The following is a 72,089-nucleotide window of genomic DNA, read 5'->3' on the forward strand; positions in this document are numbered from 1 at the left end:
AGAAGATAAACAGATGGCAGGAGTCTGGCCCCCAAGTTGTACTGGCTTCCTTAATCTGCCAGACAGTTTTCAAAGGATTCTTCCACTCCTTTTCTGAGTAATAGGAGGAACTACTGAAAAGTAATCCTTTCTAGCAGAACTGCTATCTGGGGGTGGGGACAAAGCAGCTGACCCTATTCATCTTTTTATGAAAAGATAAGTTACAAGAAAAAAAGGATGTTCTCAAATGCATTGCTTAAAAAAAGCCACATTCCCTTTTTGCTGTTGCAAGGACTTGTGTATAATGGAACAGGTGGGGAGCTATTCTGTGTCCTGCTTTTTAGTGTGGAATATAGCTGGATATTCCTGGCACCGTCACGGACAGGATGCTGAAGAGCTGCAAATACAATAGACTAAAGAGGTGAATTGCAGATAGGACAAGATTGACAAGGACAGACTGTCCGTCATGTAGTACAAACCAGCATAATAGGGTAAGAGCAATGAAGGAGTTTTCAGAAGCCATCATCACATAAGATATAGAAATAAAACTAATTAAGAATACTGAAGTCTACAACAAAATCCAGGTTTTTGGTACCTGAGACTTGATTAGCTTTTTCTGCTTCACATAAAATAGTTAATTTTTCAGAATCTCTTCAAGAAAAGCTTAATTAGTTCTCTTCCAGTGTTGCCCTAAAGAAACAATAAAGGGCACAAAAGAAAACAACGCTAGAAAGAAGAGTATTGTCATGTAAGATGAGGACTTTTTCCTGTACTAACCTCAAAGAAAAGAAGACAAATTGTCAAGAAAGACAAATTATTAACAAAGGAGAATTAACAAGAGCAAAATAATCTATGAAAATATGTTTATAGTAGAAGGCAGGGAGCTAACCTATTCATTGAAGTTAGCAAACAATTTCTGGCGCTTTAGAGGATTAAAAAATCCTAGTAGTAGTAATTTGATATAGCATGAAAACTAACATGCAGAATAAGAACAATTCTCCACTAAATTATGTATTAAGATAAGAAATTAATCCATAAACTTTTTGCACAAGTGCATCTGAAAACTGTCTGGGTTTGAAAACATGGTCAGCTATTCGAATAATCAATCAAATGTGGAGAATTGCTAAGGAAGTGTGACCCAGGTGAAGGGCTCATGCTGGGCAAGTAAATGGCTGCAAAAGAGCTCGCCTGGTGAGCATGACAAAGTAGGATGCCTCCTTACTGCCGAACATCCACTGTCTTCGGTGGGTTTACATTTTAGACATATTCTTTTTCTTCTGGGATCATGTAAGCATATCTACTTTGTACTTCACTAGCTCTGTGTGTACTCTATCCTATTCAGATTTGACCAAAGCAAAAACAGTTCTGCAGTTTGGCTGCAAGGCCGCTGTTAGAAACAAGTAAGTAAAATGAGCATGTAGACACAGACACTAAAACCCCTAGACACTGTTTGAGAGGCACTGAAGATCTGCTCACTAACAAGATCTAAATGATTCTTTTATAGTGGCCATCACAAGCCCTTAGAAACTTTGTAAACCTTTGTATTTTGGAGTTATGAATTAGATGTTGACTGAAAATGTGTAACCACGCATTGTGCGTGAATCAAGAAGAAATTGAATTACGTATTTACACTGGACATATTAAGTTCTATTAAGGTCTCCTATTTCGGATCTCAAAATCTCTCATTTGATGAAGGTAAGCTGATCTTACAGTAATTACTGAAGGAGTATTTAATAGGTGTTTTCACAATTTTTATATATAATATTTACTTTTTATGTTCAGGAATCTCTAACACTCAAGAATAAATATAAAAATTTCAATACCATATTACATTATTTGTTATGCTGGCAACAGCTATAGGAGAGAGCTGGCCATCTCTACCTAAAGGATTTTTATAGTAGTCTCTAGATTGCAATAAGGATAAGTCACATGGAAATGTAGATACACTTATATTCATGCTTTTAACTCTGGGGTTTTCCACAAAACAGAGAAAAAGAAACATCTATTATTTTATTCAGCAAATTAAATATATAAAACCAGACACAGTAGGCATAAAATAGTCCCCTATAAAAAGACTTCAGTAGAAGTTATTTTTTAATTTATCTCTATCTTATGGTCTCTCTGTATCAATAATTTATTTCTTAATACAATGATCCAGTATTTAGATTTGTTTTGTTTGCTTGTTTGTTTAATAACTTAAGTTGCCAGGATCACTGGGGCAGGAGTATACAGAGTTAATTTTTTGAGGATTTATTTTGATACGTAGATACCCAAGAATGCATCTAAACCCATGAAATGGTGAAGTCCACCTGTGCAGCTAGACTTGTTCTGGTTCAGAAGCTCTACCCACACATTTTCTGAACCATAAAAAGACGGGCATAGCAACCTTCAGTCTGTATGGTTAGTAACATGCAATTAGCAGCAAGTTTGTGTTTCTGGCTTTCTATGTTTTAAATTGCACCAATAACTGGTTGTGAGAAAGAACCACAACAAGTTCAGGCGTTGTCAGGTACATATATGTTTAGTTGCACCTGAAGGTCATTCTGTAACTCAGCTCAAGTCTCTGTTACGTTAACTGCTCTGAATAAGCTGTGTTTCTACTTCCCTTATGAATGCAAATGCTCAAGAAGTTTGTGCTCAGCAGACAACCACCCTGTCTGGATGGTCTTGTGCATTGTGGGTCATCTAATGGCAGAGTAAGCATGTGTTCCAGCTGCAAAATGGAAACCCACATCTGGCATTAGAGAGCACTATAGACACATGTACTCAGTGAAGTAGTGAATTGTCATTTTTAGGCTATTTTCCCTCCTCTGTCCATTTTGTACTTTAAAGGAACTTTCCTATCTGTCACTAAGCAGACTTTTTAACTTCAATTTTTTCACTATGGGAAAAGAAGAGAAGGATGCAGAGAAATTGAATTAGCTGAGAAATTATGTTTCGGAACACAATACAACAGCCATTATATGCTTTGCTCCACTGCCTTCTCAAAGTATATGTATGATCCTAATTCCCAAAATAAGCTGTGAGTCAAGAAGTTTGCCAACATTTGCTAATCACTAGGAAACATGTAACTTATTCTGCAGTCAATAGTTAACAGTTGGCAGGAGCATACCCTTTGGTTTGGAATTGATTTTGCATTTGTTCAAGGATGACATGCACGCTGACAAGTGAGACCAGATAATTCAGATTTATCAGTTCTGACTTGCTGAATAACCATGTCAGATAGATGATGGATGGCTCCCAAAATGGCATTAAGACACAAGCTGGTGAAGGTGATAAACAAAAGAATTAGCCGTCTCTGTGCTGAATAGGCTAATATTCCAAAATGCCAAATGGCATTATCCCAATATCTCTCAAACATGTTAAGATGCAAAAATCGGTAAAGTGTCTATTTGCACTACAGTAACTGTTAGACAAGAAACACAGAGGTCCACATGCTATGAAAGTTCAGGGGCTTAAATAAGCCTAGAGTAGTCATGTAGCCTGATCTGAGTGGCCAGGAGTCAAGACTTCACATGACTAACTCCCACCGCTCCCACAGTCATTGCCAGCAGCAGGAATAAGAGCAAAGTTTATTTCTGACTTTTGCCTGACAGCCACTGATTTTGTCTGAAATGGCAGTTACATCATCAATGACATTTATGACTTGATAATGGAACAGAGAGTCCAGCTGCCATTGGGAGCAGAGGGCGTTTGGGGAGGGAGGACAGGAATGCATCACCTTTGGCTGTATGCCATTTTTGAGAACATGAGTCTGAATAGAAGCCTGTGGCTTCCAGGAGTTGCCAGAGCATGAGGAAGTCCCAGCTTAACATCATTTCCCAGGACTTCTGGTAGGCGGGATGCTACAGAACTGATTATTTTAGGCTAAGGGATACTTCACTAGCTGGAATTGAGCTCAGGAAGACTGTCTGAACATGTCAGGCCCTGAGGAACATGGTCTAAATTGTGGAAATCATAGAAATGCATCAAGCTATGTGCATATTATATTAATTTCCTCAGTCAATGTTGCCCATGCAGAGGTTGAAATTAACACTCTGTAGTAATACTTACAGAAAGCAACTTAAAAGAGAAGTTTATGACAAGTAATAACAAATAAAAAGCAATCAGCTGTCGTGTCTCTGATGGTTTAAGTAGTAATCAGTAAAATGATATAAAACATTAAAAGGTGTCCAATTATTTAACTCCGTTTTATTCATGCTGAGACAGCAATGTACATATCGCATTCTGTAAAAGGATATACTTAAATCTTGAACTATTCAAGCACATATCTTTGCAAAATTCAGTTGAAGTATTCGTGAGGGTTTCATTTGGTTTGTGTTTGTTTTTTTCTTGGGGGGAGGGAGGGTTTGGTTTGGTTTTTTTTGTAAATTACATGTTTCATCCTTTTTATAGGATAGGAATATCCTTCTACAGTTGGACTCTTGGCACACGGTCTTAGAAGGAGGAAAAGTAGAAGCATATAAAATTCTCAGGTTTTACTACTCTGTAAGAGACTGAACTGGCTGATTCTTTGATTAAATTTTTCTATGCCTGCTTTAAAACTTAAAATACCTATCTCTAAGTCTATTGATACAGTATTGAAATCACTATATATGTCCATAACCTCTGAAATGTGGTATTTAATGTTTAATTATTATCTCAGGAACCGGTGTCCTAAGGCTAGCAAAAGAAGATGAGTCAAGAATGTTTTTATATTTTATATTATAAACACAACACAGAAATTATTATTGAATATTGTAGACCCATTTCTTTCTTATTCAGATCTACAAACAACTACTCATTAAGCATCGTAAAGTGTAAATCTTGTATAAAATGGATTTCTCCACAAAATAAGAAAAGAGCTATCTAACAAGCTCAAGAAGTGGGCCCACGGGAACCTCATGAGGCTCAGCAAGGCCAAGTGCAAGATCTTGCACCTGGGTCACGGCAACCCCTGGTGTCACTACAGGCTGTGGGATGAAGGGATTGAGAGCAGCCCTATGGAGAAGGACTTAGGGGTAACTGGTGGGTGAAAGATTGGGCATGAGCCGGCAACGTGCACTTGCAGCCCAGAGAATCGATTGTATCTTGGGCTGCATCAAAAGGAACGTCGCCAGCAGGACAAGGGAAGATACAGCTGGAAGCACATGAAGAAGTTCCAAAAGATAAATTCGTACTGAAAACCGGAACAGTAGGATATTCCAGTTCACAGGAGTTTCCATATAGCTCTATTTACTTCAATAAAGCTATGCTGCTTTATGGTAGCCAAGAGTTTGCTCATATATCCATGCAATCTAACTAGGCCTTTATATATCTTCACAGTAGACACTATAGTATCTGAGTCAAGCAGATCAAAGTAGAAAGCCTTGTTTTAAATCCCCTTGTGACACCAGCCTTAAACTGAGAAAGATTCAAAGACATTACTGTAGCTTTAAACTGTAATAGAATATTCACTTCATAATTGATCTCCTTGAACAAATTAAAATCCCAGAAGCAGCTGTCATTTTTAAAACGTATTTTAAGAGTACTGCAAACTTCTTCTTCATGCAGCTAATGAGTGAGGTTCAGCTTCTTCATTCTCAAACTGACTACTTGGAAGCCTCTCTACCCACCTTTAAGGACTTAAGTGCCTATGTCAAAGATTATACTGAAGAATACTATACGTTATTTTCTGAATCACTATAATATTCTTACCATTCATACCTGTTATGCTTCTCCAGAGACTAAACAAAAGAATTTCTAACGTGTTACTTGAGGATCTACTATAGCACCATTAGTGAGGCATGCTGCCTCCAACATCCATTAACATCAACTCTTTGGACTGGCAAAAGGAAGAACAACAACATACAAAAGATGAGGCCTTAAGCATTGCCAGCTGCAAGAAACTACCTGTTAGTCTCCAGAGCAACTGGAAACAGGGAATCCATGGTACACAGCATTTCTTCTTTCTGCAACACTTCACGAAGCCCAGTCCGTAGGACCTGGGTCACAGATGAGACCATGAAAACACCTGAAAGAGCATGCTTGTCTGTGGAGGCAGAGGGAAAGGATGGGCGACTGCTCAGAGATGTTTGTAGTTTCTTTTCACATAGGTATGACATTGTGGTTTCCTTAAAAAGAGGTCTGAAAAGAAGCTGTGGCTTTTTGCACAGTTCCATTGGAGCTTCATGGTCCTACACATATAGAATTTCCAAGTAGATGATCTCAGCCAACCGATCTCCCTTGAGCACATCTGTGCTTCAGTGATAATAACTCATATTGCCACTTGGTACAGAAATGGGAGATTTTCAGATCCTTGCTGTTAGATTTGCTCCATGCAGTTGTTCACCAGAACCTGACTCTGCTGACATTTAAAATGCAGTGTGAGACATCACTTCTTGGTCAAATATTTGTTTGATGCTACGGCGGCACTTAATCATTTATTGTGGTCGTTTGAGATGATGCAAGGTCTGGGAATACTTACCCTGCCTATTGTCAGTTTGATATTTGCTGTTTTAGGTTTTTCCCCAGGAGCACTCTGATGATACGAGGAAGGGAACATAAAACAAACCAGCAAACAAGCTACTGCAAACTGTGATAAATATGCTGCATTTGCACATATACACAAAAAAGCCTCAGGTTTGTTTATTTGTTTTTAAATTATTCTAAGTGGAAATGATTTTTCTTCACATATGAAAGTCAACACCTTTACCAGCACGGAGCAATTAAGGTGAGAAAACTGTTCCATTCTGACTAGTTCCCCGCAGTTCTGTCTGTTCAGTCACCACTTACTTTGCTGTAACAAGTAGTTTATTTTGAAGGTTTCTTATTAAAAAGATGATTCACATGGACCTGCTTAGCTTGAGATCTAACGTGAGCATAACCAGAGTTGGTCTGGCTGTGGATAAAGCAGTGCTGAAAGCGGCCTATCACTTCAAATTAATGAAAATGCAACTTAATACAATATAGTAACGATAAAGAAACTAAAATGCAGGAAAATAGAAGATAGCATTAACATATAACAACAGGACTCACTAAACATTCATCAGGTAGAGCCCAAAATGAAAAGTATTTTATATCAGCACTAAAACATGCTGACACTAAATTATCTCCTGCTCTTTAGAGTCACTTTTGAGAACTCTATAACACGTCTCATTGGATTTGTCTTTCATGTGCTCTTAATACGAACAATAGAATGATGGCATTGTCTTTTACACTGCCTAATCTGTACAATGGTAATTTGAATGCATTTATTTCCTACCTATTGTTTTAGGTGACAGGTGCCAACCCCCACTCCTAGTCTACAGCGTCATTTGAAAAGTACATAACGCAAAATTCCATATTCATTGAGTTTAACAAAAGGAGAAGTTTTGGAGAGTGGTAATTCTGTTAGCTTCTATTGTTTTTGTCAGAGGTTTCCATATTTCTGCATTAAATCAATGATCGTGATTTAGCACACTAACATATTATTCGGTTCAGAATTGGAGAGGACATTAAAGCATTCAATCTTTACATATCTTAGTTCTGCAAGAGTAAAGACAATGAGGACAGAGACTACATACAAATGGAGAGTCCACTTTACCAATTTATGTTTATATGTCTTTGAGGTAGGTTGTCAACAAAAGAACTTCTAAATACCCAGAAACTGCCAAAAGAAGACACGACTTTACATGGCATGGCCAATTCAGGATATCAAAAAAAACCCTAAAACACAGGTAACTTCTATTGTATCTATCCCACGTCAGAACCAAGTATGTTATTCTGTACTGATTTTTAGTCTAAAAATTATGTGGCATGGTTGTTATGGTTGGGTTTCTTGTTTGATTGGTTGTGTTTTTTTAAGGACAAACTATCAGAAGCATTCCTATTCACTAAAAAGCAGTTGCTCCTGCTAATGAAGAAGCAGTGAAGTAAAACATTCAGGTTGAAGACACCATTGAAGTACAAAGTTGGGAATTTGCTTCCCATTTCAGCTGAGTAAAATTCTCAATTAATTTGCCAGTATCTTCACTAGTTTTCTAAAGGGGTATTAATAATATACATGTGTTGCAAATTTTGTGTGGTACGTAGCTTTCAAATGTGTTTGTTTATCCCATTAAAATTAAGAATAGAACTACAGCATCTGATTTCGTCTTAAACTACAAAAGAACTATACATAGGAAAGCAACTTTTAGAATAAAAAATGAGTGCTCTTTCCCTTTTGTGTCAATGGCTGACTACACTGAAAGTAAGGTATGGTAACTAGTGGCACAGAGCCACAATCTAATTGAAATGCAAATGATGCTGCAGAGTGCCAGGGAATATTTGGCTTACTGTAAGAAAACTAACCTTGAGAATTCAATTTCCTTTGTCCAAGAAATACCATCACTAATCTCATAGTGTAGTTCATTTGTAATTAGTGATCAATCAGGCAAATTTCCATATTCATTAACAAAAATTAGTGAGTGTTTAAAGGGACCATTAAAAACTCTACAGATCCATGCTTCTAATTTAGTTTTAGTACAGTGGGACCCTTTCATCTGTGTTCTTACGGAAAACTAACAAATCTATGTATGTAACTAATTTTCTCTTATTCCCACATCATGTTGCTGTTGAGATGGAACAGAAACCTTTAACATTTTGAATTCTGAAATATTCTGGACCTTTTAGTTTTCCAGAAGTTTTTAAAACATTAACAAGGCTTGCAAGTACATCCACTCCAATGAGAAGTGGCTGAGGACTCTGGATTTGTCTAGTTTGGAGAAAGGGAGGTTGAGGGACAACCTCCTGTTTCTCTACAGATTCCTGAGCAGGAGGAACGGGGAGGGAGATGCTGATCCCTTCACGCTGGTGTCCAGTGACAGGACATGTGGGAATGGTTCAAACCTGCACCCAGGAAGGTTTAGACTGGACATTAGGAAGCATTTCTTTCCTGAGAGGATGGTCAAACACTGGAACACGCTTCCTAGAGAGGTGGTCAATGCTCCAAACCTGTCAGTGCTTAAGAACCACTTGGACAGTGCCCTTAATAACACGCTTTAACTTCTCATCAGCACCGAAGTGATCAGGTAGTTGGACTGGGTGATCATTGCAGGTCCCTTCCAACTGGATTATTCTATTATTCTATTCTAATTTCTCCTGACTCACATTGATTTCTTCATACGACTTCTCCAGAGGCTGGAAAAACTTTTCTCAAGTGACACTTTTAAAATTCCAATATTCCTTATCTTTGCATTATGATAGACCAGTAGCAGAAGTGTAATAAATTTAGACCTGCTCATGGTAAGAAAAAGTCTTCAAAGGAATAAGGAACATGTAAATCCAATACTGAGAGAGGAAGAAATAAACACTTCTAGCAGTAGTGGCAATGATACGAGGGAATGGACTGAGAGATTATGAAGCCCACATTAGGAGAAACCTGTAAAAACAGATTAGGCGAGCACCTGTTAGAGACAATGCTAATCCGCTTGTGCAGAAAAGGTGTCTGCCTAAAAGCATTTCTGCCTGTGATTAGACAGCATATTACTCTGATGCACTTAATCTCTTATCCCATCCCAATATTCTTTGTTAATGTATTCATAAGCACTTTGAGAGCTGTATTACAGCAATTTTCAAAATTAATATATTGCTCCACCTGTGATATCAGATAAAGTCCAGCTGCAGTATCCAAAAGAATACTTCATATGCTGTTCTCTTACATCCTCTTTGCAATGTGTTGACCCTGGGAGGTGACATCAATTCCATACTAATCCTATGCAGAGCCCAATGCCTTTAATCTTGAAAAATAAGCCCAATGAGGAAGAGATACCCAATCTCAGGCAATTCTCCTCTACTTGCTAGAGGACCTCTCAGCTCCAGGGTAACAGCAGCTCATCAGTCTTCTAGGCACTGAGGTTTCTGCAGACTCCAAAGCTCCACATAGACTTTGCAACAGCAGCTTCAGTCCTCTCAATTTTTGATCTTATCAAATACAGGATTAAAAACATTACCCCTTAATGACTAGGTTCATCCCTAATGATGCCCTCTGGCCTGTGCTGCCCTGAAACCAAAGCAGTAGGGTAAAAGGAAAACACTTGAAAACCAATCTCATATAAACACAGAGTGCATCTTAATTATTTTGACCAAAACAAATTCGACACCCAGTGAAAACAGTTATGAAGTAACAAAAAATGCTGGATTTCTTCTTCATTGCTCTTTTTGTCCAGAGGGAGTTTCAGATAACTACTCATATAAGAATGCAGAACCCTCAAAGGTCTGATAGAAATAAACTGAAAAAAATGTATATTTTTAAAACATACCTTAGAAGTTGTTTTAGAATAAAATTAATTGAATAGTGGCGATTTAGCATCTAAATATCTATGATATAATATACTCAAATACTGAATCTATTATGAATACTGTATCTTTAGTAATAGACAGGATTCTCTAAGAACTCCTGTACTCATTTAATTTCACAGAAGTAACACTATTACAAGTATAAAATTGTATATGAAGTCAAGGACTTTGCAGTATTGAAGGCAATGTATTTTGACAAGATGTTTCAAAGTAAGGCCTTGCTGTAATGTTCTAAAAAAACTGTCAGGACTTGATAATACTTGGCAATAAACGCCTATCCCAGCTGTTCAAAACTTGGGATCCTTGAGCTCCTAAAAGCTTACACTCACCCATAAAACAGACGGTTTGAGCCTGCCTGCTTTCTGAATTTTGAGCTACTAAGGTCTAGAGGTTCTCAATCTTCTCTTGAGAAAAATATTCTCAAAAGTTTTCTTCGGTTATTTCTTCAGAACGTAGGCTTTGGGAAGAGGAAACTTAATATTTTAAAACTGCAGAATATCTAGGACCTATAACTGCGGAAGACCTTCACTGCACTGAGTAAAACATAAATAAGTGGGAAAAGCACAATCCCATTGCAAGGCTTTCTAAACCAATATATCATAGAATCGTAGAATACCAGGTTGGAGGGGACCACAAGGATCATCTGGTCCAAGCATTAGTGTGTCTGGAAGGACACAACAGACAATGACAGCAGGAGCAGCCTGAGAGGCAGGGAGAACAAATATGGTAACTAGAGCTTATCAGAAGTAACTTCCTAAGTGAGTAGCATATGTTTGTATTTTTTTCTACTCTACCAATCATTCTGTAAATGTTGGAATACATTTTGAGAGCAGATTTTGACAGACATTCATGGAGGTGTAAAAATGCACAAGTTTCTACTCTTCCAAATCACGTCCAATGATAATCAAAATTACCAAATGGGTACCCAAAGAATGAAAACCAACCAACCAGTCAAAGAAAACGAATTTACTAGCATGCAATCTGTAAGAAAATTTCTGAAGTTTTATCTCTTGCTTCAGTTAAGCACTGTTCATTTGATAATACACTTGTGTTTTTAACAGTTGTCGGGATGCCCATTAAACAGTCTTCCCTTGACACATTGATGTATAAAATGTATGTACTGAGTTTGTAATGGATGACACAATATAAATTGACATATATAAGCTACAGTACTTCAAAGAACTGCAGCACAAAGCACGTTGACATGTCTGATAATCACAAGTGACAGATGGTTGCAGGGGTTTTTTATGCTTAACAGCTGAGTGGGGAGACAGCATTTATCTTGTATTAAACTGTTGCATTTTAGAATTGCCTTTAATTACATGGGAAGGTAGTATATTAAAAAGGAATATATTTTGCTGGATCATTTCCCCTTCACAGTCCTCATCTGTTAGATGTGCTTTAAGAAAGCCTATCACTCTGGTCCCTTGAGGTGAGAAGGGTCAAGAAAGCACAGCCTTTGATAAGACTTACATAAGAGGCAAACACATAATGTGATATTGAGGATTATTTTGAAGAGTCAAAATTTCAGGCCTCAGTATTTGACACTACAGTCAAAGGCAGAAACTCTCTGGTACATAGTAGCTGTGAGGTAAATTTTGGGATTCAATACCAGTAAAAGAAAAGCAGTGAACATTTCTCAGCATTTTAGTATGCAGATGGTAGCTCTTACTAGAGTGACACAGGGAAGGAAAAATTCTATAGATCAATTGCATTATAAAAGGCTTTTATCATAACTATCTTATTTACAGTGGCATGCCCAACTTCTTAGTCCAGGCAGACTCTGGTCTAGTCAACTGCCTTGTAACTTGCTAATGTCTAAATAGGCTCCACAGGCAAAAGACTCATGTTGATCTTTAACATGCCGTTACTCTCTAATAAAACTGCTGGGAGAAGTACAAAGACACATTTTTCTAACAGGTAGTGGATTAGGATGGTATGTGGAGCAACCTGCTTCTGCTTTTGCATCACATTGGTCTTTTTGCATTCCTACCTCTCCCTACCTATTTTCAAAAGTTAGTATTACACCTGCTAATATTAAACTTAATTTTGACATCCTGATATCACTTCTGCTGTTAACACATAAACCAGAAATAAGGTCATGGCAGGTAATGGCACGCGGGAATTAGTTCTGTCTCTGAAGCTTCTGATGAGATGAACAAATGGACAACACAACACAGATTTTTACAAGAAAACACTGTTTAAGACCCTATGGAGCCTATACTGAATGGCACCTTGATGGCTTATATGAGGGTTGGGAAGGATGCCTTTACATATGATTAAGAAAAGGCACATGGAAGGAGCTTATGCAGCATGAGCTTATGAAGGATTCACCTGTTGCATTTGAGAAAGGAGGTTTTGCCATCTCAGTGCTCCATGCAGCACAACTGCGGGGGGTACAGAATTTCAAAAGCCTTTAATACCAAGAAGATAAAATTATTATGTTGCTGCAACTTGCATCTTGGTGATACAAACCAGCTGATTTCCAGAAACAAATTTTCCTGAAGGACTTGATGGATATAAATGCCAGAAACCAGTGATTTTTACAGGATGAAAGCTCCCTACTTTTACCCCGTAATTTTCACTCAATTTTTCAAGAAAAGACTGTATGAGGAGTAAACTGTGAAAGATCTACCCCAATAGGACTGGTGACATGATATGATACATTTAATATATTCTACACCTCTTGTAAAACACAAGGTAGGGTCACATATATATACCACTATTTTTCAGTTATATTTGAGGCAGTGGCCTACCACTTAAATTCTTTCATTAAATCTGTCATTCATTCACCTCGGTGCCCTGCACAGTCAATGAGTGTCGCGATATGATGCTGCTTAGAGACAAAGCATGAAGAAATGGTACAAATAGACTATAGGGGATTTGGAAGATGCTAAACAAAAATTACTTATTACAATATACTTATGGCTTTCCCACAGCATAAAATACAGCTCTATAGCTGTGTGTTTGCAGCCTGGCATTTATTGTGCTTATTATTTATAACAAGGACAATTTCAGAGTATATACATTAATATTTTTTTCCTTTTAAAAATTTCAACATTTTATTTCTTTTTGTGTGTGTGTGGCAGTGGAAAACCTTGTAATTAACAGTCACCTTACTCTCCTTCCCAGAACATCATCTAGAATCAAGAGAAGCCCATCTTATTCAGTGTTCTTTACAATTTGCTGTGGTTTTGACCATTGTTTCCTTTTCTTGACATAAATTAGTCAGTTCCAACAGTAAAGATCATAAACTTATCTAAAATATCAAAAACATTTCACATTTATGAAGTGAGATTTTCAGAGAAGATAGGATTTATGAGTTGAAATAAAATCAGCTAATGCAGTTGGTTCACTTTCAGGGAATTCATCATTTCAGTAAGTGATAAAGATTTGTTAACACCATCACTTTGTTTAGCTTCTAAATATTTTATTTCCTTTTGCTTTCCATTTTATGGTTAACTGTATTGTATTTTAATTGCTTGCTTGACATGCCGGCATCTCAGTAGGTGTTCATGGGGGAGTTTTATGATATTTTAAATAATTAATGGTAATTAATAGACTGTATTAAATCAAGTTCTCATAATATTTTCTATATCTTCTGTGTACAGCAATGCTTTCACAAACTGAGAGCTTAGCTCATATTTTACAGTGTTTTAAGGTATATGCTTTTTCTGCATAAAATGTGAAATGCTTTAGGAGGTTTTGGTTTGTAATACGCTGTCCTTTGTACTCCAGAAAGGCATTAAATACATTGGAGATATTTTTATACTACATTTAACCTTTAATGAAAATCCCAAACTGGGAAAATACACCGTGTTATAATTCAGGAAACCAAATTTTGTCATCCTTACTCATGTAAAATCTACTGATACTGATTAAATCAGTGGGGCTGTACTTCAGGTCATTCTTACTACAGTGCCTAAACCTGCCCACAAAAGTCTAACTTTTTCTGCTGTTCTTGATACACAATCTGATCTAAACCCACTCAAGTCAACTTGTCTTTTTACTGATACAATGGCCTTTTTTTTTGCTCATTAATATTTACAGATATCTAAAGGGTGAGTGTCAGGAGGATGGAGCCAGGCTCTTCTCAGTGACAACCAGTGATAGGACAAGGGGTAATGGGTTCAAACTGGAACACAAGAGGTTCCACTTAAATTTGGTACAAAGAGAGATACAAAGCATAGAAATGAGGATTCTTCTATATTTATTCTTCATTTTCTCCCTTCTTTCTGTCAGTGATGATCAGACTTACAGTATTTTTTTTCTTCATGTTTTACACTGAATTTTGCAGAAAGAAAACTTAAAACCGGGTTGAAATAATAATCTAGGCCTTATCATCAGTTGTGCCGTATGTGCAACTCATATTTATTAAATGAACTGACGTATAGATATGTATGTATATATCTATAGGTTTGTGTGTGTATGTATGTACGTCATTTTGGATAAGCTAAAGGCAAAGAATGATTCGGATAATATGCATTTTCTGCTCACAAACTGAAAAAAGCCACCGGACAACCCTGTAACAAGACAGGCTAAGTTCATTGATTAGACTCTCAGGCTGGGATCTAAATTGTCCCTTTAAGGATGTGTAGATGGTGCTTCATCTTCATGAGCACTTATTCAGAGAGATACTTCAAAGTTATAAGCTCTCTTCGTGATTTGCCTATATCCCACGACTGCAATACATTAGAACACCCCACCTGAGATGAACTGTACAGGCTAAGCTGTAGGCAAAACTTTCAGATCTACAACCCCATATTTAGGATCTGCCAAGGGAATAAAATAATGCATCAAAATCGCTCCCGAGGGACAGGAGGGCTCCTCCTTCCCTGCTTGAAAGCACAGCTCAATTCACAGCCTAGCTACATAAATTACAGGCTCATTTCTAGTAAAGTCAACAAGAGGAAAAGGCAGTAACCATATATCTGTGAAATGTAATATATTAATGCAAAGCACATAAGGCTTTTTTAAATATAGTACACACCACTAACCTACTCTCATTCATATTAGTTTATCATTCTGAACTTAGCTTCTGCTTTTCCTCAAGTGTTTTTATTTGGTGTTGCTCACTTGCAATATCACGAAAAAACCTGCTTTTAAGGAAGTCCAAGTTCTAAAGTCTGGCCTCACAATTCATATGATACAAAAGGCATTATAATTCCAATACCTTGTTCCTTTGACAAAGATTATAGCAAGGACAGAAAATGCCCACAGATTAATCCATCATCCTGACACAGTTTTTAATGAGTGGGAAATGCCAAAAATATGATCCATGATCTTTGCAAATCAAAATCTGTAATATCATGGACCAGTTTGAAGTACTTGCCCAAATGTCTTAGATCTAACATTCATGGCCAGAAGCTTGCCACTCATTAAACTTTTTAAAACAGATTACACATCATTCTGTATGGATTAGAAATTAGATATGCATGATTTTTACTTTATTTTGGAGCAAGAACAAGAGGATTTTCCATCTTCATTGTTTTTGAAAAATCTTTCACTTGAACAAAAATATAATGTTCCAGTGTCCCCTAGTGGGCAAAGGAATTCATAGGTAGAGCATTCATTTCATGCATGTCTGTACCTATCATCAATGCATTCACAAAGATTGCTCTGAAGTATTGCACTAATTTGCAAATCTGTTTTCTCCTCTATACTGTGTAGGGTGACCTTTGGAATGTTACTTCACGTACCTGGTCTTGGGAGATGCAGATTCAGACTTTCTCCAAAGAAACCCTTTGTGTAACTCATGGTTATATCAATCCATCTCGGGCTACATCAGCTGCATCTCCGAATTCACACGCTTTCTACAACCTGCCAGTTTTGTCTTTAGAACTCTCAAATCCCTGGGCTAGGTGCTGATTCTATGCGTGTGCATATGTGGAATCTATCACAACAGCATTTCTAGTTCTGGCTATGCAGTACACAATACATACCTTTCTTTGGAACTTTTTTTTTTCATTGCTTTGATTCCAGAATTGATTTATTTTACAGGAATGGCTTCATCTGCCTTACAGAATAACTTCCAGACTTCCAAAAGCTAGGACCTCTAATCTGTAAAGTAACTAATGAATAGCTGCAGCATTGCATACACACTCTGCAGTCATATAAATTGATACCAGATAATTTCAACATTTCTTTAAAGAGATAGAATTCTGTTAAAAATAAAATATATGTAATAAAATACGCTTTATTACCAAACTGAGCTGCAGAAGACCAATGCTATTGTTTTTCTTCTGAATTTATAGAGGTACTAAGTCACCTTTTTACACTGAGGGTGTATTTTTTATGTAAAATACAGTTTTATGAAGAGCCACAGAACAGAGCAGCAAACATAGAACAGCACAAGTGCTGGTACACTGCCTTCTCTTGCAACTGGAACCTCTAGAGAGAAGGACCGAGCCAGGAAAAAGCTGCTAGGTCACAGCTATGATTCACTCAGACTGGACTTACTCCAGATGCATAAAGCCGAACGGATCCCTGCCAACCATCCTCTGTGCTGCAGGAACCCTCATTATCAGTGTGACTGAAGACACCCACCTGAACACAATCCCAAAGCTTGGAAATATATGTAGCTTAGCAAGGATCAAAATACAGATATAAAGAAGCTTCTCAGCTCAGTATGACACATTTTGTTCCGTAACCCCAGCACAAAGCAGAAATCCAACAGCAGTCTAGGGCAACTGCCTTATTCTCTTTTCTGAAGGCTGCACGTATTGCAGCAGATGCCAGTGCTGCATCAGGCACATCCCCTCTGTGAACATTATACTGCCCTACTAATTGCAGCAATGAGGTTAGCTGCTTTCTGCATCTTTAAAACAATTTACATCTTCGCATATCTGACAATCTCTCTCCTCCAAGGAGACATAAGTAGGTTATACAGATGTATCAGGGTGGGAAGGGGCAGAATAAAGTACTGAGGGAAGCAACAGGACTTCACAGAGAAAATATTCCAGTGCAAAAACGGCAATAAGAGTATTCAGGCTTGCTGTAGTTATTATTATAAGTGTCTAGTCTGGACATCTAATATGATGCTTCATTAAAGAGTTTGGTCTTGATTCTAGGCTACTCACCAAATCCACACTTTCACAACACTGTCGTATACGTTAATATCTCCTTCGTCCCAGTCTGACACGCACTCCAGCATTTTTAAACAGGAAAATACATTTTAAGGAGCTGAGATTATTACATTTTTTTAAGACCTCAAGCTCTAAATTAACAATAATATAGCGCAATACTTTCCATAAGAAGTCCCATATTTAGTGACAAACACTCTCAGTGCAGCTAATATAGTTAAATTCCTTAGATGCAACCATTTACACTCCGAAAAGACCACTTCCCCTTCCAACCTGATCTGCCTATCGCAGCAAATTTGTTCAATAAACCTATCACAAACTGACAAGTTGAGTAGTAAAAAGAAGCAGATTTTCAGTTGTGTTCTGAGAGCAAATTGACTTTGCTTCAGATTAGTGGATTGAAAGTTAAGACGAAAGCTCTTTCTGGTACAGTAATCAGAAAATGAATCAAGGAAAAGTGGAGACGAAAAAAGTGTGTTTTTCTTTTAATTTCATTAATTAACAGTATATGAAAGACGCTGACCACCTCTACAGCAGGATTTAAAGTGGTGCTGTTTGGTTACTACTGAGCCCAAACGTGATCGCAAAGAGAAGAGCGGGTTTGGTGTGGGAGGTGGGGGCAGGTGGGAGTGGTGTACCCTTGCCCCATTGTCTGGATTACACTGGAAGCCAAACAAGCAAGTGAATTTTTGGATGGAGGAGCAGGCAAAGGACACGTAGGGCTAACACATCCATTCAGAAACACTATTTTTTTTCTAAAAACCTACTTAGCACTACTTAGGGAAAGACACAGCAGACTCTTAGTACTATTGACCCCTTCCTTTCCACATGGGTCGAGCCTATAAATGAAATCTCTGGTCGTTTTGATTCTGGATGTGTCCTAAGAATCTTATTCAAAATATTAGTTCTAAGTTACAACAAAACTTCCCATTGGCTTCAGCAGTCTCACCCATCAACTGTTAACTTTTACTTAATTCGTTTACCTCTCATCTTTGCTGATCTATTTCCATGCGCGCCAAATAAATGTTATGACAAGCTACAATTATCTAGCCGTGATATCACACCCAAAGATGATGTGCTAGAAAACATTTAACTTCTGTTCATGTCTCTTTTCCAAATACGCGTCTAATACAAAACATCCCAGTTTCCAATGAAAATGTATACTTTGATAGTGAAATAAATTATTAGATTTTACATGTAAGTCAGGGTCTGCTCATGATTAAAAAACACCAACTCCAGCAGATTGCTTACAATGAATTATTTCATCAGCTCCTCAGAGAATATAATGTACAACAGATTTCTTTCACAGAAAGTGCAGAGGTTTGTAGCCTCTCAACTGCTAGAGACAGATGCACTTGGTTTACCTATTACCTGTGAAACAGATTGGGTTGAATTTTGCCCTGGAAGATAAAATAGTATAACACAATGTTGGTGAAGTGCTGTAGTCAGAAAAGAATCTTTTTCCTTTTTTTCCATACTATCTTTCTGCTTATAAAATTATTTTAAAAAGAAAGGAAGAAAAGAAAAACAGTAGGTTCTAAACCTTTTCTCAGCAGTCACAGATTATCTAGACTTCTCAGGCTGAATCCCTGTGCACTGGGGACATGCTCATTACAAGCACATAAATGTCCACACCAATATCAAAATGGGAGACCACCCACATGGGCATGAAGTGAGGCTTGTCCGAAATTGTTTGCAGCATAAGGGCCATGGAAAGTAATCACCTTCTGCACACTGGATCAGAGGCACTGCATACTCAGTGAATCTCAGGCTCAGACCAGTTACATTTTCTGGTATCTCGGTGGCATCTGGTGGGAGTTTTATTATTATTATCATTATTATTATTATTATTATTATTGTTATTATTAATTTGCTCTGCATCACGAGCCTCAGTAAATTTGTAAGGTTTTTGCAAGTAAGCTTGAAGGGCTTGTTCATCAGACCTTGAATTATCAGTAAGTACCCAAAATTAGTTGTCAACTCCAAGAAGGCTAGAAAATCCAACTGTATTTGATATAAATCTCTCATGGTTAATGCTTTTGGGGTCACTCTGCAAGCCTTGTGGACAGTATCATTAGTGTTTCCATTTGAATTCTGAGGCAGAGCAGTGTTATGTCTAAGCTTTATCTTCAAACAGAGCAATTGCAGCACAATTGCAAATAGACCTTCACAAGTGTGCACCTCAGCAAGAGCAAGATCTGTCCTCACACAGAGCAGTCATTACATTAATAGTGGCACAGGCAGTTTGACCTTCATCTATCAAAGGAAAGCGAACACCTTCAGCCTTTCAAATCTCCTGTACTATTCACTTTTTCTGAATTCTCTCATTACTTCTTACTATTTTCACCAACACATGATTACTACGTCTAATTATATTACCACAGTATACAGTGCAGTAGTAAATTCAGTATGATATAGAGACCAAAAAAGGCAATTTCATGAATAGCAACTACAAGAACACTAGCGGTAAACACAGAAAGGCAGCAATTCCACCTCCTCACATGCGGATATGCCACTATTAAGCTTACGAAGTCAAGAACTAGAAGCCAGGAAAGGCTAGAATTAATGTCGGCTGTGCAGCCTTAATTTCTTCTATTGGAGAATATATGTTATGATACTTAATGTAATTATGTTAGACTTTATTGTCTAATTGGAGTAATTGGAGGAATTAGACTACATTGAATCTATGTTAACCACATAGATTGTCAGAATATTTTGAGGTGGACAACATTCTTTTCCCAAGCCTGAGGAACAGCTGTGCTGTTTGGGCTAAAACTTTGCAAACACCTGTGGAGAGAAACTCATTAAAAACTGCAACTAAAAATGCGCAGTGCTATATGGGAATAGAACGAGGGGTGGGCTGATCCATTCACAAGGCTGACTTCACAATGTATCGTAATAAAAGAGTATTGTACATATTGAAAATATTTTAGCAAGTAGCCCCCAAAATAGCCCAATAAATTAGGTAGACAGGTGTGTAAACTGATAATGACATAAATCAAATAACTTAATCATGTACTCAGTCAGCAAAAAAGGAGAGTTGTATTCCACATTTCTTCTCTAGCATACCAACTATGAAAGAAATATCAAATCAAAATGAAATAATAGCTTCAATCTATTTAAGGTACCATACCTTTATTCCTACCAAAGAATATCTGTACAAATAAAATAGACAATTAGTTCTGAAACTACTCATTTACAAATACATACTGGTAGAAAAAAAGAGATATTTCAGGTAAACCACATTTCAGGTAAACAACGTTTCAAGCAAACAACATTTTGGCCTATTTGCAAGTGGAAAGTTCATACCAGCAGATGATAATTTGGTCTATAATGTACATGTTTAGAGCTATTGAACTGTATGATGCAACATTGTAATCTACCATTTCACTACATCCTACATTTTGCTTAGGTGTTTGGTAAAGCAAAGAAAATTCGAGCCAGCAGTGAAGCACACAACAGAATAGCAAATAGGATCACCTTTCATTTCAGGCTTTTGTATTATAGAATTATATTTTTCAGTCCTAACATAGGTCACAATACTCACAATGGCAGTTTTTAACTTGCTTTCCAGGCACGTAGTACAGTTAGGAAAGATTTTCACGTAATCAAAGTTGGATATTTCTAGAGAGATCAAAAGAGTCTGTGAAGTGGAGAGCAGGTGCTACAGACATCTTAGAGGATCTGAGAATGCAATTAACCAGCAAATGAGCCCTGGAAAGCCCAGTCTTCCTGAACAGATGAGCACAATAAAAGCCACTGAGAAATGAGATGGTCAGAGCACACTAATAACAGCAGCAAGCATATAGACATCTGCCCTGAATCTTAACCTTTAGGAAAAGAGAGCGGATCAGATACAGAAAGTAAAGTAGGTACAATTATGTAAATGTGTGGGCCTCTTGCAGGAGATGAAAGTTTATTGATTGCTTTTACAGAGGCTCAGTTAAGCAGAAAAATGCTGGCCTCTCTCTTTTCACTCCAAGTGAATTGGTCCTTGGTATGGCTGGTGCCGGACCGAACTGGTGAAGTAGCTTCTACATGATTAGAAAAAACAACTGATTTTACCCTTCAGCATCCACGTAACAACCTTTCTCATCATTTATATTTTGACTGCCAGCATCAAAGTTTAGCACTGGGACGTGTTTAATAAGCTTTGCGGCAATCTGTAGTCACTGGCAGCCTTTAACGTTTGGACAAATGTAATACGGCTCTGGACAAATGAAAATAATCCATCTCAACAATTTCTGCTGATGCCAAATTTCATACTGGGCTTATTTAAACAATAGAAAAGTGAAGGCTCAAACTTGAAAAATGGGTCAGACTTTCTATAACTCTGTCCGTATTTTTTTTGGAGTTCTACAACACGCATCGCAGTAGCTTATGTCCTTACAGGGTATTAATCACAAAAACTATCACATGTCAAGCCTTGTACAGATATTATAGGCATCCAGGTGAAAAGGGGGATTTTCTGCTCTGACACAGAGGATCTTTGCATGACAGGGCCATAAAATTTCCTCTTTTATAAAGAGAGAAACAATTCGATGTGAGTGCGCAGGAACAAAGTGTGATGTCTTTCACCTTGAAATGAGCCACAAGATGCAGGTGCTGCAGCTCGCAAAGCTTAGATACTACAACTGTTATAAAATGGTTCACTATGTATAATTACAGAACAGTTTATTTTGGTCTCCAACTAGCCCGAAGTCTCAAAGTGCTTTGTCTTCCGCATCACTTAACCTTGCTATGACTTGTTGAAACTTGAGACATAGCTGGAATGACCTTCAGCCCATCTGGCTGGCACTGGTGACAGTGTCATTGGGCTGTGCAGCACTACTGGGAAGATGAAGCAGCAATTATTTTTAAACTGTGTAGACTTGTTTCCTTGATCATTTTTGGCTATATTGTTAAGTGTGAGGACCTAGGCCTTTGCTTGACACTGGATAATTCTTTCTTTTATTTTTTTGTTTTGGTTTGGTTTTTTAACTAATGCTTTGCAGCACTTCCCAGTCTATAAATCAGAGCATTTTGTTACAGGAGTTGCTCAAATTACTCTTAAATTGCACTTAAGATACTTCTGAGCCCAGTTCTTCCCTACTTAGAGGTAGCTACTTCCCACTCCTAGACTTGAAGAGCTTTCTCCAGCCTGAGTTAACACTGTAGTGATTCAAATATCCCTGAGAACGAGCCTCACACTCACCCTGAGGAGAGTTCACTGGCCTAAATGGAGCTGAAGCTTAAATGACCTTGTGAACAGGAGTGTCAAATCAGATGCTGCTCCCATCTTCGAAATGTTGCAGGTTTAGTTCTTTGCTCTCCTACCATTTTCATATTGCTTCTTCCCTCTCCTCCCTATTTTGTGATATGCAGTTACACAAGTACCAGCTATTTCTACTCCTTACACTTTTTTGTGTTAGCTCGATGATTTATTAAAACAAAGTTTAGCACCACTGATGTCAGAGATCTTTAATGTCTTGGCTTTTGCAATGGAACAGTTAGGCATAATGGCATGCCCCTGTCATTTATTAAGAATTTAAGAAAATTAAAATCTTCCAGTCACAGAATTGATATTTAGAGGTCATCACTCTGCACAGTCTGAAAGACATTCAACAATATTTTCTGAATCACGCTAGGAGAAAAATCTTACACTTACTATTAATTACCACAGCATGACACGCAAAGTTCTCTTCGGGTTTTGTTCTTTCAGTTGTGGATAAAAGTGTTAAACTTCCATTTGCTCATTCTCACTCCCAGGCAGCAGGCCCACTGCTGTTTGCTTGAAATAACCCACTCTCCCCGCGCTGCTGGGTAATACCACCTCGTGTAACACAGTTAAGAATAGCTCCAGGGAGAAAAAGATGAAAGGAAGAAGCGCTTGGATTCTCATCCTCAGAGCACCCAGGGCTGGGGGGAAACAACATGTGGAACTGCCCGTTTGTTCTTGCCAGGTGCATCACACTTCTCCCCTCTGGTAGAGCTAAAGCTTTTGAAGGATGAACTGGAATTCCATGTCTGCTGACTCCAAGGATCTGACCTGTGTTCTTTTCTAACTCTTTCCCCTTTTTCATTTTCTGTCATGAAAGGAGGCCAGGTGGGATCTAATGTCCATGAAAGATCTAGGGTACATTAGCAACTACAAAGACGTTTATCATTACATCGTAATTTTTCACCTCTCCTTAAAAATCTGTGTATTGGGCTGGTTCTTGATTTTTTTTTAATGTATTTGCTAATATTGGTATTTTAGAAATCTGGATTATAAAAAAGCATCAATTTTTATCTGAGATAAATGCAAACAGGTTGCTCTGGCATTTCTGCCTATATTGATTACTTGAGAAGTAACTATCATGTTTACTCCTCTAATAGTGATTTTTCATTTTTCCCGAATTCTCTAATGTGGACACATTCCCTCACTTTCAAATAAGAACCAACATTGGATCAGAAACAGATTTCACTAGTTTGTTGGCCTTTCCCTTAGATTGTGAATGAACATTTACCCACAAACCACAATGAGTTACATTATATTGGACTAAGACAAATCCTTATTTTTCCCCTCTCCTATTGCATATACATATTCATTGCCTCATGAACACTTTATAAGTGAACTAAGAAGTAAGAACTGTCTTTCTCACTCAACATAAGAGTGCGATATGGGCTTCTGCAAGAGGAGGAGTTGATCTAATCCCACTGCTGGATGGTGGACATGGATTTGTTTTAGTTCTCCAACACCTCTCCCAAAAGTATCCTCAGCACCAGCAAACTGACTTCAATACTGGTGTTCAGCATCAATCCAACTAAAACAGCCATCCTATTCCAGCTTGGAATGAACAAACAGAACAGCTGTCTGCCCATTTGCTCAGGACGTTACAACATGGGGAGATCGAAATTCTCTCTGTCCACATCCCAGGCTCCTGCTGGATTTCTGTAAAAGATCAGAGTCTACATCCTTTGCCCAGCCCTTCACCACCTCTCATCTTCTTTCCTCAGTTTTCACAAGTATTTACCTCCTTCTTCCAACTTTCACTGTGCGGCCATGGAGATGCTGGTCCTTCATGCGGCTGACAAGCAAGGTTCCTGGGCTCAGCTGTCTGACGCCAGCTCGGCCGGAGCCGTGCGTGAAATCCCGAAGCTACAGAGCTAAGAGAAGCTAAAGAGAAGCGGTTCTGGTCGCGCTTTGGATTTCACTACCCGGCAGCTCCCGGCAGCCCACGCGGAGCGGCCGAAGTGGCGTGGGCGTTACCACGGTGACGGCGATCACACCCCCTCCCCTTTGCCTTGAAAAAGCCCTCGGGCGGGCAGCGACGCCCCCCAGGCGCTGGGAAGTGAAGTGGCTTGTGCGGCAGGTGAGCGCTGCCCACGCTGCGCTGCCCACGCTGCGCTGCCCACGCTGCGCTGCAGCAGCGGCTGTGGCAGTTCATGCAGTGGGGCGCAGAGGTTCTGTCCCTCCCCGCTGTTAGAGCTCCCACCTGTTGCTGGTGACACAGACTGGGGCGTGGCAGGGCAAGCACACAGGACACAGCTCTTGTAGGTGAGTTTGTTGGGGGTTTCCTTTGGGTGTTTGTTTGTTTTTCTCCCCAATTTAACTAAAGGCAGTAATGGTTTCTAGAAAAACAAAAGCTGTTGCTGTTAATACAAAGAGTGTGTCTACACAGACACTACCCTCCACGAAGGATGCAGCCACCCAGGTTTCTGGCTGTGTAGTGTCTGTGCCTGGCATTGGTACCAGAGGATGGTATGGGAGGCACCTGTGTATGATGTGACTGGGTCAATGACTTTCTTTGCAGAGAGAGTGGTCAGGCATTGGAATGGCTGCCCAGGGAGGTGCTGAACTCACCGTCCCTGGAGGTTTTTAAACTGAGATTGGACATGGCACTTAGTGCCATGATCTAGTCAATGGACTGGAGTTGGACCAAGGGTTGGACTTGATGATCTCTGAGGTCTTTTCCAACCCAGTCAATTCTGTGATTCTGTGATACAGAAAACTAGACTTTTTCCTGCTGAACTTGTCGCCTCATTCTACAGAGAAGTTACAAATCTCAGAATACATTGCTCCAAAAGCAACAAAGTTTGGCTGTCCCCAAATCCATTAAAATTTGAGCTCACGTTGTGCCAAAAGAAGATAATGTGAGCAAAACATTGCCAGTTCTTAGGAGTAGAGGAGAACGAGTATGATGTGAACATGGCCAGTACAATGGAGGACACTCACCATACATGTGCAATTTTAACTACTTCTTGTTTATTTAAAAAATCCTCTATTTTGATATATTGCAGATTTTGATCAGAACTTGCTTCCACACAATTTCTTGACATTTGGAGATGTCAACTGGCTAATTCTGAAAACTTTTGGGAGAAAGCATTATCACCACCAGACAAAATACTCAGAATGATGTCAGATTTTCAAAGGTGTTATGAAAGTAACTGTCACTTGTCTATTACTCTTTCATATAATCCTGTCACGTTACGTGAAAGAATTTCAGAGTTCCATTTAGGCTACATAGCGAAGTCTCCATGGTGTTACTAGTGGTGCATTACCGAACAGTCATAAACAGACATTGCAACTAGTCAACAATTTCAAACAGACTTCAGAACTGGCCCATAGTTTGTGAATAGAGAACAGTGACCAAAAGAAGTTTTGGGTGCACTTCAGATTTGATGTGTCACTTCCATCGCAGAAACAGAAATCAGTTGCTGTGTTCCTGCTCTGCCTTTAATCTGACTCCCTTTATTTCACTTTTCCACTTCTGCATGTGATAACACAACGGAGTTGAATCCTTCTTTTCCAATTCCTCACAAAAAACTCCCCAAATTCGCACTGGTGCTGACATTGTAGCTACGTCCTCTTCTCTCTCCTTCTTTCAAGAAGCAGCCTGAACCATTAGATATTATACCCCTTATTAATTGTATTTGCTAATGATTTATTTATTGGAACAGGGGAGCAGTACATCTGGCAACATTTACATTTGCAATTAGGGAATCTGATTCTCCATAGCAGAAGTCTAATTTTATTATTTGGCTTTACTTAGAAATAGTCAGATGGCTTAGATATGAAGAAATTTGTATTACTGAGGGATACAGAAATCTGGAGAGATAGAATCTATCCTTTTGTTGAGCCAAATTTGTTAAATTTATGCACCCTCATAGCATCACATTCAGTCTTTCAAATGTTTCTATAAATATTTTTTTTACCTTTTATTTAAATTTATTTGAATCAACTTAAAGTACTAGAAATGCTGCTGACTTTGCTCATTTTCAGACTTTGTGTAGGTGATCTGGCTTGACCTCCCTGTTGTTTAGGCAGATAATTGGACAGCATCATCTCCAAAATTAATACAAGTATCTTCTGACTACTGTTTGGACATAAACAACTTTATATATGTGATGGTTTTATTTAAAAAAATATTTTGGCAACCAGCATTTCATATGCTCAGGAATGTATATGGTGAATAACAGCAGGAATTCAAGTATTTTAATAAATACTAAACCAAACTAAAAATACAATAGAGATGTTTCCTTGGGAAAATTCTGACCTTAATAAATTCTGAAATATATTTAAATGTACTTGCTTTTTCTATATAGTGTATTTTAATATACAATAGTTTTTGTTTTTAAACACAACCTTTGGCATTTCACATCTGCATTTCTGCACCTAAACCAAATACAGTAATATGTAATACTCTAAAACACAGTCAAGTTTTTCAAGTAGTTTGAACACTTGTCAGACGGTTGTACTAACTGCAGCATGTCCCTACTAGATGCTAAAACTGAAGCATGGTAAGCAGGAGCTGTACCCTCAAAGGGCTTATTCTTTTGATGCTAAATTCTAGCAGGAGCTTTCTTGATAGTGTGTACAAAGACTAGAGGGCTTCTATAACACTAAAAGTGTGCGTGGTCAAGAGATCTGAAAAGCACACAGCAAACGGGAAGGTCATCTCCTGCCCTAATACGGCCTGAAACATGGATAAGTGTGTAGAGTTTGCCTTATAAGTCATTTCAGTTGCAAATTACCAGGATATCTGAAAACTTATATGGATGAAATAAGAGCAAGTTTAAGACAGAAACCCATTTGTAAAGCATATGCCAGGATAAAGGACCCACTCCTGTTATGAAAGATATGGAAGATAAATTAAACTGAAGCACTGTCTCCTGCCCTGTCTTTACACAGATGCAAGCACCCACACAGAACTCTCTACAGGTTTTCTATTCCAGTTTTATTCTCTCAGCCCTTTGTCACTTACGTTGGACACCTCTGTCAAGGTCTATGCAATAGTTACACCATAATAGATGTTGATGCTTTCATGGGAGATCCATAAATACATGTTTCAGTGTTGACTGAAGCATGTTATAAAAATGCCAAGTCCAAAACAGTTCCAAACCATCCAAAACCCTTCTACCATGCCCATTCCATCCAAAACCCTTCTACCATGCCCATTTTTATGCCATCACATTTTCAGAAGTTCTTTTATCCTCTATGCAGAGATTTCTTTGGTCTTTAATATTTCAATTTGCCACAAAGTCTTTACAAAAAAGTCTGAAAATCCACTTTAATAACTTTTGATCCATAATTTAATTATGAGATTTGATTTAAATTGATGGCATGTAGGTTGGTCAGAGTGGAGCTTTTGGAATGATCCCCTGCCATGTATATGGAATATAACTCAAAGTCTTAAAGAGATTAGGTTTGAATTTTGAAGGAGTCACAGAGTTGCTCTATTCATCCTAATCTGCAAAAGTATGTTCAGCAAGGTTATAAATGGAATAGTGCCATTTGCTTTTTCGATCCAAATTTCTTTCCTCGGGATGATCTTTAGATGCACCAAAGAGTGGGGAAAATAGCTTTATTACACTGATTAAAATAATGTTTTCTAATGAAGTAAGGTGATGGTGATGAAATCGATAAAAACAAAGCATGCAACCATCTAACTATATTAAAAAGGAACTACAGTATCTGTTCTAATCCTCTCTGCATATAACATGCCAAACCCTGCTAGAAAAGGGTTTGACTAATATGTAATATAGGGCTTTGGTAATTTCTTTCACATTTAAATCTTCCAGGAGCTTTTTAAAAGCAGACAGGTAAACAGATGTTCTACATACTGATGAAATACGCTACAAAAAAGAGAGTGATTTCTATCCGATAAAAGTGAAAACCAAACCAATCATTTGTAAAAGCAACAGACTCAGTAAATTCTTTCGTTCCGTTTTTTAGAAAAGCAGCAATACAAATACTAAGATATTCCTTTGCCAGAAATCAAACAAATCCACAGGTCATAGTACCTTTCATTAACCTGTCAAAAGTAACTTTCAGAAGATTTCTTAGACTTTTTTCCTCCATTTGATAGTGAACAGACCTAATGTACTCAACACAGGTATCAGTAGTTTCAAGATCCACCGCTCCATCATTTTGAATTATTTTCTTATTAGCGATGGATAATTCCCAATACTTTCCAGTCAGTTCTATTATTCATTTTTTATTAAGCTTGCTAAAAGTCACAGCCCATAAGTAGCTGAGTAGTCAATTTGTCTGTAGTTCCTTCTATCAAATGACTGTCTTACATCTGTTTTCTATTGAAACAGAACCATGCAACCCAGCCCAAGTTTGCTATTGTCACCAGGTTATAACACCCAATTTACCAAACAAATTGTTTCCAGCAGGAGTGATTTAATTTGTTCCCACTTCAGATTCACCTCTGGGAAGTGCAAAAATGAATGAATCCAATCAAAAACACAATTAATTTCTTCTAAACCCTTCCTTGCCACTTAATTAAGGCTTGCAGGACACCAGATGAGGCAGCACTCTTTCTTACTGTCCAGTCACTCAGCATATGTGGAAAGACCAGTGCTGTCCATTAGTAAGTCTGTTTCAAACTTTCTCTTCCTAAAATTTTTATGCAGCTAGCTTTAAAGGCTGCATTAGGAAGCAAACAAACAAGCAAACTTGCAACAATTAAGTCTTAGCATTTTTAATGAGTTTGTTTTTGCGGGACTGGGGAGGCTGTGGCTGCCTTTGTGTTCAATTTAAGACCACAGCAGGATGACAACAGCAAAGGCATTTCAGAAAATCTTGGTACAGTTCATTTTAAACTATTCACCTGTAATAACTAACACCTGTTACCTAAGAGGTTTTCTCAGGTTATTTTTCCCCCTTTCGTTTCTTATCAGTAAAATTCCTTAACAAAGCAGCAATTACTGGTTTATGACTAACATATATGTACCCGTTTACATATATAAACTTTATAACTAAGTTTGGGAAAATCCACAAAAATTGAGATAGTGGTACCTGATCTTTTAATATTTACAAACAACATCTTTTAATATCTTCCATATGGATCGCCTTTTTTCCTTCTGTCTCTGTTCTTCATCCGGTGGGAACAAGTTTGTTTGCTGAATACTAATGAATGTATGATTGGTCCAACTTATGGTTGTTTGTTCTGAGTTATTAATTCAGTCTGCAAAACATCTGACCTGTGTTCCTAACTGTGAGATAAGTGAGCTTAGAGTATGAAACACCTGAGATCATGTAATGCAGGCCTAGTGAAATATAACAATGAAAATGCACATTTGTATGCCATAGACATTTATGAATGCATTAGGCTTTTCTCAAGGTTTCTTCATGTTTTCCTCTTTGAAGCATCTTTTCAGCAAGAACACTTCTCTGTGTTCCTGATGCTTCTGCAAGCTCTTTCATAGCTCCAGTTCTTTTATTGAAATGCAGCGGAGAAACTAAACAACTGGCAAGTCACCAAGCCAGAGTGATGGGAAAAGCTGACAAATCCCTCAGAAAGTGAGCAACATCTGTTTGATAGGCAGCGCAAAATAAACCAGCAATAAACTCATTTTAACAGCAAATAAAAGGTACACGGGGCTAGGGGAAGGTTTTCTAGAAATGCTGATTACTCACATTATGCAATTAAATTGGCATTACTATGTTTGACAGTCATAGAAAAGCAATTGTGAAAAGCTTATGTGCTTGAAGAAACTGATCTAAGGACTTAATTTTCGACTTGCGTAGCAAGGAAATCTGCCTTTTGAAGTCTACTTGGTATTTTCTGGGCAAGAACCTATGAACCTTGTCTATCTCAATCCCAAGAAAGTTGTAAAGGAAATGCCATACTTGCTTGGGTCTGAAAAGACGTCACAACAAGAAATTATGCTTTCTGTTCTGCAGAAATGCTATTAAAAACATTAAAAAACCCCTCTACCTTATTTAATGAGTATATAGATCATAACCAGATAATTCTCTACTTGAAGTACAACTAAACTTCTATCATTTACCGCAAATTTCATCATGATTCCAGATAAATCCATTGGAATTGATTTATCTGTAAATGTGTCAGCAATGAGGGTTATCCAATGGAATATAAATATAAGTACCTGTAAGTAAACAAGACAATATTTAAGTTATGAACTGAAGAAATATGCTGAGCAGTAATACAAAGATCCAAACTTCCTAAAAACGTACAAAATGCTGGGTTTGTCATGCACAGGCTTAAATCTCTTTATGCTTTTAGTCTAGTTTGCTTGGGAACAAGAGACAGTATCCTTTCCCTACTAATATGCTGTGAAATAATGCTGGCAACTGTAATAGTTTCTCCTCTGCTGATACACCACAGTACCAAATTTAACAGATTTGTACCCTTTGGGTTCCATGTGAAGTGTGCACAGAAGAGATGGGATCTTGTCCCATGAAACTAAAGACTGACAGAGGTGAAAATGAAGCACAAGATATGTCAGGAGACAGGATGCAAGAACCAGCTGACAAACATGAAGCTTCCTTCATACTGTCCTCTGGAATCAATGTATAATCGTGGACACGGCTGCTGTCCATGTCTGTAAGATGGCCCACACTAATAAATTCCACTGGGAAGAGCAAAGCTGTGGAAATTACTAAGTGTCAGTACCTGAGGAAGTAATCACAGCCAAAGACTGACGGTGACAAGAGTACTGCAACAGTTCAGCCTTAAAGAAAAGCATATGTGGCTCTGCCTTCACCTAAAGGCATCAGACCATGCAAGCTGCACCCATCAGATATACAGTAATTCACTCCTGCACATCAGAGGCACTAAGAACACACAATTCTCCTTCCCTTTGCCCTGTGAGATCTGTGATGCATCTTAGAGAGAACAAAGCACCAAAAGATGCTTTTAAGTCCTTGCCAGTCATAAAGGTGCCTAAAAGGAGAGTCATATGGGAAAATCTTATCCTGACTGCAAGAGTTTTGCCATCATAACTTCAGGAGTTCATGGAGCAGCCAAGTGTTTTTCAGAGCCACCTTAAAATCTTTAAAATAAAGCAGGTTTGTTTGGTTTTTTTGTTTTAACATGTGAGATTATTTTACTAACATTGAGGGAAGTTCTCCTACTTCTTCTCCTAACTTAAGGTGTCATTTGTGATACCATAACTAATAATACATAGAAAGCCCTACAGGTGGACAGGGCAAATTTTACAGAAAGGTGATTTGTTATAATTTATTTTAAACATTTTTGTTTCTAGAGTGAAGACATTTGCTCAGTAGAGTGTGTTGAGCATCTTATGGCAGCTGGATGCTTGCTTTCTGTTACAAGATACTAGTGCTTTAAATAATCACAGCAATTTTGCAGTTCACATAGTGGTGAATATTGACCATTTAAGGGAAGAAACTATTCACACTTTAATAGCAATAATAATGTTCCTCTAAAGTGAAGAACAAAGTATTTAAAGCTGTTCCAAAATCTGAGGTACAATAATCTCTCATCTAAAGATACACAGCAGTACTTTGGAAGTGCTTTGCATATAATACTATTCTCCTGATGTGTTTGTTGCAGTCTAGGATAAGAATCAATCTGTTACATTTAGGTCAAATTTTGGTTGTTACAAATTGCACGTTTTCACATTCTTGTACTTATGTCCATTTGCAACATCAGCTTTCATCACAATCAAGTGGGTGGGAGAGATTTGTACTATAGCATAGATTCTGCTGCAGGGGATTTTGATTTTGCAAGGTTCTTCCTGCAAAAAAAAAAAAGGCAAAATTTAAAAGCTGACCTTACATTTTGTGAGTTCAATCAAGGACTGTGTACAGCACATAGCGTTCCTGTTAACCTGCACGTTGGTCTGAAAGGTCCACATAAAAGATGTAAATTAAGCTAAAAAAAGGCAAGAGATTTGTTCGTATTACTGGCATTGCTAGTTGCCCGTTGGATGAAGGCACTGGGCAAGCAGCACAACTCCTTTTTGCCCAGAGATGGCAGGAGACTCAGATTCACAATGGCTGCTGTTGTTATGCAAGGATAGATGTCACATTCAACACCAATCATGCAGAGTAAGGTACAGTGTACATATCCAGTGTTCCCATTGATTTCTGTCTTTTACTTAAACATTCTGATCAGAATAGGTCAAAACAACAGGTTGTTTTAGTGACTATGTTATCATGAAGCCTTTCTTCCCTACTAAAAACAATACTGCAATGTACTAAACCAAAATAATAATGATAATAATATAGACTGTCAGTATATTCTGCACAGGACTAATTGGCTTCCAACTTACAGAAAGCTCTGAAATATAGATTTAACTTTTCAATATAGAATTGATTAAATTCATCATAGAGTGCCTGGCAGTGGCTTTTAAGACATATTTCTCTACTTTGCTGATATATTTTAATTCTCTTGTCACTCCACTTACCACACCTAAGATTGCTGTTACTGTTACATGTCTCTGTTCTGATTTAAGGACTCCAGAGAATTCAGCCACAGAGATGGAGATTTCAGCTATTCCCTTGAGTAAAAAAAGCTATTTAACTTTACTTGATGAAAATGCCACCAGAGACAGAGACACTAAACACATGTGGCATTGCCCTTGAAAAGACAAGTAATTACTACCACAAGTGCCACTCACACTAACATTTAAGAGACACTTAACTGATAATGTAATAATAGACCACCAAGAAAATATACAGACAATCTCCATTAGACTGGAAGAAATTTAATAAACGCCAGCTAAAACATCCTACATGATTTTACATATTTCTCTGGCATTCGGCATGCCAGAGAAATTCACAGAAGATTGACCTTTGGTTGTGGATCTGAGCACTGATAACACCAAGTCTGTTTGCAACTCCCGTTTACTCCAACAGTCTTTGAATGGAGTTTTAAGACAACAAGGAAATGGTTTTTTCCTCTCATGAAAGTCAAAGAGATTAATTATAACCCACAGCAGGGGGAACTTACTCGTACCCTGTTTCTCTAAAATGCAAGTGCTGTGACACAGTCACACTTGCAAAGTCTTTTCTGCAAGGGCCAGCACAGGCCAAGCTACAGGAGACACTGATGGCTCTACACACACAGCACTAACTCGCTTTATCAATGAACGCCTATGTGCATGCACAGATATGGCACTTCAACATACCATTTAAATACAGGATGTAACTGCATGTATCGCATTTGCAGGAATTAAGAACTGAATAGCAGTAGAACTATCCTAGCACGTTCACACTGTTGTCAGCTACTTGTGTAACACTTTTTCTCGCAATTCTCTAGAAAAAGCTGAAAACGTGTAAGAGTAATATCGCACCGTGCCCTGAAACACGTTTCTGCAAGTCTAAATAATTCGGTACCCGGAAACACAGCTTCATCATCCAGCTGAGATTATAATGGTGCAATCACGTGGCAGATTTTTCCATTTCAGTAAATGTAACTTGCTTTGGTTCCTTTCACTGAAAGAGATCATAGGAGGGCATAATATAATACGTAATCATTTTCCCTGCCCATATTCAGGAGTGGCTAGAGTTCTCCCCAGAGCTAACTGTTGAAATTTAATAGTAACATCTCAAGGAACCACTCAGAAGACCTAGTGAAAGTTATGCAAGAATGAGCAATGCTTCTTTACTTCCAAGCGGTAAGTTAAATGGGCTTAAACAGGATGTAATTGGGTGGAACAGGGAAAGATAATAAGACATCTACTTAAAGCAGTTTGAACACTTAGCAGTAGGCAGAACTACTCTGCCATGCCCCCACTTACAGCTGTGGATGCACTGTACACTAGCAGTAAGCTAATATTCCTGTCCTTCACCAGATACAACTCATTTATAATCCACCATAAAAGCACACAGAAGTCCCCAGTAGGGGCTGGTCATGCCCTCAGCTCTACTGAGGTCTCCCAAGCCAACACCACCCCAAATAGCTGCAACTTCAGGGCTACCCCAAGAGGCTTCACAACCAAGCAACACACCAGCCACCTCCACTGTCCCTCCTCACCACTACACTTCCATGTCTCTGCTGCTCTTTACCATCATATCCTTATGTATTGTCAAATTACCTTGCACCGTGACCCTTTGCAGGAAGAAATCACTAGGGCAAAAAAGAAGTCTTTCTTCTGCTTTCAACTACGATTTTCCCATTTTCCTGTAACTGAAAGGTGCAGTTTTGGCTTTGGTCACTGTTCAGTCTGAAGTGTCTCATTCAGAGGTGTACAGGCAGGAATCAATTCCATCTTACTATAATAGTGCATTTCTAAGAAAATACTTCCCATCTGTCCCACATCCGACATGAAGACGAGGTCTGGCTAATCCAGTTAGCTCCTCTTACTCTCCACAGGTTAACAATAGAACATCGCCTCTTACTCCATCCACCTTTTCTCAGGAAAAAGGAAGAGATCTTCATTGTTTTCTTGTTTCTCCACAGGAGTTAACAGTAGACTCATTACTCTTGCATATTGCTATTACTCACTCATTTAAGTAATGAGGAATTTATAGTCAAGTCTCTCTCTAACAGCTTTTTCACCAAACATTCTTGCATTATTTTTTTCTCAGAATTATGCCAGTTTTACTTCAGTCACACGCGTATATTTCTTTTTACCCAATTTCAGAACTTCATGTAGAACAAGAATTATTATTTCAGTGTAATACCAAAGTGCCCCAAATAGGTGCCATATTCTGAAACAGAACATCTTTTGCAAAGAGAAGCTTTAAGATTCACCTGCTTCATAGACAAAGCAAGAGCTTGAAACTTCCATACGATCAATCTGATACCCTTTATGAGAAGCACTATTTATACACAGATTTACAAGGGTATCTTTTAACTAAATGTTAGTTAGGTCATACTTCATTTTTCACTCTCATAGTCCCTTTCCAGGAGTTCAAGTGACATGCTTAATGTTTCTTAAAAAGAGCAATTAGCAGTCAAGTTTGTTTTCAATTTCTAATTTATTCCTAGCTTCCTAAAAAATGCTCTATTGTTAGACCTTCGGTGATTAAAGATTTGCTCTAATTGTGTTTCAGGATCAAAATTATAATAGGTATAATTATGATTTTGCAAAGTAAATAACAATATTTAGTTACACCCCAGCTGTCTCATGAGAATAATATATAATTACCAAAATCTGATATTTTAATTTCATATCTTCACTGCAACAATACATTGAGTTTCTAGCATTACAAAAATTAATGAGCTTTGGTTCAAAAATGAACTTCAACTGTAAATGATTAAGCATTTCCATATCTACATGTCCACAGGAATTTGTTACTCAAATAGTAGGAAAACAGACTCTATACTTTATCCCTTCAGCTTGTCAATGTAATTCAGATCCTGAATATATCTTTCGTAAATATTTAGGACACATAGCAGGGGTGTAGCTCTGCTACATGTAGCATGGACTTTACTTCTGAGCTTAATTAGCTGTGCATATCAGAAGATGGGGCTATGTGGCTCGTTATCTTGTCCTTGATACGTAAATTGCAGTTCCCCCTATACTGAATGTGTCAGCTGCTGTGGCTGGATGAACTAGTTTCGCCCTCATGTTTTCAGTCATGATCCCTATCAATATACAACACCTTCAAGAAAAAGGGCAGATGCGAAAAATGTGGTAGGATAATAAATATGTATATTTTTTTTCTACCTACATTGTGAGCCCCTTTATAACAGTTTCATTTGTAGTAACCATTCATTCTCACTTTGCAGATCACTACATATGAAAATGTCTTGAAGTACTGAGTGCGCCCTGAAGGCACAGGACAAGGACTCCAGGTAGTGTAAATCACTGGGTACCACCACTAAACGTAATATTTTAAGTGCTAAGGATCTGTCTCGCCAAGCTCTCCAAGTAGCTTAAAAAAACCCACATTGCTTGCAGCACTTTACATTTATATATTCAGCCTTAAGGACTCTGGGTTGTTAATGCTGAAAATAATTATGTTTTTAAAAGATACTTTGCAGCAGAGGGTCATTGCACAGAACGTGAAATGAAAGGAAACGTGGTTTGGGGCATATTTCAGAAAATTATTTTGAGAAAGATGAAAACAAAATAGAGTTTAAGCTGAGTTTTTAGTTATTTATTTAAACATAATTTCCTTCTTTACATAAATTCCTTTAAGGTAAAGCTAAGAAAATCAACCAAGGTATTGGACGTTGCTGTTGTATAAATCTAAAAAAAAATAAATATATATATATATATGTGTGTACTGTATAGGAAAAAAAATCTGAACAGAATTATCATCATAATTAGGATACAGATGGATGTTTCAAAATACTTCAGTTGAATGGCGTTATGCCTCTCATTTTTGATAATTTAAATAGCTGCTACTTATCCAAGATAACTGTTATAAATAATCCTCTGGCTTTACAATTTTTAAAACTAAAGAAATCTTCACAGAAAATTGTCATATGTCACCAGCCAGAATCAAGGCACATGCAAAGCATGTGAATGCACAGGACCTTAATTAGCTATTAATTTGTGAAGTGATACATATCTGTGAGAGAAGTGGGAAAATAAGAAGCATCTGTATGAGACAGGAATGAAAAATAAATGCTAGAAGGAAAGGGCAGAAAACCAAGGACACAACTTGATAAGCAATAGAGCTCTGACCCTGAAAAATACTTAGATTAATAAGTTAAAATTTAGCTTAGGTTAAATACAGTAGATTTTGCATTTTATTTATCAATAAACAGGAAGCCACTAAAATAAAGACTTCCTTCTTCTTTTGCCAATCAAATATCTCTCCCTCCTAAACAACCAACAGGTTACTAAGTTTTGGCTAACCAGAGGTGAAGGGAGAAAAGAAGGAACAGCCCACCCTCTAAAATAACATTTACTGGATGTGGAATTGTTTTATCTAGTGGTCAAAAAACATTTCACCAACACTATGTTTCTTGTTCTGTAACAAGTCATTTTGCTTTCTCGTTTGAGTCTAGTACAATAACCAAAAAGCTCACGAACTGTAGATGCAACAACACAGCTTATTTCTCATACTGTCAAAGTAGGAGACTTTCTGTTACTTCTCTGATGGTTCTGGTTTGTTAGAACACCTTTTTAATGACAAAGGTGGTGTAACAGTGGCTCAGGTTGCCCAGAGAGATGGTGGATGCCCCACCCCTGGAAACATTCAAGGCCGGGCTGAACGGGGCTTCCGTTTAAGAATGTTGTTTGGTAAACTAATGCTTTAAGCTATTTGACAAGAATGCAGAACGAAATATTTGAAGGACTAAATATTCAGACGTACACTTCATCGAGCATAACGTGTTTGAATTTGAGTATTTCAAATCCTCGTATTGGTTCTATTCCTTAATGTAATACAAATACTTTATCAGATTTGTTTACTTTGCTTTCTTTCAAACAGAAGCAAAAGAGAAAATGTCCTGTAGCACAAGTGAATTTTCTGCCAATAATTTTGAATTGAGTGGAGTATGTATCATAAATTTAGCCAAAAGTGAAGATGTTTTCACTCATATGGCATCATCTCAGAATGAACACCCAGGAAGATACCAGGTACCCTTAAGCAGCTGGATCAAACATTCTGGCTCAAAACTCTTTCAAGTAAGCCCATGTTTTCCATGTTCCACAAATAAACTCCACTGAAAGCTTTTACTACAGCTTTCAGACAAATTAATTATTTTTAACACTCCTGTAATTTGCTTGGCCACCTTTTTACAAATGATCCCAAATTCAGTTGTGGAAGGCTTGCCTGCGTTTCATTATTAGTGCTTTATAGTAAGGGTGAAAAAAGTTTGGAGGACTTAGAAGAGAAAAATCATGAATTCAGGCTGACAAGTGATGCTGATTCTTTGCTGTGTTGTCAGGAGTATGAGATGCATAGAAAGCTCCTAGCTATTTACATAGCAATTTAGCTAAGCACAAGATGCTGCATGACTGTGATCTGGTTCTAATGTAACTGGCTCATTAACCAAAACCATATTATCTTGTTCACATTATTGCAGTCAAGAACAAACACAAATATGCACTTTGATGAACACATATATGTTTATTTTTCACAAGGTGAGTTGATTCAACCAACTATTCGTATTGTTAATGCTCAGTTAGCTTAAAGCAACCTTTTTATTTCTTAAACAGAACAGATGCTTTTTCCTGCCCCTCTTTACCTACTCTCACAGCAAGTCAGAGGGATTGTATTCTACCTCGCTAACTCAATCTGTGCTTTTGTTTGTCATCTGGCTTTCAAAAGACTGTCTGCTGACACACTGGTCTCACCCACTGTGTTTTCTGTGAAAATCAATTTATTACTTGGCATGTTTGTCTGACAATCAGGTAATAAAGTAATATCTGGAACCAAGTCTGTGGTGGGATAAGAATATCTCTCTTCTAGCTGAGAGCTGCATAATTGATTAGGAGGAATAAATGAAACACAGATATCCCCTTCTATTCAGCTCTGGCATTTGAGTTACAATTTGTCACCAGGATATCACCAAGGGAAATTGATTCCATATTTTTAATCTATACTTTTGTTTGTTAGAAAGGGATGCAGCAATCTGTCTTCCCTTCCTCCACCCTCCCCTGCTAAATCAGGCACACATACCTACAGGTGTTAAATACAATGACTGTAGCTGATGTATTTCCAAAACATAGCAGATTATGAATATGTAATGCCCAAAGCAACTACAAGGGACAGAAAATTAGGTTAGGATGCAAACGCCCTAAATGGAATTTTAGGCATACAGAATTGACCCAACTCACGGTCTCTGATCCAGTTAGCATTGTTTATAGCACCGCTGAACCTCGGTAGGGGCCTAAATTCACTAGTACTTCCATAAATAACTTTACATTTACCTAATCTTCTCAACTATCTAACTGCAGGTGCACCTATTCCCCTTCTAAACTCCAGAGTAATCAATATTTCCCTGGAAAGACACCTAAACATTGCTTAAAAAATCTGACTGAATGGCCCAAAACATAGTGCTCTTACACTTGTAAGAATGATGAATAACAAATTGAGAAAGACTATAAATATCAGTGGCAAAGGAGTGAATGGGCAGCAGGTAAAAACTGTGATGCACAGAGTCCATGGCAATTGTATCATGCAATACTTGCATGCAGATAGAAGAGTGGGTGGAAAGTGTGAGTGCTGGACAATGACAGGGCAGAAACAAGGAAAAGGAAATGGGCTACAACAGGGATACAGGTACCAGACCTGAACCAGATATAGACAAGTCAAGTTGAAAAAGCTGTGGTCAGAGTCTCAGTGTTAACTACTCCTTAGCAAAATTTCACTGCAGCTGTAACTGTGAAGGTACCTGTGAAAACCGCTCATAAATAGCAGCATAGACAATTGCTGTATTTTGTTTGCGTATATAAATGAAAGCACCGGTTGTGTTGACACCACACTTCAGAACAGAGAAGGCAGAGCTCATCACTGTCTTATTCAACATATACGCGAGCATTTTGTAGCTGCTGAAAGGAAATGCACTTCTATTGCTTGCGTTTAGTCTTCCATTTCGTTGCTGATTCTGTGGTTTGTGTTTAGGTTAACAGCTTATTGCTCTGTTTGACTCAGTATACATCGGCTTTGAGGCTTGTTTATAATTTGGTAGCAAAACAGTGGCTGTTGAGCAAGAAGCACTGCTCTGCTGCATGCACATCTAGATGACCGGTTCCCTTGCTTAGCAGTGTAGCCGCTCTGCACTGTTTCAGTAGCAACCCTCACTGATTTATTCTGCTTGCCAATGAGGTCCATGATGACCCAGAAGTCATGAATCAAACATAAAACATAGCCCAAATCAAACTGATTGAAGGGATACCTACAGCCATCAGCAGAGCAGACAGCCTGGCTCCAAGTACACAGTATTTTAGCTATGGTAAATATGCTTGGGATATACTGGCAAGATGAGAATGATCTCTGAACTAAATTGGTAGATAAATGAAGAAATAATCTTTAAAGGTAAGTAGGTCAATGGCTTCAGTTAGCATTTCCAAAGATGAGGTTATGTCTATACTTCATCATAGAAGGGCAGAATAAAAAGCTCTTTCCTATATTAGTATTTGGGAAGGCTGAACTCACCTCTGCAACTGAGTGCTAAGTTTCCCATGCCTGGAAGACCATCTCAGGACTTTTCCCACCCAGCATCTGACTGGCTGTCCCTGTGACTGGAGACTGCATCTGGGATCATTTTCACCACATTGGAAGGCCATTTAAATCATTCTCACAGTTAACATAAAAATATAGTTACAGATACAACACAGATACAATAACCCCTCCTTCTATTCTGGAGGCCAAACATTTCAGTAAAGCACTGCTTAAACTAGACTACTTGCCAGACTGAAACCCAGAATTGTAGATTATATATATATATTTTTTAAAAATTTTTTTCTTTTTTTTTTCTACAGAATTGGGAAAAAAAGGGTTTGAGTCCTTTGATACAAATGTAGAGTACTTGTACATAGACCCTAAGGTCAGCTCTTCAAAAGAAAGCCTCTGAAGTACAGAGGTAAATCCCAATGTCAGTCAATGGGCTGTCAGAGATAACTAGCCCCCGCTGAGTGCAGTCAGTGTTGATGGGAAAACTCACCCAACTAAAAGCTTGAATACAAAGCTAGAATTCCAGCTTTAGGCATTGATTAATACTTCTTTTAAAACTTAGCCTAAAATATGTTGCATGTAGTTCTGCTGTTATGGGGTAAAATACTCTACATGAGTTCAGATTTTAAATGTTTTCAGAAGTGTCTGTTTACACTTCAGAGTAAGTCCCAAACTAATGTCTTATAACTACAGATTGATTACTACCCAACTCTTACAGCCGTTCTAAAAGTGAAGGGTTTATGACACTGCAAAACTTGTGACATCTTCTGGTTTTTAATGTCTCTGATGACTATTTAGTTATTTCTGCGTTTTATGGAAACTTTTAGCATGTATCAGTGTACTTGAAAACTAAAACACATCCAAATGTTTCCCCATAATACTTGATACAGTGACTTGAAAATACTTTGCCTTTTTAGGCTTAAAAGATTAAAACACACATAGATAATCTGTAACATATATTACAAACACATATTGCATATCTATATATAACTCTATGCTATATTCATGCATCTTCTAAGAAAAGAATAATTTTAAAACAGTGCAACAGAGAACATTTAATGGATTTATTTTGAAACACGCAAAGTCAGGGTATCAGTGGGCAAGATCCATCCCTTGCTATTTTTCCTTTCCACACTCCAAAGATACCAGAGATTTCATTTCCTACTCCCTCTTCAGGATCTTTTAAGTGACAAACAAATGCATTTGGCACCTTTGCATGCGAAAAATCAGTCGTTTGAACACAATGGTGTTTAATTGGAGCAAAAGACCTGCGATTGTGTTTCCATGTACATCACATACTCTGTAACATTCACTAATTCCCCAACAAAACACATTTTCAAAAGTGAGTGGTGGTCCTGAATTGCCTAAACCCTGATCATCAGGCTGTGGCAAACAATGCTTCCCGATTGCAGAAGTACCTACAGTCTCTGGCAGTAGTAAAAGGTCTGAAGATAGCAGAGTGAATATAAGCGGCACACTTTAAAATTAGTTTCTTAGGTTATCTATAGGTACACATGAAAACACGATTAATTACTTTGCAAAGAAAGTTCTTGGGGAACCACTTATTTTACTCAGGCAAATTGAGATCAAAACCTGGCATAGTCTTCAAGAGATGGGTACACAGAAATACAATGTTCCTTATTATTTGCCAATAACATATGACATAGAGATGTTCTAAAATTCCAAACCAAATGAAAATTTACCAGCACCACAGGCTCTTTAAACCTTTTGCTTGTGTTAGTATTAGGCCATAGTGAAACTTTTCCATTAACCTGTGCTCCATAGATTCTAATCCTGCTGCTGAATCAGTTGTAGATCTAGTGTTACAAGAAACAATGATTTCATGCTAGGTCTTTATAGGAACAAACAAGCAGTACATGCTCAAGGCCAAATTAAATATTTATTCATGAATTATACCAAAGTAATTAGTGTCAAATTAGAATATACTGGAGATTTGATTAATAGTTAATTGTCTTGACTCACCTGGGAGTCTGTTGTTTCTATATTTGCTGCTAAGATAAAAATGCAACCAATTGTACATTACATTGGAATGATACATAATTTTTGAAGGTTTCCACCAATTACGCAGCAGATTCACAGGGACAGCCTCCGGCAGAGTGGACAGAGGCAAAGAAGGCGTTCAGTAACTCTGCCTTCTCTGTATCTTCTGTCCCCAGGGCACCCACCTTGTTCATCAGTGGGTCTCCATTGTCTCTGCTGTTAGTTTTATCTGCCACGTATTGGAAAAAGCTCTTCCTATTGTCCTTGACCCCACTCGCCAGGTTGAATTCTAAGGAGGCCTTAGCTTTCCTAGTTGCCTCCCTACACATTCTGACAACAGCCTTATATTCTCCCCAAGTGGCCAGCCCCTCCTTCCATGGATCTAAGATCTAAGAATATATGCTTACATATAAATAAAAAATATATGCGCTTTTCTAGTTATCCTGAAACTTGCATTCTAATTTACAGACTCAGTCCCTCTAAACCATAATATACCTTATTGGTTCCTTAGTAAATGTAATTGCAGGATCACACCTAGGTTTCATCTCACTTAGCTTCTAGATTGCTAAGTTTAAAGGGAACAGGAGTTTAAATAACTAGTTTAGACTAGTTTTCTGAACTGACAAGAGGTTAAATAGAAACCTAAAACTCAAAAGCCTTTCACATCAACAGCTTATAGGGAAAGGTAGTATGAGTTTAGAAGGTAGGAGTATAACACACATTTAGAAAATGACAAATCACACAAACTTGGTAAATGTAAGCCACAAATTATATAACTCATCAAGGATAACAACAAAAAGTATGAGTCTGGCTTTAATAAACATCTGTAATCAAAAGATCTAATTCTTTGGGAATGCCTTAAACCTGAATGGAGGGCTTATCTATAGAAAACCAGGTTTTGAGACTTAGTCTGATAAAATCAGATTTTAACTCCTGCTCTTTCCCTTTTGAATTCATCTAATGAAAATCGACAGAAAGGAAACAGTTAACCAATGCTAATAAGCCGTAGACAACCAGTAAGAAGAAAAGAAGCAAGAAGGCTAATCACTGTCACTCGTTCTATTTTTTCCCAAGCAAAATGATGGGTCATGTCTGCCCTCCTGTGGTAGTAAAAGGTATTATGGATAAAAAACATCTGGATAGTCAATGGGCATGTTTGTCCTGCTCTTAAGCCGGAATAATTAAAAAAATACAACATGCAAGTAGTGCCTATGTTGCCACATCATTTCCTATTATGAAAAAGCAGTGAAACAGGAGAGTGGACTGAACAGGAAAGCGTTAAGATGGTGCATGTGCTTTGGAAATTACTTCACAAAAGCATAAAGATACAGATGGAGGATGCTGCACATAACCCATTTTTAGTTCTTTCCTTTGGTATCTCTCAGTCTCAAGGAAAGTCCATTAAAACATGTACAAAAACACAGATGAAGGTGTGTGACATATTAATATCAGTTTTCTCATGTCTTAACACTTTGCCTGTTTGGAGGCTTTTTAATAAGCTTTTGGCAATTCTCATTAAAGTTAAGACCTATGTCTCTTGAGATTTCTACATCTTCGTACTAGAGTACCTTTTAATATTGCTGGATTTACTAAAATATATGTGAAAGATAATTCATCAAAATGGACACTGCAACTCAATAAATACTATGACTCAAGGGATGATTCAGTTCATTAACACCACAAGTTATTTATCTGCTATGGTAGCTGTTGCTTTCAAATATTTTCCTTTTACCAACTTCACATTTGAACCTGTGGAAATAGGTTTTTTCCCTCAATTTAGTTTTGTTGAATGGAGAAAATCCAGAGATTGCTGAGGGTTAGGATGCAGAAATCCAGTGTTTGGTCTATAGAAAGTACAGAGTGATTTAGCTCCACATTAGGCATGATGGGCATCTAACCCCACCAACGCAAATCTACCAGTCCCTTAAATTAGGTCGGTGAGGTTTGAATGCAGATTTACGCTCTATATTTTATAATTATGTTATAGTTCTGGGGACAAGAAGATGACAAAGCAAACAACTTGTTTCTCAGCTTCTCTCTGATCCAAAGTAAATTTCCAAATAAGTATCAGAAGCATAGAGGAGAGTTTCATAAATGCTTGAACTCTTACGAAATTATCCCACTATTGCCACCTTGTGGGTGACCCACAGAATGACGTTACTGATTTGGCACCTCCTTTTCCTCCTGCCTTGAGGAGAACTGTTCTCTGATACTCCAGATTGCCATAGCAATCCATTAACTGAAAGTTATAAAAGAAAGTGCTCTTTTTAAGTCATAGGAATTTACTTTATTAATTTAAATGGCCAATTAAAGAAAAATAAACTCGTTTCAATGAATGAGTTACTTTTTCCAAGTAAGATACTGAACTCTACTAGTACGCCAACTGAATTGTAAAATACAGCAACTGTGCCATAAAAGTGGCTTTAATTACATTTGTATAGTTCCCTTTTTATTAGAGGATTGAATTTTTCTGAAGAAGAATGATCTATTGTTTAAGGCATAAGGCTTATGTAAATCGTGTAACTATTCAATGTCACAAAACCTTGAAGATAATCGTTTTAAATATAGCTGTATAAAGATCGTGTAAAACTCAGATACCATGGTATCTGATGGTAGGAACCATATAATATAGAAAAAAGCTTTCCAGCAATATAATGTGCTTATCATTTTTGTTCTCATATAAAATATTCTTATAAAAATGAAATCTAGATAGACTCTTCTTCCTTTCTTTGCTGCCCTCTCCCTCCACCCCTCAAAAAAATAAAAGAATCCCAAAGGCAAGGGAATATGTGACATAATTGTGGAATTTCAAAGTTTAAAAGACCTGTGTGCCTAAGACATCAAAGATTTTGCTTTCAGATTTCATTTCACAACTCTAGAATTAAATAACCCAACAATTTAACTAATGGCAAATGGGTCTTCAGAGCACAGCTTTTCACTCTCTCGCTGTGACAAGAGCTGCAATAGAAATATCATAGAAACCGTTGCACAGTGTTTTACAAGCGGGTACAAATGCATTCTGCCTGCTTTATTCCACCGGCCTTGCAAGTCGCTTCCAGCCCACAGTGGGAATGGTGATTGCTTTGGCACTGTGTTCTGGTGGTTAAGCAAGCCTAAACACACTGTTATGCTGGTGCAGCTACATTTTTTCAGATAAGAATGATTCTATGTCTGCCAGTGAAAAAAATCACATCAATATCTCAATGGCCCCTCTCACACATATACGGCATCTACATCAAATGCATTAAAATTTTCTTTCTCTTTACGGAAATAATTATGCTACTAAAATAATTGAGGATCTCCAAGCCTTATTTTTTGATGATGAATCCAGGCTTCTTGGTCAATTTCAGTTACACTTGACACAGACTCACTTAAAATATTACCTCATTGCCATGCCCGCTGGATATTTTCTATATATTGTGCGTGACCATAATACCTTCATATTTCTTGAACTCTTTTCTGCTCCTTAAAATGTATTTTCAGTATCGCTTCAATGTAAGAAGTGTTTAAAGATTTTTGAAGAGATTTTCTAGCTGGATTCAGTATAGTGTTCCTGCTTGTTTAGAAAGATTTTGTAACTGGAAAAAAAACATCATAGGCCATTGAAAAATATTCTTTCAGTCAGTTTTCCCTGGATTTTGAGTTTCTTATAAACAATATCATTGCATAAAATGACAGCTATGATAACATGCGTTTGGCTTTCAAACCAGAGAAGAATTTTGACTTCAGAGAAACATATGTCCCTTTGTTGAGGTGGCCCCAATCACTACAAAATAGATGATGTTACAATAGAACAACTTTTATAAAAGCTCAAACCACAGCCTGGTAGAAATATGCCAATGGAATGATTCAATGGACAAAAAAAATAGGACTATAGAGGAACCCCAAGGGAAAAACAAACAACCAACCAAACAACGAAACCAACCAGTCAAACCTGTGGAGCAAAATGGGAATCGACAGAGAACAAACCTGCTGTACTAACCAGAACTATTGAATCCTATTCTCCATCCCCAAAGCCTTCACCACTCTGCATCTCTACCACACTATTCTGGTATTTCTTTAGGGGTTTAGATCCCATCAAAGGATAGCAACGTTCATTTAATATGAACGCTAATGATTTCAGCTGTAGGACTCTTTTGGCATAAATGAATGACAAAACTGACCTTTAGAACTCTGAACAAGATGCCTAAAATAATTTTAAATAACTCCCACTTACAATGTTTAAAATAATCTGAGGAGCTGTTTATTTTCTGAGGGAATTTCTAGGTTCTGCTGTTCCAAGAATTCAGAATATGAATAGTTTTCATGGAAATACTGAATTTCATTAGAGATTATTAGAACAATTGAAAGGTCTTGCAATACAGAAGTAATTGATCTGTTCTATTCAAATGAGGAACATTTGTGTACAGTTTAATAAAAAGCATCTTTCAAAGATTATGTCCTACATATTGTTGTAATTCTGTCACCATAGACAACCTAGATTAATTGTAATAAACAGAAATTGTCATTAAAGCTCTCAGCTTATGCCATCTATTATTGTGTGAATAAACTTCATTTTCTAATATTATGAAACAGCCAAGAGCATAATAAATCATCTACCTAAGTCCTTTGAGATTTTTTGCATAATTTACCAAAACAAATTGATTTTAGCAGAAAAACTACTAATTTACATGGGGAGGAATGGTCTTCTTACTGTGATGAATTTAATTTCTATTTCCCTGTTCACATAAATTCACTCCAGTAATTCATCACTGCTAGAACCGTGTATTACTTGAGCAGGCACATAACTTACACCTAAATGACAAGAAACTGCCTTTAAAATGCAAGATGTAAAATTTGTAGAAGATATGTAGTCAAAATTGTTGGAAGGACCACACTACCTGTCAAACAATAAGATGCTGCATAACAATATTAAACAGTAAGAGAATTTTATCCATAGATTGGTTGTCTTTCTAACAATTCATAAGTTTTTGCTCTATAATAGGATACTTTTTCCTGAAACAGGGGTGTACAAGGGAAATCACAAAACATGTAGGTTTAAATTAAAACAGAATGAACTATCCCTTCATATTTTTAAACTGAATCGTACACCAAAATGCTTAGAACACATATAATATGGGAATAAATTATCTTGTGCAGTCAGTTGAAGCTGGTTCAACTTGGACAGAAAAGTAAAAGAATATTACAGAAACACAGAATCCCAGAATGTTAGGGATTGGAAGGGACCTGGAAAGCTCATCCAATGCAATCCCCCCATGGAGCAGGAACACCCAGATGAGGTTACACAGGAAGGTGTCCAGGCGGGTTGGAATGTCTGCAGAGAAGGAGACTCCACAACCCCCCTGGGCAGCCTGGGCCAGGCTCTGCCACCCTCACTGGGAAGAAGTTTCTTCTCAAATTTAAGTGGAACCTCTTGTGTTCCAGTTTGAACCCATTACCCCTTGTCCTATCACTGGTTGTCACCGAGAAGAGCCTGGCTCCATCCTCCTGACACTCACCCTTTAGATATCTGTAAACATTAATGAGGTCACCTCTCAGTCTCCTCCAAGCTCCAGAGCCCCAGCTCCCTCAGCCTTTCCTCACCCGGGAGATGCTCCACTCCATCATCTTTGTTGCCCTGTGCTGGACTCTCTCCAGCAGTTCCCTGTCCTGCTGGAACTGAGGGGCCACAACTGGACACAAGATTCCAGGTGTGGTCTCCCCAGGGCAGAGCAGAGGGGCAGGAGAACCTCTCTCCATCTACTGACCACCCCCTTCTAACCCACCCCAGGTACCATTGACCTTCCTGGCCACAGGGGCCCAGTGCTGGCTCATGGTCATCCTGCTGTCCACCAGGACCCCCAGGTCCCTTTCCCCTACGCTGCTCTCTAATAGGTCATTCCTCAACTTACACTGGAACCTGGGGTTGTTCCTGCCCAGATTCAAGACTCTACACTTGCCCTTGTTCTAGTTCATTCAATATTTCCCCGCCCAGCTCCCCATCCTGTCCAGGTCTCTGATGGCAGCACAGCCTCTGGTGTGTCACCACTCCTCCCAGCTTGGTGTCATCAGCAAACTTGCTGACAGTCACTCTATTCCCTCGTCCAAATCATTGATGAATATATTGAATAATAGCGGCCCCAGCACTGCCCCCTGAGGCACTGCACTGGATACAGGCCTCAATGAGACTCTGCCCCATTGACCACGACTCTCTGGCTTCTTCCCTTCAGCCAGTTCACAGTTCACTTCACTACCCGCTCATCCAGACCGCACTCCCTCAGTTTAGCTGTACGGGATTTTCCTACAGCGAGAGCAGCTTTGCTCTTTCACCTTTCTATACCCAGAAAACGTTTACTTGGCCAGCAGATACACTTTCTGCAGCTGAGGATGGAAAACTTATCAGTACGCTTGTGCAGTCAGCAGATCAATAGCTAAGTGCACCTTTAGGGAAACAGAGTGGAGGAGGCTGAAACAGCTGCTGAGCATTGATGGAGAAATCCCACTTGACCAAAGATTTCCTCAAATTTCAGTACTTGTTGCACTGCTTGATTCATAACTCACCTATAAAGGTTGTACCCTAGGGAAAGGTTTTGCCCTGCAGAGGTTTATTCAGCAAAGGATTTTCAAAATAGAAACTGCTAAGTATTATGTTTGAATGGATCAAGAAGAAAACCCCCACAACTCCCAAGTTTTGCATTATTTACAATATTTGCATATTAGAGAATGAATTGGCTGAGACAAAATAAAAGATCCCACAGAGAGTTTTTTCAGTAAGAGAAAAATGCAACATCACAGATTTAGAGTACAATGAGAAAAATCTATGTGTATTTCACTCAGACTGATAGCAATGCCTTGAGAAAAGTGGTCTTATGAAAAAGTTACAGGAAGAAACATTGCTTCAGTAGAACTAAGAGCAGTAACTCAAGACAAAGTTCTCTACCTTTGTTTGGCAGAAGATCTTGCAATCGGGTTAACCTCTTCTTAGTGTTTTCGGAATGTTTTCTGCGCACCTGCCTGAGAAGGTCTGCCCTAACCACCAGGTTTTTGAAACTCATCTTACCTCTGCTACTTCTCATCCTCCACTGTGCTTTACAGACCTAGAAGAAGGAGGAATAGTGTTTCTTCCATAAAAGACCACAATGCTGTATGTTTGTGCAAGCACTACTCCCTTCACTCTCCTTGCTAAGAGAAGAAGTGGGTTATCTTTATAATTGTTACTACTACTTGGAAAAATACATATAAATCACCACTGACAGAAATAGTAGGCTACACAAAGAGCAGCAGAGCAGTAAATAACTATGCCTATTATTTACAGGTTAATCCCAATGTCTGATTAAGTGGGACAATTAATACAAGATGTATTTTCATACAGCTAAGCATCCATGGGCCGTAAATACAAGCCATACAAACAGAGTAGGAAACTACCCTGGAAAAGTTAGACTCTGAATCGGATGTTAATGTCACACTGATTAGGCAATTTACAGTTAAAACCCAAAGGAAATTAACAGCAGGAAATAATTGTACTCCTCTACCTGGGAATATTTCATGCAGATTGGGTGTTCATATGTTACAAATCACGCTTAAAGAATGGAGTAGACTCAGAGAAAGACATAAGATTATATGAAGGCTGTAAAAAAATAATTGTAGTGAAAGATTTAAAGAGTTCAGTCTGTTTAGCTTATCAAAACAAAAAAGCAAAACCCACCACTGGAAGCAGTTAAAAATGATCACTATATAAGCACTTTCATAAGGAGAAAATATCTGTTGTAAAAAGGGATCTATATCTAAGCAAAGAACATGAAAGTGAGGGCAGATTTAAAAAGGTCAAAAAGGATCGTTTTTAACAGTGACTGTGACAGAATTGCTGGAGCGAACTATTGAGGAAAACAGATCATTTTCCATCTCTTTGAGAACAAAGATTGCATGCCATACAGAAATCCAGCCATACAGAAATTCTTATGATCAAGACAGAGGCATTAGGATAAGCATGTGATAAATTAAGAAAGGTAATTGCAGGCAAGAAAAATCTGCAAATCTATAAAATATACATCTGAACCGTCTGCCCACGTATGAATGTGAGTAGTTGCTTTAATGAATTAATGGACACAAAACATAAATTCAATGATTAGTAGATAATTAAGACTCATGAGTAGCCAAAAGGTATAAATGGTTTTGATTTCCAGAATCAAAATAGCATCTTTCCATTAACATAACTGAAAATTTTCCGTTAATTTAACATGAACATACTATTCTTCTTTCTTTGGAAAATCCTTCTTTTTTGTGTGTGCGCTTTCTTTTGTGGTTTTTTTTTTTTTTTAACAATAACCACCAACTTTAATAAAACTGGTTGATATGTTCACATTTACAGTTGCATACATGGTCTGTTCAAATGGCAGCCTAGCATGTTCTGGTTTGGGATTTCAGTCAAAAACCAAAGTATCACTCACCTCTTCAAGGTCCCCCTAAACAGCTGTCATCATTACAACATCTGGAATGGTAAATAAGCAGCTCGATTGGGAACAGTGCAGTCAGCAACTTTCTCCAGGAAACTGAATTTGTCATTTCTGCGAAATATCCCCCTTCTTGCCAGTTCTTGACTTAATATCCCCAGGCAATGCTCAAAACAGGGCTGCCTGTGCTGGAACCTGTTGATATGCCACAGGCTAGCATAGCTAAAAAATGAACACCTCAAGGAAAATGTTTATTCACTAAGCTACAGATTTTCCAAGGAGCAAACTACTGCCTCAGTTTAATTAAAAGTGCCATGAATAGTTGCTTGTCACGCAAGATAATTTCTGAACTAGATATGGGATGGGCTGCTATTTGCAGTCATTAAAGTACACACAGCATTTGTCATGTAAAGTGCTGATCCTGGTCCACTGGTAAAATCACAGCGCACTAGCTCTTTGCTAACCTGACACTTCCTCCCCTGGATGTCTCAAATCTAAAAGACTCTTTATAAAAGCTTTTCTCTCTGTTCAAAATACAAAACTTGAAGCATGCTCGGTAACTGTCTTGCCCTCTGTGATCTCGTGGCTCTTATTCCATTTGCAATATCTACTATTAAGTGCCATTTCACACCTACAATTTTTTCTTGATACTTTTAACATTCCTATCAATAATAATTGTGTAGCTTTGCTGATCTCTCTTCTAATGACGGCATTTCACCTTAGGGGTGGCCGGATTTCTGCAACGCTGGGAACAGTACTTGCTGCACTCATAAAATATATTAAAAATAAACCAAACAAAATAAAACAAAACCCCTCAAAATCTTAAAAGGAAAACAGACATAAAATTGGAAGGCAGTTTTTCACCTCTGTAAAATACATACTTAAAGGATTTTCATTCTTGTCCTTCTATGAAGGATAAGACTAGCATAATTACAATTGTTTAATATACAGTAGACATGGAATAAACTCTGGTTCAGGAATTTCTTGTGTTTCACCTAATTGGGATTTGGAGTGCTTAATCCAATTATGACAACTATGGTACTCCTATGAGATGCCTTCTCTAGTTTAGATGCTTTGAAGGAATGTAAAACATTCTTAGTAGCCACTATATAGAATTGCTTGCTGCTCTACTGTCTCAGAACAAACAGCATCACTTAGCTCTCAAAAAAATTCTGCTGTATGCAACAAAAGCACTTAACTCCAAATGATCAAACCACAGGAAGACATTAGGTATTCTCTTTAGGATATTTGCCTTCCTCTGTTCGTCTTTCAGGTGGTGTTATCTTTGCTCATATTTTTAGGTTCAGGCCACAGGAACATATGCACTTTGCCTCATTTCTTAACACAAGTAACAAAAATTGCATGCTAGTAGGTGTGAATTTAAGGAAGTATTACAGGGTGCCTTACCCATTCTGATGTGAATGACCATTTGACCTCTGATTTATGCTGTGAGTAGGACGAACATTAACGCCCTTTTCAGATAATACATTAGTCTTATTTTCATATTATGCTTTCATAAATCTTTGGAATAGCTTTTCTAAAGATGAATAACTATGCAGCTTCGGTTGAGAAATTAATAGGAGGTTTGCAAACCATAGCCAATGGAAACATCATCAACCCATGTATCAGCTCAGCAATGTTTTTGCTCAAATTGTCTGCAGCTGGGTGATTTGAGTGCAATTTATTTTAAAAGGCCATCATTTCAGGCAGTTTCAGGCAGCTTTTTACAGACATTAGTGGCATTGCCCTGCATTAATCGAAGGTATTACATTTATTCTTTTATTTCTTTGCTGCTATTCATGGGTAGGGAAGTACCTATTGGAAATGTCAACACAGAATCACAGACTGGAGAAGGCTGGAAGGGACCTCTGGAGACAGTCTAACCCATCCTCTCCAACCAAAGTAGGGTCAGCTATCGCAGGTTGCTCATCCAAGTCTGGTTTGCAGAATGTTCAAGTAAGGAGACCCCACAATCTCTTTAGAAAACCCATTACAGGGTTTGAATATTCTCACAGTGAAAGTGTTTTTTCTTTACATTTCAATGGAATTTCTGGTATTTCAGTTTGTTGAAATGACCTCTCCTCCTTTCATTACATACTACTGAGAAGAGTTTGGTTCCGTCTTCTTTACTACCTACCTTCTATAATGTTAACAATTACCACCAGCAATGTGTAAACTGAAGGAAAAAAACTGACTGGCATTTCAGTTGCCTTAGCCTGTTACTGCTCCATTGATTCTTTCCTCTGCTCCTTATTCAACAATTTTACATAGTAATACTGTCTGCACACCCAAAACCGGCAGCAGGCTCATCTGAGCTAGAAGTGAACAGTTCTTCCTCTTGTTTTGGGCACAATAAACTGAATTGTAGCACAAATTAAAAGAAGCGCTGAGAGGAGAGGCAGAGTTCCTCCCTTTATGCCTATGGGAATGGGAATTATGAGTTCTTGTGCCACTTCTCACCAGACTGGAAATATACACAAATATAATGAGGCGGAGGCCTCAACTTCCCCTCTACACAAGGAAGCTTTTAACAATAATACCTTACCAAGCACTTTTCTGAGCAAACCAAACTCAGTTTGGGGAATTTAACTTACTTTATTGCCAAACAGAATAAATAGTTACTGATTATGGTATTTGGAAACAAACAAACAAAAGAATATTTAAAACACCTATTCTCTGCTTTTCCCAGACTCATCTTCACTCCAGACACCTCTCCCCGTGTCCCCTCTCAGGAAACATACGGCACAGTGGGTTGGGGTCAGGTAGCTGCTTCCCTTTGCTGTTTCTTGCTTCTCCATAGTTATGAAGAATAAAAAATATTAGCTTCTGAAGTCTAAGAGATGGTGTGAATTACTACAGAACACATCACGGCACCTGACTCATATCCTGTAAAGCATTTAAGGTGCTTAAAGTGTATAAAAGCAACTTCCAGCCAGCATGTTTCTCTAACAGTACAAATAATATGGTGACAGCCGATGGAGATATTGGGGTTTTAAGTGTTAAAATAAATAACAGTACCACTAAGTTTAAAATATCCTTTGGGATTTAAAAATTAAGACAATGCATTAGTTTTCTCCTTTCTCCTCTTTGCAGGAGACTAAAAGCACTAGTACCTTAATTGTTTGGAGAAGGGAATTTTCCAACTCTGCCTTAATGCTTTTTTTCCAAGTTGATACCAAAAAGAGAATCACTTACAGGTTTTAGCTTCGTTTTCCCTTTTCAACATCCCTTCATAAACCCCTTCCTCCTTTCACACAGGAACAGCTAGGATCTTGGTGGATAATGAAAATATACTTCACATTACAAAAGCAGACTGGAAAAGTTGTGTGATTGACAGAATCCTGAGCTACTTAACAACATTATTTTCCTTAAATCTTCTGATAAGTCTCCACTTATCACAAGTTTGCTTTGCAGAGCTGCGACAGCATAGGGTTATTATAAGAAGCAATAATTACCGCACAGCTATATTATACAGCCTGCAAAGAAAGCAGGATGCTTGTATCTGAAACCCTGAAAATGTCACATAATGAATTAAAGTTCAAATGCAAGTATGCATTTTAAAAGGCTGAAAAAAATCACTATTATGGCACATGACACTAAAACTTTGAATTTCAGCATTTCTTCAAAGGCACTCACACATATAACAGGGAATAATTCTGCGCGTGTTTAGAGAGTATTTATAGCAAGCATCATCACTTCTGTTCTCTGTATCATCATAATAGTCATCACAATTAATTTTAGTCTAGAAGGTTTCCTCTCATGATTAAAAATGTATATTCATAAAATAATTTTGTTTCACATTTAGGAACTTCATATATTTCATTTGCCTTAAATGACAGTTTTAGTGACATTAAAAAGTAAACAAGTCTACCTATTTTCTGTACACATATCTTTTATAAAAGGATTTGAGTAGTTGTATAGCTATCATTTAGATCTGCTGCCACATTGGATTTCAGTGTAATTTGTCAGGCTTTCCGAAAGTATCTCCGCAATATCTTGATTAAACAAACATTAAATTGCTAGATTAATCAGAGCTTTCATAATATTTCCACCGAATATTTGTTTGAATTAGGGCTGGTTTTAACTAAGATACCTTCATGCTGCAATAAACATGTAACTAAAGTGATTGTAATACTTGACTGCTTTTTTTTTTTCTGTGTTTAGACATTATTGCAATTCCTGCAGATTAGATTAGAAGCAGTGTTAAGCGAGGCTTATATTAATGCAAAGACATGTAAAGTCATGGGAAAATACATTACTATAAAAAAGCACGCAGTTATCACACAATCTGTTCTTCTACTTATCCATTAAAACAGATGTATTGTGCCTTTACACAAATGAGTGCAAGTGAGATTGACACTAAAGGCTTTGACCAAAGACTCTTGACATCAACAGAAAACTCAAGTGACTTCAAAGAGCTTTGCACCGGACTTCGTATCATCTGTAAGACAAAACTACCATTAAAAAGATATTCAGCATTGGATCTGCTAATTTAAACTCCAACTATTATCCTTCCAACCAGTAGTTTAAGAAGGATAAGGAATTACTGGAGGGAGTCCAGCAGCAGGCTACAAAGGTGATGAGCAGCCTAGAGCACCTTTCTTACAAAGAGAGACTGAGAGAGCTGGGGCTGTTCAGCCTGGAGAAGAGAAACTGAGAGGAGATCTCATCAATGTTTATAAATATCTCAAGAGTGGATGTCAAGAGGATGGGACCAGACTCCTTTCAGTGGTGCCCAATGATAGGATGAGGCGCAATGGTGCAGGCTGAAGTATAGAAGGGTCCATCTGAATATGAGGAGAAACATCTTTACTTTAAGGGTGCCAGAGCCCTGGCCCAGGCTGCCCAGAGAGGTTGTGAAGTCTTCTTCTCTGGAGACATTCAGACTCACCTGGACACATTCCGGTGTGATCTGCTCTGGTGAACCTGCTTTAGCGGGTGCGTTGGAGGCCCCTTCCAACCCAAATCATTCTGTGATTCTGTGAAACCAGCATTTATTATGAAAGCAGATCTGATAATTCAACTGAATTCTACAACTGACTCTTCACAGGAGTACTAATGATCTCTGCCTATTCAGAGCATTAATACAAGGCCTAACTCTGGGAGCCCCAGGGACAACCGTGAAACGCTGAGGGCGGTCAGGGAGACTGTGAATCACATTACCACCTGTTCCCACAGGGAAGAAACATACCATGCTGAATGAGTAAAGATTCTCCAGAATTACAGTACTTTTGATAATTTTAAATGTACAGTGGCAAAGAAAAATTCCTCTTTCATATCAGTCCCTAATTTCCATCTAAGAAGACTTAATGCCCAAATTAAACCTTTTTATTAGACCACAGACAATACTTTTGTAAATCCTATGGTAACAGGACATCTTTATAGCCCTATTTAAACCAGAATACCACTTACAGTTCTTATTTGTCCTCTCCTGTCTTACTGATCCAAGGCAAAATGAAATGTTGTTGGCAAATAAATTATGACAGCCACTGCTGTACAGCTATTTGAACTGTCATCCACATATTTCCCACAAGCTTGGAAGCACAGTCAGCACTGGGTCCTCACTTCTAGTGACCCAAAGCAAAGAGCAGGCTGTTTTCACTCTTTCTAATATACTTACATGTTCAGATCACAGTACAGCCCTAAGAAGTGCACAGTTCTACTGTATTCATATGTATGTTTGGGAACATTTTGTTTAGAGAAAATTGCCATGCAATCCTCTCCCGTTTAATTGCACTGCTGCAGTGTGACTGAAGAACTACATTTGTACTATGAATAGAATATAGTCATCTTTAATATTTTACCTGTAAAAGACCTGTATTAAAATAAACCTGCAATTTCATCCATTATCTCTCCTCTCTACAGAAGAAGGGAAATGTAATCAAAACAGAAAAGCAAAAATTAGTACTGGCTTCGAGGCATCTTTGTTTCATTTTAACGATGACAACGTCTAAAAATCAGCAGACTGTCATCAACATCTTAAGACAAGTTATGGTGTCACTTACCTTAAGTGTTAATTAACACAATATATTTGGGTATGAATCTTACTTCATATTTTCACTGTGAAGAGTTTATTTTCAGCCATTTTGTTTCAGTATACTCATTGTAACTCTACAACTCTTTGATCACTTTCCTACACAGTTGCAACTTGTGACATATTTTGCTATCACCTTCAGTCACTCCTAGTTTTTAGATACATTTCTAAAGGCCTTGAAATTGCTGGTTCTAATAAATGGATGGGGAACTTTCTGCTAATGGCAGGATATTTCACTCTCACAAAGCACGACATGCCCACATTTTGTCAAGAAGCCATAATCTATGCACTAGTTGTGGTCAGCATTGGCTGATCCTTAAATGTCTGCTCTCCTGCCACTTACTGCATCTGACAGCTGCCTTTTCCTCTATTCCAGCAGCATAATAAATGGCACAACCTACACATATTGCTGCCTGAACAAACACCGTGGGAGCCCAGAACTCAAACTTCATCAGACTTTTCTTCTTTTATACAGAAAGTAGTACAAGATACGCTTATTAGCACATATCAGAAACAGGACTATTGTAGCATATTCAAGCTGCTCATGAACATCCACATCAAAAGCTGGTATTCCAGACATGACTGCTACAGGTTAGCCAGATCCATTCCAAGTCTGCAGTGAATTTTGAATCAGAGTGAGTGTGTACAGATGAAAGTCTCTGGAGGTCCAGCCTAGATCAAACGAAACAACATGCTCCTTGTTTTCACTGTCTACAGCATTTAGGCCAGCCGAAGGCTTTGGCAGTGGCCGACAGCTTCCTCTTCAGTTGCTATATGTAATTTTTATGGTCATTTAGGCACAGCTCTACACTCAGGTTTGAATTGACTGCAGAGAACGTACCCACAATAGCCTGGTGAGATCAAGTGTATTTGCATCAAGTTCCTATTGAAGCAGTGCTAGCAAGGAAGAGCAGATTAGCAGGCTGCCAAACCCCAACAAATGTAAAAGGATTGCGTAGACAACAAGCTTTCTCCTCTTCCTCAAATATAAGCAAATAGAAGCGGTATCTGCCCTCAGCAAGCCCCTTAAAACATTTAAGAAGCACTCCCAATCTGCCTTCATGGAGTTCCCTCAGAACACGGGCATTCTCAGGAGCACAGGATTTCAAGAAATAACCTGCTTTGCAATACACAGTTTGAAGGGCTGGCAAACACTTTTACAAAGTCATTTCCTTATTGATGCTACAGTTTCTCTCTGACATAATAATTCACATACCAGTAACTTGAGAAACAAGACCTATAGACATACAATTCTAGCTTCGATCATCTTGCCTGGGCTTCCACGTGGATAAGAAGTGCTGTGATAGTTCTTTATAGCGGTTTAATTTCAAAATCACTGAACCCTGAAGGCCTCAAATGAGCTTTGCCTTTCTGAAACAGAAAATAAAACTGCAAGATCCAACTGTTGAAAAGCTTCCCTAAATCTCCTGGGAATCACAGTGCAGTTTTATACAGCTCTAACACCTATCATACCCGTAATTCTTCATTAAAATACAGCCATAGCCACATAAGATAGAATATATCTTCTGTGCAACCTTTCTTTCTTTTACTGTAATCTTCAAAAAAATTGTATTTAAAAATTACCATATTCAATTCTAACATATACAGGCAAAGTAGTAAATGTCTTCGTGCATACAAGACATTGATACTAAATGTGGAATTAGAGGGGTGGAGGACAAAAGTTTGAAGTAACCCTAACCACTTGACCATTTCAAAGACACATTGTAAGTAGAATTTGGAAGGTACCATGAGTTATCCAACAGCAAGAAAAAGGTCATTAGCAAGGTCAGACTATTTCCAGAAGCAGCGTTTACAAATTGGTTTTAGTGAAACTTGAAAAAATGGCGAAGTCAAGGGACAACATGGTATTAAGAAAGAATGAAAAAAGCAAAACAAAAGTGAATTGGAAAAAGACTTTCACACTAATCACTTCCTTATTTCTGAAGAGATGTACTAATCTTGATATAAAGACAGTAATGAAGTATAACCAATAAAATCCAATATAAGAAAAAAAAAAGTACTGATGCTAAAAACAGGAGGAAAAAGGCCTGGATGTGCAGTTACTGGAAATAAAACCAGAACCTTCTTAGTGCACTGTAAGAGTGCCAAGCTCCTACAATATATAACAGAGCTGCCCACTGTGATGTACTCTGTGTCCAAGGGAGCTGCTGCAGACATGCCCGGGTGCCAAGGAGGGCAGAGCAAGGCTGGGGAGACACCGGGATCCAGCAACTGGAGTTCACAGAACTAACGTACAGGAAGCAGACAACAATCAATAGCACAGCTTGAAGCACGGGAGCCTGTACTGACAACCATCATGACAAGCTGTGCTATTTATAATACTTACGGATTGCATTATCTAGCAATGACTTATTTTATTCTAGGGAAAAAGGCTACAATATTTGAATGTTATTACTCCAATACGAGTTACTTCGCTGTGATTATTTTCTGTTAATTCTGCAGCATTGATTCTGCAATTGACCTGAAATATTTGAATTTGAATTAAACTTAGTGTGTTCTCAGGAAAAATATGTAGGATAGTTTTCCAATCCCAATAAGAACCTACCAATATTTTGTCCAATTATTCTTCTAATAACACATAGATCATCATATTATTCATGTGCTTTGCAAAAATCTAGTTATCAACACTATTCTCACATAAATAAGAACACCTGTGCTGGCCCAGATAAAAGGCCTGTTTGCTTTAATTGTTCACCTATCACAGCTCCAAAGTGTTGTTTATGAAAGAGTGTAAAAAAGACAAGTACTTGCAAAATGATGTCTCAGCAATTTACATTGAGGGGTTTCCTCAGCCAGGTGTGATGCTTTATTCACAGTTCTTAATGGATTTCTTCTCCCCAATTTTGAGTCACATCAAAATCCGAACAAACTATTAGCTTCGTTACATTCTGTAGTAAGGGGTTGCAGTGCTTAACAGGGTAAATGTTAAAAACAGTATGGCATTTTAGATTAAAACATGAGTACTGAACACAGATTTTCAGCACTTCCCACTTTAGTTTGTCTGCATTCAGTATGTGCTTGAAAAAGAAATTTAATCTACTTTTTGATGCATATTAAGGCTATACAACTGTGCGTGTATTTAGGAAGCTACTATTAATGTGTGAGCATTTTTAGGTTCAGTAGTAGGCAGAACACAAAATTTTAAACTGTAAAATAGCATGATGACTGAAGAAGGTGAAGTGAATGCTATTCAGGCTCATTTACAATCTGGCCTTTTGCTTAAATAGAAATCCAGCTGTTATACTCTGTCTTCCCTCAAGATGGTAGTGCTATCACACAAACCTTTCTCCCAGTTAAAACCACAACCGCAGAGCCTGAAGTCAGTCAAACGCCTCATTTTGTCATCTCCAATACAGAACTGAACCCATTTCAGGCAGCTGTTCTGAAATATTTTAATCCTGTTTCTTCTCTAATTTACAGTAATGTAAATACATAATAACAAGCTGTTTGCAGTGCATTACTGTGGAAACAACACTTAATGAACTTGCTCTTGTACAGTTCTCACTTAGCTTTCCAGAGTGAACATTACTACAGCTGGGAAAAAAATAGATGTTCCAGTTCTGTACCCAAATCCTCAAAAATAGGGAGGGGTTTGGTTGATTTTCAACAGAACTTGAGAAAGGAAGACAGAGAGTGAAAACAGTGGTGAGAAAACCAACAAACCAACCAACCAACAACCAAAATCACCTTGGGGCAGCCTGAAATGCATCACCTGCCCCAAAATTACATATTTAATCAAAAGACACAGCACAGAAACGCTGAAAAATGTTGTTGTGAGGAAACAGTGAACAGCGAAGAAATACTTAAATGTAAGGGTTTATTTTTCATACAAGATTTCAATTTGAAATGGACAATAACGAAGCACTAACCACTTCCTTATTTCTGGAGAGATTGACTAATTGTGGTATAAAGGCAGTAAACATTTCAGTTGTCTTTCCAGTGGGGCAAGACAGACCCTTCTTATTTAGGGGAAGCAACAATTATATATATATATATGAAGTAAATATATATAATATATAAAGTATATATATATCTGTAAGATACAGGTTACATATAGATTATATTCAAAGTTTTATATAAAAGATATCATTAGCAGTCAGCTGATGTTACTGAGCTAAACGGCTTTCAATTTACATTTTTCAACTATTTGATCTATTTTATTTGACTTCTTTCTTTACAAAATTGATTGATGTGCCAACAGAATACGAGCTGTTTTACAGCAGAAGAAATCCACAAAAAAAAACCCATCTTGAATGTTCTAATCTTCCAATAATAAAATAAAAGATTTGAGTAGAAGCTAAAATATATATATATCCCATTAGAGCTCTTCATCAAAAAAGCTTTGTACATGCGAAGCAGCATCCTGGGGTCTAATGGGAAATCTCTTTAATGCTGCTGGAGATGAATGATACAATGACTTGAATAGCAGACGATGTTCACCTTGTGTTGAAAACTGGTAGTATGGAGGAACGTTCTAATGTCTACTCAAATAAGTGGGCAGGCTTGTTTGGATCAAGACCCTTGTGAGCTGTCCCCCTCAAATAGAAAGACTCTTGTTGTATGAAAGATGATCTAATTCAAAAACCCATTATGCTGAATCCAAACCCGCCCCCCCCCCCCCAAAAAAAAAACAAACCAAAAAACCCCACTAACAGAAAATAAAAGAAAAAATAATAATAAAAAATAAAGATAACTTTTTGCCATGCCAAGCCACGCAGAAGAAAACTCCTCTAAGAGATCTAGATTCAGCAATAGGCAATATCACCTTGCTATTCTCTCTTCCAAGGCACAGAATTCTCATTGCTAGTTATTCTATTTATCCCAGTCTGTGCTACAGAACATTATACTTGAGTGTTCACAAAATACAATGAGCTAGTTGTCATGATTTAACACCAGCCAACCTCAGACGTGCAAATACAGTGTCCTCTGCAAGAGAAATATAAAAAATTGTACTGGATCTCTGCTTGTGTATCTTCCTAGAAATCCATCCTAGAAATCATTTTGCCCACTGGAAGCTTTAGTGTAAACTTCCTATGGCTCTAATTCCTGATCTGAGCCAAGTCAACAACAGCAGTGATTTTTATTTTAAACAATATGTGTAATTTCTAATGGTCCGTTAATTAGCAGACAGGTTTGTTTTTCGTTATTCTTACTAGTCTATATAAATTGCTCACAATTACAGAATTTCTATGTGTGTTTTCTTAAGGTGTATATGCTCTAAACAATGCTGCTGCATTTGGGAAAGCATTCTAAATATTTTTGTGCAATTAGAGAAAATTGTTGAAATGGAAATTACAGCCCAAATTTATTTCACCTTATTAATAAAAATGGCAGTAGTGCAGCATTTTTGTAACCTTTTGTAACCTTAATTTTGAAACTAATCCAGCTCTCACTCTTTACTTTTGTATGTGTTGCATATTAATCATATTATTCTTGGCTCTGTTTATAGCTTCATGAAAACTATACAACCTACTTTAGTATTCTTTAGTCTTTAACAAGTGAGACTGGGAATTGAGGAGTAATCAGTAATGGTTATCTGCCTTTCTATTTAAAAACAATAATGATGTTCACTCATCCTGAACAAGGCCTTTAATTAATCATTGTAGGAATGCAGACTGTAGTCCCAGTGTTACTATCACTGACGCATAACAGTAATGTACAGTCCTGCTTAAATGCTTTTGTTCTGCAAAATAAATCTTCACATCTATTCCCAATAATTCAGTAAAATTAAAATACAGCCTCATCATTCTATTCATTACAAAATCTTCAAGCAGGTGAACTTTTATCATGTGAAAGCTGAGAAATATACTTTATTTAGAGGACTTTTTTTCCAGGCAGTGCACAAATAAATATCTTTTGATATATATTCAACCTATATTTTTTCTTATATATATATGTATTTAATTCTTATATTACAGACCAGTTCCTTTATAAAGCCTTTGATCAATTTTACAACAGATGCCTAAATTCCACAATTCCATATTTTAACCTCTGAGATCTTTTTTTCTGGGTTTTTTTCATTGTTGTTTGTTTGTGGTCTGTGTTTGTTGTTTTGTGTAATTGTTTTAAAGATCACTCTGCTTTAAAGGGTGTGGGGAGCACTATGAAACCATATGCATTACCTCAAAGACTAGTAACTCTCTTGACTGAAATACAATGTTCACCTTCTATTTGGAGATGTTCATCTTCTACTACTAACTAATAGCCTAATTAGATTAAAAGTTACCCAGTGCACTGTCTTTTTCCAAGTGAATAATTCAGATGAAATGACTAATTAAATTCTTAAGGGAACCTCACAGCTATTTATGATGATAACTTGGAGTTCCCATCAAAGTGGCCATGCACGCCTCTCATTCTACTGTCATATCTAAGTATATCCCCCTAGGTTGGAAACACTGTAGAAGTAAGGAACTATGCAGATAAATTCACTGGAGAGTAAGAATCAACTGTGCACAGAATTAACAAACTAGAGTTTCTAACGGAGAAAGAAAAAATAAATCTATTTCTCCAGTAGCCTGAAATGTAAATGGCTGCATTTCATCTTTATATACTATGCTATATACCGTGTCATACTCTGAAGACAACAATTGTACACAGCCATTGGGGTTTTTTCACACCTGTCTAACTGGATTCCACATAGATTCTGTTAGGATTTGGTACTTCTTTTCTCAAGCCTTACCATGGCTTTATCTGCCACACCTACTTTGCTTTCTATCCTAAATTTTCTACAATTCTTATGTATGTCAATAGAAGAATGAGTCAGCAAGGCACTGAGACTACAGTGGTCAAGAAAGTGTGTTGGGTTTGTGTTTAATGGGTGGCACAGAATTTCAGACAGGGCCTGTGCATTCCAGGCACTTGTGGACACATCGCTCGGACTCTGAGCTTTCATTATCAATTTAACAGTTGCAGATACTGACTGTTTCCTACCAAGAGCATCAGGTCAAAAGCATAAGTATCAATCAGTGGTTGTTAGGCACCCTGGTAATATTGAAATGAAAGTAATAAGTATTTGTCTAGATAGGCAGAATTCTGGTATCAAGCTCTCTGCGTGAAAATTGAATCTGATTTTTAATGAGGAGATTTGGATAGGTGGTCTGGTTTTGAACTTAAAAACACTGAGAAACACTTTCCAAGTATATTTTTGTCCTTTTAATTAGAGCCTTTTTTCATTTTTCCAATCCCTTTTAACAATCCTCTAATATTTTTACAGCCTTGCCTTTTGAGGGGCAGGCACAAAGTGAGGCAGATACACTGAACAAGGGAATATCAAAGAATGAATTTCCCCTGTCGCTTTAACCACATGAAAGCTCTCCAAATGTATTCCCTTGCTCCTCTTAGTGGTTTGTATAATGAGATCAGTAGAAGCGAATACTAACATCTCCCTGTTCCATTTGCAGCTGCCAGCAGCTGAAGGATAACTGTGCTATGGTAATGATTCTATTTGAAAAGGGAATATTTGCTACTGCATTCTTTCTTCTTACTTTTTAAAAATTATTATTATTATTATTTTTATTTTTAAATGTTCTGACAGTGTTCTCAGTTTTGCTGAGGAAAGAGAAGGGAAGAGCAGAGCTCTAGAGAAAGGGATGATCCCGGCCTCAAGAATTTAAAATCTAAAGAAAGAAAAAGAGGTGGTCTCAGGGGACGGAGAGAATTTTATGATGGGGTAGGGAGCAAGGAAAGCCTCATGGTTGCTTATCAGTCCAAATTTACCTGGATCTGCAATGTCCAGGATATATCGGTCTTCAGAACTGGAAACAGTAAAGGTGTACTGAATACATGGTGTTCTCATTGGTGTATACTATAAAATTGCTACCCTTTATTGTATTCATGGTAGTGCCTTGTGAGGGTATAGCTGTACGAATCTTCTAAGGCATTTTGAACTGTGAAAAGTTTCTCGATGTTGCATTACACAAATGTCTGCAGGAGAAAATTAAAATGGAAAGACTGTATGCTTGCACATTGAGAAAGGAAATGTTCATCGGTGAAGTAAACTGAAATCTGTAAGTGAGCACGTCTGCACAACAACCAAAGCTGGAGCCACAGCAAATCTATAGAGCCTCAAAAGCATGGCTTTTGGTGCTTAGCATATTTGCTCAACAGAGATAAACTTCAAACCCCTGTACATAAAAGAGGAGGTGGGTGTTCTGGTCTGGTTTTAGGAAGACTGATCCTTGAGTGAGGACTCTGTGTTCATGTTACTGTATGATTCCTCTCTCTCAGATTCACAAGCCAACCCCATGCCCCCTACTACTCCATCCTCCCCCACTACTCCATCCTCCCCCACTACTCCATCCTCCCTCACTACTCCATCCTCCCCCACTACTCCATCCTCCCCCACTACTCCATCCTCCCCCACTACTCCATCCTCCCCCTGTAGCACGCCCCTTCCCACCATGCTGCTCTCATCCTTACCCTACCCTTGCATTCTCACACTATAGGTTCTCATAATGGCTGAGTACCTGCAGGGCTACTAAGATACTACTTGCATATTTCTTTTTGTGATAGTAAAAGCTGGAAGATTCTGTGTGTGGAGATCATTGGTATCTTGCTGCTGCCAGGGTAACAGTCACTGCTTTTCCTGAGTTTGGCATACCAGCTTATCTGTAACGTTCTCTTACACTTTAACACCAACGTATGCTCAGACCAAGTATGAACACAAAATATCTTTCGCGTTTTTCTCCAGGGGTGAGGAACTGGTGCATTTGACCGCACTGCCCATGGAACTGCCTCTGATCTCAGCTCCTGAGAACCCGGCAGCTCCCGGCAGCCCTTGCGAGAGCAGTGACGTCAGTGGGCGGTACCGCGGCGAGGGCGGGTGATTTGAAACCCGTCGTAACTCGCAGCGGCGCTGGTTCTGAGCTCAGCGGAGCGGAGGCGGCTCGGCGGGTCCCGGCTCACGGAACCTCCGAGGTACCGAGATCACAGCCCGCTCCTCGCCTTGGAAAAGCCTCCGGGAGGACAGCGACGTGTCGCTGCCACCAGGCGCTGGAAGGGCCATCGGCTTGTGCCGCGGGTGAGTAGCACCCACGCTGTGCTGCAGCAGCGGGTGTGTAACTCGTGCACTGGGGTGCAGAGGTTGTCACCTGTTGCTAGTTACACTCTCTCACCTGTTGTCACTGTCTCATTTTAGTCTTTCAAAACCAGAGAAACTAGACATTTAGGAACTTTACTGATTCTTTGCCTCTAATTAATGGCAAACAATGATAGGACAAGGGGTAATGGGATCAAGCTGGAACACAAGAGGTTCCACTTAAATTTGAGAAAACACTTCTTCTCAGTAAGGGTGACAGAGCCTGGCCCAGGCTGCCCAGGGGGGTTGTGGAGTCTCCTTCTCTGGAGACATTCAAGACCCACCTGGACATGTTCCTGTGCGACCTCACCTGGGCGTTCCTGCTCCATGGGGGGATTGGACTGGATGAGCTTTTGAGGTCCCTTCCAATCCCAAACATGCTGTGATACTGTAATTACAACATGAGACAGGTGATATAGGACTCATGTAACATAGGAGAACAGGCCAATGGCAAAGAGCCCAAAATGGAGTCTTCAGGGAAATATGTGGGCTGCTTGTGTTAATAAAACCAAAATCAAGTAACAGTTAAACACCACATACCCCTCCCACCTTTGGTCAGAGAAAAATACCAGATCCTGGCAAGAGGGGGTGTTCTAGTTCTTTTCAGTGCTGTTTCCTGATTAGCTGTTGTTAAATGTGCGTATTCCAGCAGTTGTTAGTTCATTTAAACATGGAATAGGAAAAAGCTTTCTCCCTGTTATTTTTTGTAAGTGTTTGATGCACTATGTCATTTTACACAGTCACAATAAAAAATTGATCAAACACTGAAATAGTTGCTTTGTTTGCCAGTCAGAGAACAATGCCAGCTGTCAGCATTTGAATTATTATAGAGCCATTTGACATGTGTACAGGAAAGACTATGTATTCTTGACTTGCTTTGTATTGCATCAGCAAGTAGAATTACTTAATAGGATTACTATTGAGCTATATTGTACACTTCTATTTCAGTTACAGCCTTTGTACATTGCCTCTCTTTGTACTTCACACATGTAACTATATTATTATAAACAAAACACTGAAGAACAGGCTGTTTTGCTAAAGAATTTTGTATGGTATATTTCAAAAATATTGTAAAACTTAACCAATGATGGTAAAACAAAACTCCACTGAATCACAAGCTAAAAGTTATTTTAAATTATTTGATTATGAACATTATATAAACACTAAATTTGGCTCCTCTTATTTATGCTATCTAGTTAAAAATGATGGATCAATGGAACTGATGGGCAAGATCATTATTTTGACTGGTCTGACCCAGAGGTAAACAGCAAAAATATGAGATCACTGACTGGCAAGAGTGAAAATTAAAATTGCTCAACAGTAAATAAGCATAATCTGGCGAGGCTACTCTTATGGCATCTGATCATAGTTGTGTTCTTAAGCTGATGCATATCCTGCCATGAAATTAATTGTTCTGAACATGAAAGAATTGAACGATTGCTCTGACAATTGCAAGAAACAAGCGCTATGCAAGCATCCCCTCATTCTCATGGAAGCCCTGCTGGTCAAGGAAACCTGAGTGATATTACAATGATTTCATAGAAGGCAACCCTTTTTTTTTCTTTAAAAGCAAATTGTGCATCTTTATCAACATTGCGGTTCCTTCATGCTGCATTTCCTTAAGATGAACGCCATTCTACTCTAAAGATATATTGTATCTGCTTTTCTTGGTTACCTTTGTAATTTTCTTCTTGGGTCTCTGTTTGTTGTTTGGTTTTGTTGTTGTGGTTTGGTTTTTTTTTGTTTGTTTTTGGTTTTGTTTTGTTTTTCAAGCAATGGTCTGATGTGTTTATAGGTATTCTTCGGATAGGCCCTCCACTATTTACTAGAGATGCCCTTTGGATGTAGAAGTGATGAAAGGAGGGAAGTGGATCAATTTGATAGGACTAGACACTGTCATTTCTGAAGAATCTTCTTTAGTGGTAAACTCCTTCACAACAGATGAATGATACTGACTCCCACTGCTTGATACTGTACGCCAACTCATTCATTCTGCTGCTGAGTTAATCTTCACAGCACCCCTTTCAGTCACACAACACTTCTACTCCAATCTTTACCCAGACATAGCCTTTCCGTTCAAAGTTCCAAATTGAACAGAAACTTAAGGTGAAAAAGGCCTCTATTTTTCTCATTTTTCATGTTCTACAAAGGTGCAAAATAAATAAATCAATAATATAATATTGTTTGCCTCTTCCAAGTAGGAGTAGATTATGTTATCTCTCCCAGTCTCCATGACATGAAATATTAATTGTATGGCAGTTATATATGTATCCGTATTTTCTTGAGATCAATTGCCTCAGGTCAAATGGAGCAAATCCTGGTATCAGTTAAACTGATCTGTGCCCAGTGACCCAGGGCTCCCAGAGTTTATTATGCAAGTATTAAATGAGGACACTCCAGAGACACTACTTTTTCCAGAAGGCAATAAGACATGAAAACATTTGTTTATAGCATTTTTGAAATAGAAAATAGGGAAAACTGAAGTTTTAGAGGCTAACACAATACATTTTTAGGATATCTTTAGCCACTGAGAAGTGCATAGTATTTATGATACAAAATAAATTTCAAATAAATACATTGGGTGATTACTGGAATGCATTTTAGGCATGAGACTCTCAATATGAACAGAGGAACCAGGAGTGTAAGGATGCAGAAGCTAATGAGCGAGAACGTGTGCACGTGTGTGGTTGTCTGTACGTGAGAGCAGCAAGGGAGTTCAATGTACATTTTGGAGTTTCAATGGCAAATCCACTTCTTTCCATGAGGAAAGACATTAATAATCTCTCTTGGTAAAAGATCTGCCACTTCATGACATAAATGCCCACTCTAAAAACAAAACTAGGATTTCTTTACTATCTTAGTATCCTATTAAAGCAAAAATATAACAGTGGTTCTCTGATAAGTACCTCAAGACACAGACAAGCAGGAATCTGGCTTGAGACTCTTCATTTGTGGAATCGTGCTGAACCCTTACCTTTACATCTCTTCAGCACATGACAGAAGTCAAAGAAAATTCTAAGCACAAGACTTTGTTTGTCTCTAGGCTATAGAATACAGACTGTAGGCTTACATGTGTAGGATTCTGGAACTGTGATTGTTTTGACATCACTGTCTTCAGACAATTGGCTTATTCTTGCTCCTCAGATACATAATTCATGCCATACTGAAATTATTTCCCTTGGACAGGAAGTTTGTATCTACCATTACAATGAATATAATCTGGAAAATAAATGCACAAAATTTTGCCAAAAAAATATTACCCGTTAATAACACCTTGTCAACAAATGATATTTATGTAACTGTTCTCTACAGAATTTAGTAATACTTAACCTCACCTTTTCCTGATGCAAAGGAGAAGGTAAAACACAAACTTAAGCTTGCCACACTAGACAGTAATATAAATATTTTACCTTACATTTTTGTTTGAGCTCTTATTTAAAGTGTGGATTTTAGGATCCAAATTTAGTTGGATCTCTTTCAGAATCAGATATTTCACTTGAGTCCAACTTTTTATTGCTGGGCCCTTTATTCCAATACATTATCCAGAAAGTTGCTAATAAGAACTACTATTTAAATTTTGGCGAATAATTTTTTGCAGCTGTAGTTGTTGACATGCACCATCAACTCCCTGGCACGTTCAGAAAAAACTCCTGTCTTTTTCTGAGTTTTTCATAGCTTTTCTGCTATAAGACTTGTTAAGCTAAGCTGTGAAAAATCTCCCAATTCCAGAATATTTCCAGCCCTCTAAGAAAATAAGAATCCAAATGCACCTATTAGAATTATTCACAGTGGTTAGAGGCAACCATCACTTCTGTTTACAGTATAGGATTATAAATTAGATTGAAATATCATTCAGTTATAGTCATTCTCCAACACTGCAAAGAGATGGATGGTCTCCAGGGTAAGGTTGTCATAAAAAGGAAAATCAAACCAGCTGAATAATACAATAAGTCTGTGTATCAAGCCAGCTCAACCGAGCAGTGATAAGAAGTGTGGCATCCTTTAAGGAGCTAGCTGACAGATTTCATTTGTCTGAGTTCAGATCTTGCCCTAGTGTCATATGTCATATCTTCCCACCATCCCTTCGGTGTTCTACCAGCACCCCTCCAGGTGCTGTCAGGGGATTCGAAGGAGTCTGCCAGTTAAAACGCTTGAATGGATAAGTCAAGAGTACAAGTACAGAGCCCTTTCATTTCTTTTCCTTTTTTTAGGCCACAAAATTGACAGATCTTTTGCATTTGGTTCTGTAATTAGACATATATTAAACTTTAAAATATAAATGTGTAGTACTATGTTGAAATAAGACATTTCACAAATATATAAATAGCAATGAGAATGGAAAATGAAGATGGTTAAGCCCTTTGACAATACCAAGAGTTATCTTTATATCCTATGACTACTGATGCAATATCTGGAGCCACATAATTTGCTGTTACTAATGTAAAACATAAAGCCTTGTTTACTTGAAAATGAAGCACACCAAACTAAAAAGTTATCATGTTTTAGCTACAATGTTTCCAGAGGAAATAATTTTAAAATAAAACAATCCCTCTCTAACTTGATTTCGTCATGGACTTTCTTAGTACATGGATTACCATTGCTTTACATTGATTTTTAAATAATTTTTGCATTTCACTCCACTGAGGCAATTAGCAAACAGTTATGTTTTATGGACCTAAGACAGATTTCTGAGTTAGTTCTGAATGAGTTTTGGGGCATAATTCAGATGACTAAGGCAGGCAGACACCTTAGATGCTGAAGTATCCTGCCTGTTGTCCAACTGTTGCTCTAGAACAGTGTGATTCATGCCCATCGCATCTGCCATGGCTACTATGGATGTCATGGTTACACGAGGTGTGTCCAAAACAGCAATACGTGTCTATGCTTAGCCATCTGAATCACAAAGAACGCATGCACAGCACGGATCAAAAGCAATTGTGCTCAGTTTATGGTGTGTTAAGGTAACACTGCAAACAGCCTAATATATGTAGAACAACTTTGTACCTGTATTGCCCACTGTTCCAGCTCAGCAGGGGTAGGGGCGGTGTCACCATGAAGAACGGATGTCCACCCAAGCACACACCTATCTGGGCCTTTCAGGGGATAACAAAATCATGAAGAACAAGTCCTTCTCTTAGGGCTTCAAGCTTTGATCTTCAAGGCTTCAAGCTCTGGCAGACAGCAAATTCCATCCTGTTTAACACAAATCTCTCCCTCGCATTTACCTGTACACGAGATGTGTGCAACAAGACAAAAATTCAACATAGTACTTTTTATGTGTAAAATTCAACATCACACTTTTGATGTGTAATGCTGCTATAATTTGAAAACCTAATATAAAGCATGCAAACTAAACAGCAGCTTTTTCCGAAAGTATTCTTGGTTAACACTTGATGAGAAGGTTCACATCTCAATCGGTTTAAAATCCTTTGCTTACCAGAGGAACACTTGGACATCATCAACACACTGAACAGAAATGAGAAAGGATGAAGTACAGTTTGAAATTCAATTGACATTTCTATTTCAGATCAAAATTGAATGTTTTGCATAGCATTTGTGGTTAAGTATGAAAGATTTCTAAAATCAAGGGAATAAGATTCAAGTCTCATATATATATATATACATATATATATTTTAAAATCAGCAAATGCCACTTGATTTCTATCGAACTGACAAGAATAATTAATCCCACACCAATTCTAGGCTTTATGATGATATACACATCTCCTGAAGGAGGTGGCCAAAGACACAGGACAAATATCTAAACATTCCTGTAATGAATGCCAAGTATACCTGAGCTATATAACACAGAAGCAACAGTCTAACTGTAGAAGAAAAATATCTCCAGTTCCAACCCACATCTATCCAAGATGCAGACTCACTTTAATCAGTAGCATTCAAGAATAAAACAGCTGTCAAAAAGCAG

The sequence above is a fragment of the Nesoenas mayeri genome (genome assembly GCF_963082525.1).
Source record: "Nesoenas mayeri genome assembly, chromosome: 12".
NCBI classification, from domain to species: Eukaryota; Metazoa; Chordata; class Aves; order Columbiformes; family Columbidae; genus Nesoenas; species Nesoenas mayeri.